A 72,089-nucleotide genomic window follows, 5' to 3' on the forward strand; every position below is an offset into this window, starting at 1 on the left:
ATGGAGTTTCTTCATGCGCTTTACACCAATATGACCTAAACGGCAGTGCCACAAATAAGTTTGCACTATCATTATTAACTTTGCATCTTTTGGTTTCAATATTATGTTTATGTGTATCACTACGATCGAGATCCAACGAACTATTTTCATTGGGTGTGTAACCATATAAGGTTTTATTCATGTAAACAGAACAACAATTTATTCTCTTACTTAAATGAATAACCGTATTACAATAAACATGATCAAATCATATTCATGCTCAACGCAAACACCAAATAACACTTATTTAGGTTCAACACTAATCCCGAAAGTATAGGGAGTGTGCAACGATGATCATATCAATTTTGGAACCACTTCCAACACACATCGTTACTTCACCCTTAACTAGTCTCTGTTTATTCTGCAACTCCCGTTTCGAGTTACTACTCTTAGCAACTGAACCAGTATCAAATACTGAGGGGTTGCTACGAACACTAGTAAAATACACATTAATAATCTGTATATCAAATATACCTTTGTTCATTTTGCCATCCTTCTTATCCGCCAAATACTTGGGGCAGTTCCGCTTCCAGTGACCAGTCCCTTTGCAGTAGAAGCACTTAGTCTCAGGCTTAGGACCAGACTTGGGCTTCTTCACTTGAGCAGCAACTTTCTTGCCGTTCTTCTTGAAGTTCCCCTTCTTCCCTTTGCCCTTTTATTGAAACTAGTGGTCTTGTCTACCATCAACACTTGATGCTCTTTCTTGATTTCTACCTTCATCGATTTCATCATCATGAAAAGCTCGGGAGTCGTTTTCGTCATCCCTTGCATACTATAGTTCATCACGAAGTTCTACTAACTTGGTGATGGTGACTAGAGAATTCTGTCAATCACTATCTTATCTGGAAGATTAACTCCCACTTGATTCAAGCGATTGTAGTACCTAGACAATCTGAGCACATGCTCACTAGTTGAGCTATTCTCCTCCATCTTTTAGCTATAGAACTTGTTGGAGACTTCATATCTCTCAACTCGGGTATTTGCTTGAAATATTAACTTCAACTGCTGGAACATCTCATATGGTCCATGACGTTCAAAACGTCTTTGAAGTCCCGATTCTAAGCCATTAAGCATGGTGCACTAAACTATCAAGTAGTCATCATATTGAGCTAGCCAAACGTTCATAACGTCTGCATCTGCTCCTGCAATAGGTCTGTCACCTAGCGGTGCATCAAGGACATATTCTTCTGTGCAGCAATGAGGATAAACCTCAGATCACGGATCCAATCCACATCATTGCTACTAACATCTTTCAACACAATTTTCTCTAGGAACATATCAAAATAAACACAGGGAAGCAACAACGCGAGCTATTGATCTACAACATAATTTGCAAAATACTACCAGGACTAAGTTCATGATAAATTTAAGTTCAATTTAATCATATTACTTAAGAACTCCCACTTAGATAGACATCCCTCTAATCCTCTAAGTGATCACGTGATCCAAATCAACTAAACCATGTCCGATCATCACGTGAGATGGAGTAGTTTCATTGGTGAACATCACTATGTTGATCATATCTACTATATGATTCACGCTCGACCTTTTGGTCTCCGTGTTCCGAGGCCATATCTGTATATGCTTGGCTCGTCAAGTATAACCTGAGTATTCCGCGTGTGCAACTGTTTTGCACCTGTTGTATTTGAATGTAGAGCCTATCACACCTGATCATCACGTGGTGTCTCAGCACGAAGAACTTTCGCAACGGTGCATGCTCAGGGAGAACACTTCTTGATAATTAGTGAGAGATCATCTTAAAATGCTACCGTCAATCAAAGCAAGATAAGATGCATAAAAGATAAACATCACATGCAATCAATATAAGTGATATGATATGGCCATCATCATCTTGTGTTTGTGATCTCCATCTTCGAAGCACTGTCGTGATCACCATAGTCACCAGCGCGACACCTTGATCACCATCGTAGCATCGTTGTCGTCTCGCCAATCTTATGCTTCCACGACTATCGCTACCGCTTAGTGATAAAGTAAAGCATGACAGCGCAATTGCATTGCGTACAATAAAGCGACAACCATATGGCTCCTGCCAGTTGCCGATAACTTGGTTACAAAACATGATCATCTCATACAATAAAATCTAGCATCATGTCTTGACCATATCACATCACAACATGCCCTGCAAAAACAAGTTAGACGTCCTCTACTTTGTTGTTGCAAGTTTTACATGGCTGCTACGGGCTTAAGCAAGAACCAATCTTACTTACGCATCAAAACCACAACGATAGTTTGTCAAGTTGGTGTTGTTTTAACCTTCGCAAGGACCGGGCGTAGCCACACTCGGTTCAACTAAAGTTGGAGAAACTGTCACCCGCTAGCCACCTTTGTGCAAAGCACGTCGGGAGAACCGGTCTCACATAAGCGTACGCGTAATGTCGGTCCGGGCCGCTTCGTCCAACAATACCGCCGAACCAAAGTATGACATGCTGGTAAGCAGTATGACTTATATCGCCCACAACTCACTTGTGTTCTACTCGTGCATATAACATCAGCACATAAAACCTAGGCTCGGATGCCACTGTTGGGGAACGTAGTAATTTCAAAAAAATTCCTACGCACACGTAAGATCATGGTGATGCATAGCAACGAGAGGGGAGAGTGTGATCTACGTACCCTTGTAGACCGACAGCGGAAGTGTTAGCACAACGCGGTTGATGTAGTCGTACGTCTTCACGGCCCGACCGATCAAGCACCGAAACTACGGCACCTCCGAGTTCTAGCACACGTTCAGCTCGATGACGATCCCCGGACTCCGATCCAGCAAAGTGTCGGGGTAGAGTTCCGTCAGCACGACGGCGTGGTGACGATCTTGATATACTACCGTCGCAGGGCTTCGCCTAAGCACCGCTACAATATTATCGAGGATTATGGTGGAAGGGGGCACCGCACACGGCTAAGAATATGATCACGTGGATCAACTTGTGTCTATGGGGTGCCCCCTGCCCCCGTATATAAAGGAGCAAGGGGGAGGCCGGCCGGCCCTTGTGGGCGCGCCAAGGAGGAGTAGGATTCCTACTCCTAGTTGGAGTAGGTTTCCACCTTTCCTAGTCCAACTAGGAGAAGGGGGAAAGGGGGGAAGAGGGGAAAGAAGGGAGAGAGGGGCCGCGCCCCAAACCCCTTGTCCAATTCGGACTGGGCTTGGGAGGGGCGCGCGCCACCTCCTGGTCCTTTCCACTAAGGCCCATGGCCCATTGCTTCTTCCTCGTATTCCCGTAACTCCCCAGTACCTCAGAAAATACCCGAATCACTCGGAACCTTTCCGATGTCCGAATATAGTCGTCCAATATATCGATCTTTACATCTCGACCATTTCGAGACTCCTCGTCATGTCCCCGATCTCATCCGGGACTCCAAACTCCTTCGGTACATCAAAACTCATAAACTCATAATATAACTATCATCGAAACCTTAAGCGTGCGGACCCTACGGGTTCGAGAACAATGTAGACATGACCGAGACACGTCTCCGGTCAATAACCAATAGCGGAACCTGGATGCTCATATTGGCTCCCACATATTCTACGAAGATCTTTATCGGTCAGACCGCATAACAACATACTTTGTTCCCTTTGTCATCGGTATGTTACTTGCCCGAGATTCGATCGTCGGTATCTCAATACCTAGTTCAATCTCGTTACCGGCAAGTCTCTTTACTCGTTCCGTAATACATCATCTCGCAACTAACTCATTAGTTGCAATGCTTGCAAGGCTTATGTGATGTGCATTACCGAGAGGGCCCAGAGATACCTCTCCGACAATCGGAGTGACAAATCCTAATCTCGAAATACGCCAACCCAACATGTACCTTTGGAGACACCTGTAGAGCTCCTTTATAATCACCCAGTTACGTTGTGACGTTTGGTAGCACACAAAGTGTTCCTCCGGCAAACGGGAGTTGCATAATCTCATAGTCATAGGAACATGTATAAGTCATGAAGAAAGCAATAGCAACATACTAAACGATCGGGTGCTAAGCTAATGGAATGGGTCATGTCAATCACATCATTCTCCTAATGATGTGATCCCGTTAATCAAATAACAACTCTTTGTCCATGGTTAGGAAACATAACCATCTTTGATTAACGAGCTAGTCTAGTAGAGGCATACTAGTGACACTCTGTTTGTCTATGTATTCACACATGTATTATGTTTCCGGTTAATACAATTCTAGCATGAATAATAAACATTTATCATGAAATAAGGAAATAAATAATAACTTTATTATTGCCTCTAGGGCATATTTCCTTCAGTCTCCCACTTGCACTAGAGTCAATAATCTAGTTCACGTCGCCATGTGATTCAACACTAATAGTCACATCACCATGTGATTAACACCCATAGTTCACATTGTCATGTGACCTATACCCAAAGGGTTTACTAGAGTCAGTAATCTAGTTCACATCGTTTATGTGATTAACACCCAAAGAGTACTAAGGTGTGATCATGTTTTGCTTGTGAGATAATTTTAGTCAATGGATCTGTCACATACAGATCCGTAAGTATTTTGCGAATTCTATGTCTACAATGCTCTGCACGGAGCTACTCTAGCTAATTGCTCCCACTTTCAATATGTATCTAGATCGATACTTAGAGTCATCCAGATCTGTGTCAAAACTTGCATCGACGTAACTTTTTACGACGAACCTTTTTGTCACCTCCATAATTGAGAAATATTCCACTAAGGATATTTTTGACCGTTGTCCAGTGATCTACTCTTAGATCACTATTGTACTCCCTTGCTTAACACAGTGTAGGGTATACAATAGATCTGGTACACAGCATGGCATACTTTATAGAACCTATGGCTGAGGCATAGGGAATGACTTTCATTCTCATTCTATTTTCTGCCGTGGTCGCGCTTTGAGTCTTACTCAATTTCACACCTTGTAACACAGGCAAGAATTCTTTCTTTGACTGTTCCATTTTGAACTACTTCAAAATCTTGTCAAGGTATGTACTCATTGAAAAAAAACTTATCAAGCGTCTTGATCTATCTCTATAGATCTTGATGCTCAATATGTAAGCAGCTTCACCGAGGTTTTCTTTGAAAAAATCCTTTCAAACACTCCTTTATGCTTTGCAGAATAATTCTACATTATTTCCGATCAACAATATGTCATACACATATTCTTATCAGAAATGTTGTAGTGCTCCCACTCACTTTCTTGTAAATACAGGCTTCACCGCAAGTCTGTATAAAACTATATGCTTTGATCAACTTATCAAAGCGTATATTCCAACTCCGAGATGCTTGCACCAGTCCATAGATGGATCGCTGGAGCTTGCATATTTTGTTAACACCTTTAGGATTGACAAGACCTTCTAGTTGCATCATATACAACTCTTCTTTAAATCCATTAAGGAATGTAGTTTTGTTTATCCATTTTCCAGATTTCATAAAAATGCGGCAATTGCTAACATGATTTGGACAGACTTAAGCATCGCTACGAGTGAGAAAATTTCATCATAGTCAACACCTTGAACTTTGTCAAAAACCTTTTTCGACAAGTCTAGCTTTGTAGATAGTAACACTACTATCAGCGTCCGTCTTCCTCTTGAAGATCCATTTATTTTCTATGGCTTGCCGATCATCGGGCAAATCCATCAAAGTCCATACTTTGTTCTCATACATGGATCATATCTCAGATTTCATGGCCTCAAACCATTTCGCGGAATCTGGGCTCATCATCGCTTCCTCATAGTTCGCAAGTTCGTCATGGTCTAGTAACATGACTTCCAGAACAGGATTACCGTACCACTCTGGTGCGGATCTCACTCTGGTTTACCTACGAGATTCTAACTTGATCTGAAGTTACATGATCATCATCATTAGCTTCCTCACTAATTGGTGTAGTATTCACAAGAACAGATTTCTATGATGAACTACTTTCCAATAAGGGAGAAGGTACAATTACCTTATCAAGTTTTCTACTTTCCTCCTACTCACTTCTTTCGAGAGAAACTCCTTCTCTAGAAAGTTTTCGAATTTAGCAACAAAAGTCTTGCCTTCGGATCTGTGATAGAAGGTGTATCCAATAGTTTCCTTTGGATATCCTATGAAGACGCACTTCTCCGATTTAGGTTTGAGCTTATCAAGTTGAAACTTTTTCACATAAGCATTGCAACCTCAAACTTTAAGAAACGACAGCTTAGGTTTCTTGCTAAACCATAGTTCATATGGTGTCATCTCAAACGGATTTAGATGGTGCCCTATTTAACGTGAATGTAGTTGTCTCTAATGCATAACCCCAAAACAATAGCGGCAAATCTGTAAGAGACATCATAGATCGCACCATATCAAATAAAGTACGATTACGACGTTCGAACACACCATTACACTGTGGTGTTCCAGGTGGCGTGAGTAGTGAAACTATTTCACATTGTTTTAACTGAAGACCAAACTCGTAATTCAAATACTCTTCTCCATGATCAGATCGTAGAAACTTTATTTTCTTGTTACGATGATTTTCCACTTCACTCTGAAATTCTTTGAACTTTTCAAATGTTTCAGACTTATGTTTCATCAAGTAGATATACTCACATCTGCTCAAATTATCTGTGAAGAACAGAAAATAATGATACCTGTCGCGAGCCTCAATATTCATCGGACCTCATACATCAGTATGTATGATTTCCAACAAATCTGTTGCTCGCTCCATTGTTCCGAAGAACGGAGTCTTAGTCATCTTGCCCATGAGGCATGGTTCACAAGCATCAACTGATTCATAATCAAGTGATTCCAAAAGCCCATCAGCATGGAGTTTCTTCATGCGCTTTACACCAATATGACCTAAACGGCAGTGCCACAAATAAGTTTGCACTATCATTATTAACTTTGCATCTTTTGGTTTCAATATTATGTTTATGTGTATCACTACGATCGAGATCCAACGAACTATTTTCATTGGGTGTGTAACCATATAAGGTTTTATTCATGTAAACAGAACAACAATTTATTCTCTTACTTAAATGAATAACCGTATTACAATAAACATGATCAAATCATATTCATGCTCAACGCAAACACCAAATAACACTTATTTAGGTTCAACACTAATCCCGAAAGTATAGGGAGTGTGCAACGATGATCATATCAATTTTGGAACCACTTCCAACACACATCGTTACTTCACCCTTAACTAGTCTCTGTTTATTCTGCAACTCCCGTTTCGAGTTACTACTCTTAGCAACTGAACCAGTATCAAATACTGAGGGGTTGCTACGAACACTAGTAAAATACACATTAATAATCTGTATATCAAATATACCTTTGTTCATTTTGCCATCCTTCTTATCCGCCAAATACTTGGGGCAGTTCCGCTTCCAGTGACCAGTCCCTTTGCAGTAGAAGCACTTAGTCTCAGGCTTAGGACCAGACTTGGGCTTCTTCACTTGAGCAGCAACTTTCTTGCCGTTCTTCTTGAAGTTCCCCTTCTTCCCTTTGCCCTTTTATTGAAACTAGTGGTCTTGTCTACCATCAACACTTGATGCTCTTTCTTGATTTCTACCTTCATCGATTTCATCATCATGAAAAGCTCGGGAGTCGTTTTCGTCATCCCTTGCATACTATAGTTCATCACGAAGTTCTACTAACTTGGTGATGGTGACTAGAGAATTCTGTCAATCACTATCTTATCTGGAAGATTAACTCCCACTTGATTCAAGCGATTGTAGTACCTAGACAATCTGAGCACATGCTCACTAGTTGAGCTATTCTCCTCCATCTTTTAGCTATAGAACTTGTTGGAGACTTCATATCTCTCAACTCGGGTATTTGCTTGAAATATTAACTTCAACTGCTGGAACATCTCATATGGTCCATGACGTTCAAAACGTCTTTGAAGTCCCGATTCTAAGCCATTAAGCATGGTGCACTAAACTATCAAGTAGTCATCATATTGAGCTAGCCAAACGTTCATAACGTCTGCATCTGCTCCTGCAATAGGTCTGTCACCTAGCGGTGCATCAAGGACATATTCTTCTGTGCAGCAATGAGGATAAACCTCAGATCACGGATCCAATCCACATCATTGCTACTAACATCTTTCAACACAATTTTCTCTAGGAACATATCAAAATAAACACAGGGAAGCAACAACGCGAGCTATTGATCTACAACATAATTTGCAAAATACTACCAGGACTAAGTTCATGATAAATTTAAGTTCAATTTAATCATATTACTTAAGAACTCCCACTTAGATAGACATCCCTCTAATCCTCTAAGTGATCACGTGATCCAAATCAACTAAACCATGTCCGATCATCACGTGAGATGGAGTAGTTTCATTGGTGAACATCACTATGTTGATCATATCTACTATATGATTCACGCTCGACCTTTTGGTCTCCGTGTTCCGAGGCCATATCTGTATATGCTTGGCTCGTCAAGTATAACCTGAGTATTCCGCGTGTGCAACTGTTTTGCACCTGTTGTATTTGAATGTAGAGCCTATCACACCTGATCATCACGTGGTGTCTCAGCACGAAGAACTTTCGCAACGGTGCATGCTCAGGGAGAACACTTCTTGATAATTAGTGAGAGATCATCTTAAAATGCTACCGTCAATCAAAGCAAGATAAGATGCATAAAAGATAAACATCACATGCAATCAATATAAGTGATATGATATGGCCATCATCATCTTGTGTTTGTGATCTCCATCTTCGAAGCACTGTCGTGATCACCATAGTCACCAGCGCGACACCTTGATCACCATCGTAGCATCGTTGTCGTCTCGCCAATCTTATGCTTCCACGACTATCGCTACCGCTTAGTGATAAAGTAAAGCATGACAGCGCAATTGCATTGCGTACAATAAAGCGACAACCATATGGCTCCTGCCAGTTGCCGATAACTTGGTTACAAAACATGATCATCTCATACAATAAAATCTAGCATCATGTCTTGACCATATCACATCACAACATGCCCTGCAAAAACAAGTTAGACGTCCTCTACTTTGTTGTTGCAAGTTTTACATGGCTGCTACGGGCTTAAGCAAGAACCAATCTTACTTACGCATCAAAACCACAACGATAGTTTGTCAAGTTGGTGTTGTTTTAACCTTCGCAAGGACCGGGCGTAGCCACACTCGGTTCAACTAAAGTTGGAGAAACTGTCACCCGCTAGCCACCTTTGTGCAAAGCACGTCGGGAGAACCGGTCTCACATAAGCGTACGCGTAATGTCGGTCCGGGCCGCTTCGTCCAACAATACCGCCGAACCAAAGTATGACATGCTGGTAAGCAGTATGACTTATATCGCCCACAACTCACTTGTGTTCTACTCGTGCATATAACATCAGCACATAAAACCTAGGCTCGGATGCCACTGTTGGGGAACGTAGTAATTTCAAAAAAATTCCTACGCACACGTAAGATCATGGTGATGCATAGCAACGAGAGGGGAGAGTGTGATCTACGTACCCTTGTAGACCGACAGCGGAAGTGTTAGCACAACGCGGTTGATGTAGTCGTACGTCTTCACGGCCCGACCGATCAAGCACCGAAACTACGGCACCTCCGAGTTCTAGCACACGTTCAGCTCGATGACGATCCCCGGACTCCGATCCAGCAAAGTGTCGGGGTAGAGTTCCGTCAGCACGACGGCGTGGTGACGATCTTGATATACTACCGTCGCAGGGCTTCGCCTAAGCACCGCTACAATATTATCGAGGATTATGGTGGAAGGGGGCACCGCACACGGCTAAGAATATGATCACGTGGATCAACTTGTGTCTATGGGGTGCCCCCTGCCCCCGTATATAAAGGAGCAAGGGGGAGGCCGGCCGGCCCTTGTGGGCGCGCCAAGGAGGAGTAGGATTCCTACTCCTAGTTGGAGTAGGTTTCCACCTTTCCTAGTCCAACTAGGAGAAGGGGGAAAGGGGGGAAGAGGGGAAAGAAGGGAGAGAGGGGCCGCGCCCCAAACCCCTTGTCCAATTCGGACTGGGCTTGGGAGGGGCGCGCGCCACCTCCTGGTCCTTTCCACTAAGGCCCATGGCCCATTGCTTCTTCCTCGTATTCCCGTAACTCCCCAGTACCTCAGAAAATACCCGAATCACTCGGAACCTTTCCGATGTCCGAATATAGTCGTCCAATATATCGATCTTTACATCTCGACCATTTCGAGACTCCTCGTCATGTCCCCGATCTCATCCGGGACTCCAAACTCCTTCGGTACATCAAAACTCATAAACTCATAATATAACTATCATCGAAACCTTAAGCGTGCGGACCCTACGGGTTCGAGAACAATGTAGACATGACCGAGACACGTCTCCGGTCAATAACCAATAGCGGAACCTGGATGCTCATATTGGCTCCCACATATTCTACGAAGATCTTTATCGGTCAGACCGCATAACAACATACTTTGTTCCCTTTGTCATCGGTATGTTACTTGCCCGAGATTCGATCGTCGGTATCTCAATACCTAGTTCAATCTCGTTACCGGCAAGTCTCTTTACTCGTTCCGTAATACATCATCTCGCAACTAACTCATTAGTTGCAATGCTTGCAAGGCTTATGTGATGTGTATTACCGAGAGGGCCGAGAGATACCTCTCCGACAATCGGAGTGACAAATCCTAATCTCGAAATACGCCAACCCAACATGTACCTTTGGAGACACCTGTAGAGCTCCTTTATAATCACCCAGTTACGTTGTGACGTTTGGTAGCACACAAAGTGTTCCTCCGGCAAACGGGAGTTGCATAATCTCATAGTCATAGGAACATGTATAAGTCATGAAGAAAGCAATAGCAACATACTAAACGATCGGGTGCTAAGCTAATGGAATGGGTCATGTCAATCACATCATTCTCCTAATGATGTGATCCCGTTAATCAAATAACAACTCTTTGTCCATGGTTAGGAAACATAACCATCTTTGATTAACGAGCTAGTCTAGTAGAGGCATACTAGTGACACTCTGTTTGTCTATGTATTCACACATGTATTATGTTTCCGGTTAATACAATTCTAGCATGAATAATAAATATTTATCATGAAATAAGGAAATAAATAATAACTTTATTATTGCCTCTAGGGCATATTTCCTTCAATCTGACCTAGGAATAGGATGATGATAACGAATATTAATATTATTAATGCCTCTACAATCAACACACATACGCGACGTACCATCCTTTTTTGGCACTAGTATAATAGGAACAACACAAGGACTAAGAGATTCGCGTATATAACCTTTGTCGAGCAGCTCCTGTACTTGACGCATAATCTCCTTCGTCTCCTCTAGATTGGTACGGTATGGCGCACGGTTAGGCAGCGAAGCATTGGGAATTAAGTCAATCTGATGCTCAATCCCTCGAATAGGTGGTAATATCGGTGGCACATCTTGTGGAAAGACGTCAGTGAACTCCTGCAAAATTAGTGACAGTAGGAGGCAAAGAGGAAGGTACATCCTCGAAAGAAAATAATGCCTGTTTGCACATAAAAGCATGGTAAACAGATTTGTGAAATCTAGATCATCAATATCAGATTTGGTGGCAAGTAAACATGCACTTTTCAATTTAATTTCAGAAGCAACACTAGATGGTTTATTATTAGGCTTCATTTGTTGCTCAAATTCTTTTGCCACAATCTGATTTTCACTCTTATTTTTCTCTTGTTTCATTTATTAGCTCTATTAATATCATCTTCCAAAATGGAATCAGGAGTCATAGGAAGCAAAGTAATATTTTTGTCCTTATGAACAAGAGTATACTGATTGTTTCTATCATGGTGTACAGAATTTTTATCAAATTGCCATGGTCTACCAAGTAATAAGGAACATGCTTGCATAGGTACCACATCACAATCAACATAATCAGCATATGTAGAGATACTAAAAAGCACATGAACAGTACGTGTTACCTTACCTTGCCGTTGTTGTTGAACCATTAGATGTAGTAAGGATGTGGATGTGGTCTTGTGGTGAGAGATAGCTTCTCCACCATCTCCATGCTAGCCAAGTTGTTGCAGCTCCCTACATCTATGATGACGCGAATAGAACGTTCCTTCACAACTCCCTTTGTATGGAACAAATTATGCCTCTGATTTTGCTCTGCTTGTGTAACTTGCACGCTCAAAACACGTTGAGCAACTAAACATTCATACATGTCAGCATCTTCAGGAGCCATGTATTGCGTCTCATGATCAGAATCGTCTCCACCGTGTTCTTCACGTGTAATAAGAGCCAAAGTCTCCTCATCATAGTCACTAGCGGACTCATACCCACCATCCTCAGTAACAATCATCACACGCTTAGATGGGCATTGTCTCGCATAATGACCTCCACCCTTGCAACGACGACAAATAATATCATGTGTTTGTCCTGTTGATGCCATGGATGAAGAAGAGCTCTGTGCAGGCCCAGAAGGTGTGCACTTGGCAGATAGTGGTGGTTCGTAACACCTACAATGCGGCTATATCTCCCACGTGTAGGAGCACGACTTAGAGGCATAACTACATAGTAGGCATGTCGCAAGAGGGGTAATCTTTACACATCCTGTACTGAATAAGAAAGGGATAAAGAGTTGGCTTACAATCGCCACTTCACACAATACATAAATATAGCATTACATCATCCAGAATACAATCAAGGTCCGACTACGGAACCAAAATAAAGACAACCCCAAATGCATAGATCCCCGATCGCCCCAACTGGGCTCCACTACTGATCATCCGGAAAGGAAACATAGTAACATCCTGAATCCTCGTCGAACTCCCACTTGGGTTCGGTAGCATCCCTTGCACTGGCATCATCGGCACCTGTATCTGGTTTTGGAAGTAATCTGTGAGTCACGGGGACTCAGCAATCTCACACCCTCGCGATCAAGAGTATATAAGCTTATGGGTCGGAAAAGGTAGTGAGGTGGAGCTGCAGCAAGCACTAGCATATATGGTGGCTAACTTACGCAAATGAGAGCGAGAAGAGAAGCAAAGCACGGTCGAGAAGCTATAAAGATCAAGAAGTGATCCTGAAACTACTTACGTTCAAGCATAACACGAGACCGTGTTCTCTTCCCGAACTCCGCCAAAAAGAGACCATCACGGCTACACACGCGGTTGATTCATTTTAATTAAGTTAAGTTTCAAGTTCTCTACAACCTGACATTAACAAATTCCCATCTGCACATAACCGCGGGCACGGCTTTCGAAAGTTCAAAACCCTGCAGGGGTGTCCCAACTTAGCCCATCACAAGCTCTCACCGTCAACGAAGGATATTCCTTCTCCCAGGACGACCCGATCAGACTCGGAATCCCGATTACAAGACATTTCGACAATGGTAAAACAAGACCAGCAAGACCACCCACTGTGCCGACAAATCCCAATAGGAGCTGCACATATCTCATTCTCAGGGCACATCGGATAAGCTAAGCGTACAGGAGCCAACGTAACCCAAGTTTCCAAGGGACGACCCTGCACGGTGCTCTAGTTTGGACCAACACTCAGAGGAGCACTGACCCGGGGGGGGGGTTTAAAATAAAGATGACCCTTGAGTCCGCGAAACCCAAGGGAAAAAGGCTTAGGTGGCAAATGGTAAAACCAAGGACAGGCCTTGCTGGAGAGTTTTATTCAAGGCCGAACTGGTCAAGGGGTTCCCATATAACCCAACCGCGCAAGGAACACATAATCAAGGAACATAACACTGGTATGACGGAAACTAGGGCGACAAGAGTGGAACAAAACACCAGGGCATAAGGCCGAGCCTTCCACCCTTTACCAAGTATATAGGTGCATTAAATTAAACAAGATATAATAATGATATCCCAACAATAATCATGTTCCAACAAGGAACAAACTCCATCTTCACCTGCAACTAGCAACGTGTAGCGACCTGACCCGAATGGATCACGTCTACTGTGCTACGGTGTCATCCCTGGATCAGTAATGCTGACACCACACAGTACATCGAGGTTTTATAGCAGAGTTGCAATCACACACTTATTACATCGATGGCTGAAAAAGAACTTATTACAATAAATATGACTTAAGGCCATATTTTAAAGATAACAGCGGAAGACTTGGAAGATAAATGGGTCCATCAACTCCAGCGGCATCACTGAGTATAGAACCACGACCTAAACGCACCTCAATCGTCGTCTGAAAAGTCTGCAACATTAACGTTGCAGCCCGAAAACAGGTCAGCACATGGAATATGCTGGCAAAGTAACACATAGAGAGTAATGGGATGAAACAGCTATACTATATGCATATATGGCTGGTGGAAAGCTCTATGGTTACAGTTTTTGCGTAAAGCCAATTTTTCCCTACTACAAAGGAATAAATTTTATTTACTATCATGGTGGTTGTGAAACATTGAGAATGGTTGACAGCATTCTCAATCCCAATTAAAAGTAATTAAAACCCAACAACATTAATTAGAAGTAACGTGATGAGATTCACAATGATATTCAAGTACTAGATACTCAAGTTGTCCATAACCGGGGACACGGCTAATCATGATTAGTTTGTTACTCTGCAGAGGTTTGCGCACTTTTCCCCACATGACTCGATCGCCTCCGTTTGGTTTCTCGCACTACATGGTGTTTGAGAAGACGGATGACCGAGACATAGTCTTTCAGAAGCACTAGCACCTTACATGTGGGGTAGACCGGTACACCTACATCCCCTACATCTGCTAGTCCACCCCGTAAGAGTTCGCACAACTTAGTCAACTATGCCAGAGCCCATAGTGGCATGTGGCTGCACACGGAAGTTTCTAGCATGAAAGATCTTATGATCCCTTTGAGCCTGGGTGGCGGTCCAAAAAAAACAGGCAAATCCTGATAGACATCAGGTGCCTCAATCCACCCAGATGTGTGTTTAAGTTGGCACCTTAGATAAACCATTAAAATTATCAATCTCACATCTGTCATGGATATCACTCACCCAATCCACGTCTACTAGCATAGCATGGCATAATAAGCAAACGTAGAAGTAACTCCCAAAGGTTTCATAATAATACAGGTAATAGGTACTACCTCATCTACTTCCCATCCCACAATTTAATTAGATCCTAATCATGCAATGTGAGAGGATTGATCTAATGCAATAAAACATGGGTTGTAGAAAAGGTATGATCAAAGTGTTACTTGCCTTGCTGATGATCCGCGAGTCCTAGGGTTTCGAAGTAACAAGCGGCGCAATCCGGGTAATCTATCGCAGACAAACAACAAGCATACAATAAGTACTCATCTAATGCACAGGTAAAACTCGAACAAGAGAGGAACCAGGTAGTTCAACTTAAGAACTCCGGTTGCAAAGAAAGAACGAAAAACAAACGGCGGAAGAAAACAACTCGGTTCTAGCAAGTTGAAACTAGGTCAAAATTTTACTGTAACAAAAGCTTGTTCAAGTTGAATTAGACGGAACGGCGGTTTCGAGACGAAACTCCAGGCGCTTGAATCACCTGATTCCGATAAACGAGCGAAAAGAAAGACTAGAAAGAAGATCGGATCTGAGATCGCGATCGCGGAATAAATCCGACGAAAAGAAAAAGAAGAACGGTTAAACGAATGGACGTTCGTTAACCTAGAAGAATCCGGTGATCACGTTCGTTAGGACGAACGGTCCGGCGAACGGTCCAAAGCAACTAAATCGGAGAAGAAAACGAATCCGATTTAGGGTTTCGGAGAAGAAAAAAACCGAACGAAAAACCGATCTAGAAAACCGGAACGGTTTAGAGAAGAAAAGAATCGGAACGATTAGAAGAAAACGATCCGAGAAAAAGAATAGATGTAGCGCGGGGCTACCTTGGCGAGGTCTCCGGTGAACGGGGCTCCGGCGGCGTCGGCGTAGGGCGGCGGCATGGGCAAGGTGCGGCGGCGGCGCGGGTGTGGGGTGGCGGCGCGGCGGCGGTAAGGTGCGGGGGCGGCGCGGGGTGTGGGGTGGCGGCGCAGGTGAGGCGGCGCGGCGGCGGTGACGCAGGGCGCGGTGTGATGCGGCGCGGCGGCGGTGCAAGGCGCGGTGTGGAGGGGAGCTTTGATTTGATGTGTTTAGAGGGGGGGTGTTTGGGTATTTATATTGGGGAGGGGAGGGGTTTACTTGAGGTAGAGGACAAGGAATTAGAATAGGAGTAGGAAAGATCTAGAAAATAAACGGAGTAGGACTAAAGAAAACGAAATAAGGAAAAGGGAACAAGGGGCGCCCTAGAATCCTAAAAGGATTCGGTCCTAGCAAGAGGCGGCGGCGGCCGACCGGCTCGTGGCTCGGCGCCTGGCGCCTGGGAGCGCGGCGGTAGGTGGCTTGGCTTGGGCCTTTGGCCCAAGGCGCTGCTCATTTTTTTTTAAATAGTTTCCTCGCGCAGAAAAAAAAACAAAAAAGGATCTAAACGAACTCCGAAAAATTTAAAGTAAATTTTCCCCGACTCCTAAAAATGAGCCGAACAAAATGAACTTTTCTCCGGACCTAAAATGCAATTTTTGAAAACGCGCATTTTTCCCTATCCAAATAAAATGCAAATAAAACTCCGGCAAACAACAATTGATCTATTTATTATATCTTCATTTTTCCTAAATTTGGGAAAGTCATATTATTCCCTCTCTCATATATTTTCTGACACCGGAAATATTATTGAAGACAAAATAAATAAATCAAATGATCCTATTTTCAAAATTCGAGAGAACTCTCAAATATGAAAATAACGAAATCTCCAACTCTCTCTGAGGGTCCTTGAGTTGCGTGAAATTTCTAGGATCAACCAAAATGCAAGAAAATATGATATGCATATGATCTAGTGTATAACATTCCAAATTGAAAATTTGGGATGTTACACAACGCTATAAGAGGGGCTGAGCAAAGCGGTAACATAGCCATATAACGGTTTGCTACGACAAGGTGGGTTAGAGTTTTGACATGGCAATATGGGAGGCATGATATAGCAAGTGATAGGTATCGCGACATAGCAAAAGAGCGAGCAACTAGCAAGCAAAGAAAGAAGTGATTTCGAGGGTATGGTCATCTTGCCTGCAAAGTTCTCTGAGTTGAGGTAAGCTTGATCCTTGTAAGCGTACTCAATGGGTTCCTCGATCACGTACTCGTCTCCCAGCTCTACCCAAGGCAAGAACACAAGCAAAGGAAACCACAATCAACCATGGTACAATGCGCAAGCAACATGATGCAAAACATGGCATGATATGCAGGATGTGATATGCAATGCATATGCGTGCTCCGGAAAGAAAAGATTGAACCATGCCTCAACTTGGCAAAGCAAGTGTGCCGCTGGAAAGATGAGTTGATTTCGGTCGAAATCGATATAAAGATCACCAGAATCGGATGCACGGTTTGCAAATGGCAAGCAAAACAAGAATGTCACAATTATGCGACTAACAGCACGATGCCACCTAAAATGCAACAAGAAACTAAGCTACTGCACTCTAACATAGCAACAAAGCACATGGCAGTGATCTACTCAAGATGCTTGACAAAAGATGAACACTCAGCTACTGCTAAATCACACAATAGCAGGTTCAAACAAGCATGGCAAAAGTGCAAAAGATAACAGCATCACAGACTGTGAAAATAACAACATGCCAGGAATTAACATCAGGAAGCAATGTTTAGAGCAAGATAACAACATGCTACAGGAACATATCATGGCAAACAAGGCATGGCATGAATCTACTCAAAGCATAGGACAAAAGTCCCTTACTGACCATAAGCCAAAAAGGATCAGAAGATATGATGGCACCTATGTAAACATAGCAAGTTTCGTTAACAGATTCAGTCTTAGCAGAAAACTGGACATGACAAAAACAGAATTATGAAGGCATGTTTGCGAGCTTGATTCACTCAACACAAGGCATTGCATGGCAAGATAAGCATAGCAATAGTAATAAGACATGTTTAAGAAGCTAAACATGGCAAGAACAATCTCATAACATGCATGGATCAACTACAACAACCTTGGCAAAATTAATTAACACGTAAACAGTGTGTCAGGAACATTTTATAGCAAAAGTAGAGCAAGATTGAGTCATGCTAGACCACTCCATAAATGCAAACAGAGGCATGGATGGATAGAGCACAACCATATGTCCAAATCATCCTTACTGAACATATTCAAAAGAAGCATGGATCTCTCTGTAGCAACATGAATACATGGCATAAACATAACATCAGGAAAATGACTTGGTGAAATTCTAAGTCCCTGAAATCAGCAATATCACGAGAGCTACTTTGCATGCATGTGCTAGTCACCACAAAGATCACAAAAATACATGGCATACACCCCTGTAAAGATGGCATGACATAGCCCAAAACACATGTAGAACTCATGCTCATATGCAGCACACAATAAACATGGCAAAAATGACAAATGCTCAAGATCTGCTAAGAAAAAGGAACTAACATTTTATAGCACTCTTGCATCAACAATTTGGGCATCAAGATGGACTCAAACAAGCATGGCACAATGTAACAAAATGAAGAGCACATTCAGATGAACAATTTGATACGCCCAAAATGGAGCTACGGGCACAGAGTTATGGCATGATGAAGGGAGCATAAAATTAACCAAAAAAGGGACTTAGTGGAAAAGTGGACCTCGGGATCTAGGGTTTCCGGCTCGCGAACCGAGGTGGCCGGAGTAGCTCGCCGGAGTTGGAGGTCACGGTGGCGGCGGGACTTGCCGGATCCGAGGCCGGTGTGGATCGCCGGAGTGGGGCCGGCTGGATCCGGGCTGCGGGATCATCCGAGCAGCGCCGCCGGGGCCGCGATGAAGGAGGAGTCGTCGTCCTCGACGATAGCGACGACGACGACGCGCCACCGCCACCCGTCCGTCATGGCGACGCCGGGCAGGGGTCCAGCAGGGACGGCCGCGTCAAGGAGGAGAAGGCCAACGATGATAACGGCGGCGAGGATGACAACGACCACGACGACTACTCGACGTTCAACGATTTCTTTTTTTAGTTTATATTTGCTATGTACCGCGTCGCGAACATGTCTAATATATGTCAAAGTTTGCCGAAATTTAGCCGTGTTTAACCGAACTTCGTTCAACGTTTTTTTTTTGAAAAAATTAGACGCGTCTGGTGGCGGCCCTCGGGCCGGCGACTGGGGACCAACTCGCCCCCAGGCCCTTTTTTTACGCCGGCTAGCCTCCGGGTGGCGATTTTAGGCGCCTCTGGGGGGCCAACGGCCGGAGATGCTCTAAGCTAGCTAGGGTAGTAGTAGGTGATGAATTTTGTAAGGTTTGGTCCCTCATTTCGTTCTTTCTGTTTTGTCGGATGAGATTCCGAACTTCGTAAGTTAAATAAAGCGCAACTTTGATTAAGAAAAATTGCTCAAACACACACATAAAAAAACACAGCTCAAAACACAAAATATACTCATAAAACCAGGAGAGCAGAAGAGAATGATAAAAATAAGTAAAATTCCTCTTCCCCTCGCCGCTGCCTGCCGCCGCCGTTGTTGAAGCTAAAGGGAAGAGGAGGGGGAGGACGACCACCGGGCGCCCTGCTGCCTCCGGCACTAGCTGCGGCCTGCTGCCGCTACACAGCCTCGTGCGCTGTGCGCTAATCGCCGCCCCGGAGGCGGCGGCGGCCCTGCGGTTGGCTGGTTGCGGGAGACCGATGGCGCCGGCGAGGAGGAAGCGCGGCGCATCTGCGGCTGCTGCAGCGGCGGCGGCCGCGGCGCAGTGGAAGGTCGGCGACCTGGTGCTCGCCAAGATGAAGGGCTTCCCCGCGTGGCCAGCCATGGTGAGTTCGGGCTTCTTTCTCATCTGTAGCCTCGTACGCAGTTGTCCGGGTAGCCTGTGGCTTGGGAACTCGGGTTAGCTTGCTTAGGGTTTCGTTCCAGGGTGGAAGGCGGGCCTTGTGGGGCCTGCCATGCTGCCATTTTGGCCAAATCTTAGGTTCTTCGATGGCCTCTTGCCCCGATTTGATTGTTTTAGCTGTTAACCTGTTCTAGTTTTTGTGCTTTTCTTGCCGCTTACCAGTGAGATTTGGTATGCACACGGTTTAGGATACGGAAAAATGGATCTTTGAGTCAGAGAAGCTGTTTCTTGTTTCATTTTCCCGAGCTTTTGAAATTAGGTGATATTCCTATGTTTTATCGCAGCTTAACTAGTTTCATTTCTTGTTTTCCTTCTTCTTTCTTCTAGCTGCTGGTTTTTTTATTGATAATATTTGGCGTTGCTGGTAATTTAGAGTTTAAAGGAACTGGGAATCATGTAGGATTTGAGTGATATGTCTTAACTCTGTTTGGACTTTGGATATATATACATCCCTGCGCCTGCTGTTCGAAGTTTGTTAGTTACATAATGTGCTCTTTATTCATTGTGATTTGTTCAAGTTTATTAGATGCATAGGTTCCAATTTGTGTTTTGCTCTTAGGACCCATTAGTACCTGTTTACACTGGTGCAAGGTTCTTTGTGACTTGTGAACAAATTGTGATTTCACTTTGGCATGTTAAATGCGAACTTTTGATTGCTTGCTTGGCATTAATGGATCTTCAAGATAGGGATAAATAACTAAACTATGACCCGACCTTATGTTGGCCCTTGGACCACCTTGTTTACACTGGTGCAAGGTTCTCTGTGATTTCTGAACAACTTATGGTTTCACTTTGGCATGTTAAATGCAATCTTTTAATTGCTTGATTAGCATTAATGGATCTCCAGAGACAGGGATAATAAGTACCTAAGCTATGACCCGTCCTTGTGTTGGCCCTTGAACTTTTTTGCTCATTGGATTAATCCCTATTTATTTACTTTTGTCCAGGAATATCGGTTATCTTCAATATTTTCTTCTTTGGGACATAACCTTGTCCAAAGTTCTTGTTCAGTTAATGAATTCATTGAGCTGTAATAAGTGCGTGATGCATATGTTATTTTTGTTATAAGTGGTTTGGCTTAGAGCTAAAAAAATCAAACTGTATATTGGTGTTTCATGGTTGGCAGTTTACTTCATAAACCTTCTGCATTTGATTCTCATCATTGGCTAATGTTTGCATGACTCAACAAATTTCCTTCTCAACGTTGTTTTCAATAGTTACACTCGCTGCACAAGTATTCTCGAAAGTGAAAACTTCTAATGTTAGTATCACACTCGCTGCATGCTGCATACTTGGTTAAGCTATTCGTTTGCTGAGATGCTTAGAGCATCTACAACCACGATTGCCAAATTTGGCACCCTATATGTCCGCGGACGCGCCCGAGTGTGTCTGTGGACAGTGGCCGGTCACCCCCCATATCTCCACATCCGTAGCCGTCCTCCTCAAATGTCCGTCCGCCCCCAAAGCCATACAACCCATGCAACGTGTTCCGCATTTACATAGATGCAATTTGAACATAGCAATAGCAAACATATATTGGGGGATAGCAAGTTTCATCATCACATAGATACAACCAGACAGAGTGTTCATCACCTAGTTACGATAAAAGATAGATAGATACTTGTGGAGGAAGAGGCCGCGAGACTTCACCACTTCCTTGCCGGCCGCTTCCTCTTGGGGTCTTCGGAGTGATGGGTAGTCCTCGGTGTAGGCGCCGGCGGCTGAAGGGGCGGTATCGTCGTTGGTAGTTCTGTTGTCGGAGGAGGATGAGCGGATCCCAGCCAGACGCCGGGCGGCGCGGGCGTGCCCTCGCGAGACGGGCGGCTTTCTTCACGGCAGCCGCCTTTTGCCTTGCGAGGTGCTTGGACTCCTTGATTATGATGCGGAGTGCCGTCGCATTTTTTGCGGCGGCAGCGACGGGCGTCCGTCTCCGCTGAGGTGAAAGGACCGGAGGATGACGTCGATGGATGATCTCGTCATCGTTGGTGGCGGGCAAAAGCGGCTCTGGCGCGGAATTGTAAGATCCGCAGCTGGACCGGCTGGAGGCGGTCTGCGCCGCCCTCTGCCTTGGATGGCGATAGGCCCACGCCTTTGACTCGGGCAGCCGCGACCATTGGTTCGGCGATGCTGGGGACAAGCACTCAGCGCCGCCCGAGAGTAGTGGCTGGAGGTGCTGGGTGCCATCGGTTGCCAGCTGCCTGGCGAAAACTGCAACATGCGGTCGCAGGCTGACGCGGAGCCGCAGCTGCCCCTCCGGGCCATCGAGGAGGCTGTGGAGCTTGAGCTCCTGCTCCTATCCATCAGTGACCGGCGGAGGGCAATGCGGAATGCGAGCTCCTCGTCGTCTGGAGAGGACGAGCTGGAATCCTTCTTGACGAGTGCCGCACAATTGATTGTCTCGGATTCGCTGCCGGATCTGCTGCCATGGTGAAGGAGAGAGTACGAGGAGGGGAGGAGACGGGGCAGTGTAGACGGAGCAGTCAAGAAGAGTGAGGACTTTGACTAGAGTTTGGTCCGGGTGGGGTATTGGTGGGGGCGGGGTGGGCTATCGTAGGCCGGATCGACGTGGCGGACGCGTCCAGTACGCCCCAGATACGGGCTATGTTTGGGGAGTGCCGGTAAGCCCACACGTTTGGGCTGACTATGCGAGGTCCAGTTGGGTGGCAATTTGCTCTCTGGGCAGTGATCGGGCAGGTTGCCCGGATGCCCGGATGTTTGGGGACGATATGAGGGCTCTGGCTGTAGATGCTCTTAGTAACTATTCTATATGTTCAGTTGAACTCGAAACTGTCATAGACATCCTGCATAAATGATAAAGAAAGCTCTAGGCGCTAATTGTGTGTCTTCCCACTGCATAGTGCTTATCTCGCCTAAGCGAACGCCTAGCACGATTAAGCGCTAGGCATTTTGTTGTCCCCTCGCGCCTTTTTTCACTGTCCTGCATACTTCCTTAATCGCTGTGTGGCTGTATTTACCAAGGAGTTATTAAGTTAACTGCAGAATGTGCTAATTTGTTCCTTTGCTGATGTTAGACTATTTCTGTGAGGGAGAAAGTTTGACATAAATTATTTTCCTTGTGTTTCAGTTTATTTTATTTGAATTTGCTATTTGCATGCTTTGCAGATAAGTGAACCAGAGCAATGGGGTCTACCTTCTGTTAAAAATAAGCGTCTGGTCTACTTCTATGGAACTAAACAGATGTAAGTTCTGTTTTGAATGAAACCTTTCATTTTTGTATGGAGTTCAGAAGCTGCTTGTATCTACCTCCATCTGTTTAGTGTGCGTTGAAGTTTTTCTATGGCTCATCTGCTTTGTCTTTATAATTGGACAATTGGTTATATATGGAGTACTTGTTATGGTAAAAAAGAATGTTGCATATCTTTGTAAGTATGTTTTCTTGGGTTATTATGTCAGTGCCTACTTACTATTTGCGCACCACTTTACTTTCCTGAGTAAATAATGTTGTTTATCCAGCTATAAGTTGCAGATTAGATAGATACTTTAGCATGGATTAACATCTGGTTGTCAAAACCTGTTATTTTATTTCTTTCTGTAATTTGCACGTGCCTATTTCTTAGTTCAACAAATATATATAGGATAAACTTAAGGTTGTTAACTCTGGACAATCCACTTAACTGGAAAAATTACATGCCATGGGTAAGAGAAATCAAACTACACATTTAGGGCGTGTTCGGAATCTATCTAGCTTCTTAAAACTTCACAAATCCAGCTTCTAGAGCTAGCTTCTCACTTCACCTGGCAATTCCGACGCGTTCTGCACGCTTGACAGCTTCTCCCAGCACTTGTACAATACCATCACCAGCCATAGGGAAGATGCAAAGGCGAGCTCACCTTGGGTTGGGGCGAGGGGGCGAGGGCGAGGAGGCTGGCTCAAAGGAAGACATGGTGAGCACCGGCATCAATGGCGTCAAGGTGGGCGTCTCCTGCCGGTGGGGTTGCTGCTCCTGGCTGGCGGCGCTGGAAAGTGCTCATTCGGGACGGGATCCGGCGGGAACGGGGCTGGAATGGTCGGATCTACTGGCGGAGAGGCTCGCCGGCCGACGAAGGGGTGGAATCGGGCGTGGCGGCGGCGACCGGCGGCGCTGGGTAGGTCACGAGCAGAAGAGATGTCGAGGGAGAGAGGGGAACAGGCGTCGGGGCTGAGCCGTGCGAATCGTTTTTTCGACTTGGCGGTGGCATCCCCTTGTAATTATGCCGAACTCCTCACTTCTCGTTTTCCTGGTCTATCCTGGAGCTGTGATTTTGGTGCTTTTTGTTTTTACATTGGACTCCGGCTGTGCTTCTCGAAGCTAGCTTCTTCGAGATTTTTCGTTCGGCTCAGCTCCGCTCCAGCTTTTTGTGAAGCGTGGGGCAGGAGGACATCCGAACACACCCTTAGGCCAATCTCTTGAAAAAATTGGAGTTATACTGAGCATTGAGAAAAGCACAATTAGTTTCCGGCACAGTCCTCTCTTTGTTCTAGTGTCTGAGAAAGTCACACTATCAACATGTTCAGTTCAAGTTATCATATGGAGTTTTTGACAACCAATAATACAATGGTGTACAAGCCAGGGGAAGAACCTGCTCCTCGACCTTTAGGAGTAGAATAATTCCTTATTTCTCCCTTTCTTAAAATGTGCTTCTCTGTTGGCCTAAAAAATATATTTCTTCCCTATTTGGCACCATGGAAAAATTATATGCCATGGGTAAGAGAAATCAAACTACACATTTAGGCCAATCTCTTGAAAATATTGGAGTTATATTGAGCATTGAGAAAAGTACAATTAGTTTCTGGCACTACTCTCTCTGTCGCTCGCACTACCAACATGTTCAATTTGTTTCGAGAAAACGCAAAAGAATTTGTGTTTCATTATATTGAACCGGAAGATATCGGGGGTACAACCTCCAGAAAGGAGGGACACGCGCGCACTCACACACCGGACCGTCCTCGCCAAGCGACTACAACTAGGTAAGGAGGTGCCCTCAACTACAGACACGCAGCAACATTAGGCCTCGCCCAGCCTTGCCTCCAGCCAAAAATGGTGAGGCGCCGAGACTCGGAGCAACGGGGCAGCATCACCGCTCCAGGGATGATTGCAGCTCCAGGACTGCCTAGCAAGGTTTTTGAGTCGCCGACTAATCGCAGACTAATCGCCGACTAATCGCCAAGTCGTTGGAGCGAGGTTGGCTTGCGCAGGCGACTTGGCTTGAGGAGCGAGTCGCGCGACTGGTAGGCTAGTCGACGATTAGTCGACGACTAGTCGGGTGACTAGGACCTCAGAGCAGGGCGGCTTGCTTCAGCAAGGCCAAGGGAGGGAAGACTGGGAAGGTGAGGAGGCCAGAGTTCGAGGGAGGGGAGGAGGAGACGAAGCTGGAGAGTGCGCCGCATGTACGAGGAGAAGCACGGAAGAGACGAAGGAGAAAGGCACATGGGAGCAGATGCACGGTTCAGATTAGAGCATATGGACGGTTGGGATTTTTATCTGGAAGCTAGGGTTGTTAGAGTTATAATATAAGTCATGTACTCCTTTGTATTTATCCCGTTGTATAAGGGGTTTCCTGCATATGTTCCACACTGTACATGTATATATATATCGGCCTATGGCCTCATGGGAATACAAGTTGCATATTCCTAACATGGTATTAGAGCTAGGTCAATTTTTTTGCACGCTGCAACTCGTGCGTTTGATCCGTCTATTCGATCGAAGCAATCGATCTCTACCCTCGCTCGATCTCCTCTCCGTCTGCTCGATCGAAGCAGGGGGCTCGTCCCGCAGGCGCCTCCGATCTCCTCTCCAGCTGGCCGCTCGCAGGGCTCCCGCTGCCGGCCCGTCTTGCTCAGAGTCGCCCAGCCACCCGTCAGATCGTCCCAGGGGGCTCGTCCAGTAGGTGCCCCCGATCTCCAGCCGGCATCCCCTGCTACAGGTCGGCCGCTCGGTCCCGATCCGGATCGCAGCGCCTCCGATTGCCAGCGCCTGATCCCGATCCGATTAATCCCGATCGCCAGCGCCTGATCCCGATCGCCAGCCTGATCCCGCTTCGATCTCCTGCTGCCCGGCCCGTCCCTATCTTCCGCTCGATCCGTCCCCAGCCAGCGCCTGATCCCGATCTGGTCCGCTTCTCGTCCGGATCTAAAAAAAATGTCTGCTGCATCGGGCTATGTTGCTGTCCTCGCTGTCCGGTGATCTTTGATGTACTAACTACACCGAGTTCACTGGCTTCATGCGCATTCACATGCGTGGCATCCGTCTTTGGGGTGTTCTTTCTGGCGAGGTCTGCTGTCCGCCACGTCCAGGTTCCTCCGGTGGCCCCTACTCCGCCAACTCCATCGGTTCTTCCTACGGATGCTAATCAGGCCGCCAAGGATGCGGCTAAGGTTGCTGATGAGGCTGCTGATCGTGCTTATGATGAGAGGGTTTTGGCTTATGAGGAGGCTCTTCAGACGTATCATGTGCTCTGTCTGTTTACACCCAGTGGCTTGATGATGATGCTCGTGCTGCAGCTGTTCTCACTGCTAGTGTTCTGCCTCAGTTTGCTTCTGAATTTCTGGGTCTTTCTACTGTCTTTGAGATGTGGACCCGTCTTCGTGAGCGCTATCAGCCCTCTGGTGATGCCTTATACCTCTCTGTGATCCGTCAGGAGCATGCTCTTCAGCAGGGTGACTCTACTGTTGATGACTTCTATGCACAGAGTTCTGCTATCTGGCGCCAGCTTGATTCTCTCCTAGTGCTGGGTGTCGTACCTGCCCCTGTTGCCAGGCTGTCCAGGCCAATTTGGAGTTTCATCGCGTCTATGAGTTCCTGTCTCGGCTCCGTAAGGAGTTTGAGCCCCGGCGTGCTCAGTTGTTTGCTCGTGGCCGTATTTCTCTCATGGAGGCGCTTTCTGAGATTCGTGCTGAGGAGACTCGCTTACGTGGTGCTGGTTTGCTGGAGGTTCCCTCTGTGCTCGCTACTCGTGCTCCTACGCCACCTGCTGCACCGACCCCTTCTCGCTCGAGTGCTCCGCCGCTCTTGCCCACTCCTTCTGGAGGCTCAGGTCGCCCCCGTCCACATTGCGCCTATTGCAACAATGATGGTCATCTTGAGTCTCAGTGCTACACGAAGAAGAAACACCTGCGCAAGGCTCGATCATCATCTTCAGGGACTTCGTCATCTACCTCGACAGCTTCAGCCATTGCTTTGACTGAGCAGGATATTCTGAGACTTAAGCGTCTGCTCGCGGCTTCAGGTTCTTCCTCGACGGGTACTGCCTGGTTCTGTGACTGATGCTTCCCGCACTGAGCAATCACCCTCTACACAGTCAGGTACATCCCCATGGGTTCTGGACTCTGGAGCTTCTTTTCATATGTCTTCTCATTCTTCCACTTTGTCCTCTCTTCGATCACTGGATTCTCCTGTTCATGTCTTCACTGCTGATGGTACTCCACTTTCTGTTGCTAGTAGAGGCAATCTTACTACTCCTTCTTATTCTGTTCCTGATGTTGCTCATGTTCCTCGACTTACCATGAATTGTTTTCTGCTGGTCAACTTACGGATTCTGGTTGTCGCGTCATCCTTGACGTTGACTCTTGTTCTGTCCAGGACCGTCACACGCACACTCTGGTTGGGGCTGGCCCTCGCCGCCGTGATTCTCAGGGTCTTTGGGAGTTGGACTGGCTTCATGTTCCTTCTGCTGCCACCACCATCGCCAGTTCTTCCGCTTCTGTCGCCTCCGTCACTGGTTCCTTCCAGCAGTGGCATCATCGACTTGGTCATCTGTGTGGTTCTCGGTTGTCTTCTTTAGTTCGTCGAGGCCTTCTGGGGTCTGTCTCAGGAGATGTCTCTTTAGAGTGTCAGGGTTGTCGTCTTGGCAAGCAGATTCAGTTACCATATTCACATAGTGAGTCAGTGTCTAAGCGTCCTTTCGATTTAGTCCATTCTGATGTATGGGGTCCGGCCCCTTTCGCTTCGAAAGGTGGTCATAAATACTATATTATTTTCATAGATGATTTCTCTCGTTACACATGGCTTTATTTCATGACTTCTCGTTCTGAGGTGTTGTCTATTTATAAGCGTTTTGCTGCCATGGTTCATACTCAGTTCTCTTCACCCATTCGTGTTTTTCGTGCTGACTCCGCTGGCGAGTATATCTCTAAGATGTTGCGTGGTGTTCTTGCTGAGCACGGGACTCTCTCTCAATTCTCTTGTCCTGGTGCTCATGCTCAGAATGGTGTGGCTGAGCGAAAGCATCGACATCTTCTTGAGACGGCTCGTGCATTGATGATTGCTGCCTCTCTCCCGCCTCATTTTTGGGCTGAGGCCGTCTCCACATCCACCTATCTTATCAATATACAGCCTTCCGCTGCTCTACAGGGTGGTGTTCCTTTCGAGCGACTTTTTGATCGTTCTCCCGATTATTCGATGCTTCGCTTGTTTGGTTGTGTTTGCTATGTTCTTCTTGCCCCTCGCGAACGCACCAAACTGACCGCTCAGTCTGTTGAGTGTGTCTTCTTAGGCTACAGTGATGAGCATAAGGGCTATCGTTGTTGGGATCCTATTGGTCGGATGCGTATCTCTCGAGATGTGACTTTTGAAGAGTCTCGTCCCTTCTACCCACGCCCATCTTCCTCGACTTTTTCAGTGCAGGATATCTCTTTCCTCACTTTTCCTGACTCACCTATCACCCCGCCGAGACTGTACCTCTCCGTTCCACTTCCTCTCCTTCTCCACATCTAGTTGATTTGCAGCCACCATCCTCCCCGGTCTCCTCGCCTAGCATGTCACCGGGTTCTCCACCTTCATCTCCGGTGACTTCCTCCCCGGTCTCCTCTCCCAGCCTGTCACCGGATTCTACACCTTCATCTCCGGTGACTTCTTCGTCGCCACCCCCTGATTCTACCTTGCCGATTCCTCCTTCTATTATTCCATCTTTTCCTCAGCATTACACTCGTCGTCCACGACCAGTCGATGCCTCTGTGGATGGGTCGTCATCTTCCTCTCAGCCTACTTATGGCTTGCGTTCTCGTCCTCGTCCGCCTGTTGATCGCTTTGGATTTCCCACCGCTGGTGCTGCTGTTCTTGAGCCGACTTCTTACCGTCAGGCTGTTGTTCATCCTGAATGGCAGTTTGCGATGGCAGAGGAGATTGCTGCTCTTGAACGCACTGGTACCTGGGATCTTGTTTCTCTTCCTCCCGGAGTCCGTCCGATCACTTGTAAGTGGGTCTACAAGGTTAAGACTCGCTCCGATGGTTCTCTTGAGCGTCACAAAGCTCGTCTTGTGGCTCGTGGTTTTCAGCAGGAGCATGGTCGTGATTATGACGAGACTTTTGCTCCTGTGGCTCATATGACCACTGTTCGTACACTTCTTGCCGTTGCCTCTGCACGCCACTGGTCTATATCTCAGCTTGATGTTAAGAATGCCTTTCTTAATGGTGAGCTGCGTGAGGAGGTGTACATGCAGCCACCACCTGGGTATTCTGTTCCTGATGGCATGGTATGTCGTCTTCGTCGCTCTCTCTATGGCCTTAAGCAAGCCCCCCGCGCCTGGTTTGAGCGCTTTGCCTCTGTGATCACTGCTGCTGGTTTTTTAGCAAGTGCTCATGATCCAGCATTGTTTATTCACCTTTCTCCTCGTGGTCGGACTCTTCTTCTCTTATGTTGATGACATGATCATCACGGGGGATGACCCCGAGTATATTGCCTTTGTAAAGGCCCGTCTTAGTGAGCAGTTTCTTATGTCTGATCTTGGACCTCTTCGCTACTTTCTTGGGATTGAAGTCTCTTCTACCTCTGATGGCTTTTTTATATCCCAGGAAAAGTATATCCAGGATCTTCTTGCTCGTGCTGCTCTTACTGACGAGCGCTTGTTGAGACTCCTATGGAGCTCAATGTTCACCTCCGTGCTACTGATGGTGATCCTCTCCCTGACCCGACGCGTTATCGTCATCTTGTTGGCAGTCTTGTCTATCTAGCTGTCACTCGTCCGGACATCTCTTATCCGGTTCATATTCTGAGTCAGTTTGTCTCTGCTCCCACCTCGGTTCACTATAGTCATCTCCTTCGTGTTCTTCGATATCTTCGAGGCACGATCTCTCACCGTCTATTCTTTCCTCGCTCCAGTTCTTTACAGCTCCAGGCCTATTCGGATGCTACGTGGGCTAGTGATCCTTCCGATCGCCGTTCACTTTCTGCTTACTGTGTTTTTCTTGGTGGTTCTCTCATTGCCTGGAAGACGAAGAAACAGCTTGCAGTTTCCCGTTCGAGTGCCGAGGCTGAGTTGCGAGCAATGGCTCTTTTGACGGCAGAGGTGACTTGGTTACGGTGGTTACTTCAGGATTTTGGTGTTTCTGTCACTACACCGACTCTGCTTTTATCTGACAGTACAGGTGCTATCAGCATTGCACGCGATCCTGTGAAGCATGAGCTCACCAAGCATATTGGTGTTGATGCTTTCTATGTGCGCGCTGGTGTGCAGGATCAGGTTATTGCTCTTCAGTATGTGCCTTCCGAGTTACAGTTGGCGGATTTCCTGACGAAGGCTCAGACTAGAGCACAACATGGCTTTTATCTCTCCAAACTCAGTGTTGTTCATCCACCATGAGTTTGAGGGGGGGTGTTAGAGTTATAATATAAGTCATGTACCCCTTTGTATTTATCCCGTTGTATAAGGGGTTTCCTGCATATGTTCCACACCTGTACATGTATATATATCGGCCTATGGCCTCATGGGAATACAAGTTGCATATTCCTAACAAGGGTTACATAATGGGCCTATTGGGCCAGCTCTCTAGCACGAAACAGAGGAGCAAGACGCGTGCTCCCATTCCACATCAGAATCGCCGCCTCCATTGCTCCTACGAGCTGCTGCTGCCTTCTCCAAGCTGAATTATACTCCAAGCAGCTGCCTTCCCCCTCCTCCGCCTGCAACAACACCTCTTCCCCCCTCCTCCTCCTCTTCCCCCCTCCTCCTCCTCCTCTTAACACCTGGGGCGAACTTGGGGCGATTAATCACGACGAGTCGCAGACTAATCGCAGCGAGCCACTAGTCGGAGGCATGGCGACTCGACTTGGCTAGGCGACTCAGAAACCTTGCTGCCTAGGCCAACGTTCCTCGCACCCATGTGCCTAGAGTTGGCGGGTGAAAGGCAGTGCCCGAAAGGGACTGGTGTAGCATTCGTTGGGGGAGTGCTGACAGTAGCATACGTTGCGACCTGCTCCCTTTGTAGCAGTCTACGCCAGAGCGATGCATCATCAGCCACCATGTGACGTCCCAAGACCGACGCTCCAGATGCCTTCCTTTATTTTAGTTGTTGTTGTGTGTTTATTTTGTTTGTTGCATTATCATAATTATTTTGCATATTTTATTCCTCTATGTTGATACCATGATCATGTTGAGTGCTTTGTCATATCTTTGCTTCTTGCACCATGCTTATCTCATTTGGTTATATTGCGTTGCCATGCCATGTTAAAATGTTTTATTTCATAACTAAATAATCGTAGCTCCAAAACTTAATAATCTTTATATGTAAATGGGGTAGAAAAATGTCTAGTTTAACATGGTGCACTCTTCTTGCATGTTTAACAACTCTAAAATTGTGTATAGGGCAGAACAGTACCAACCTTAAAATATGCATATGGGGATTCTCCGGACTTGTTGTTTGTTGTTCCGGCCTCATTTAAACTTACCTAGATAGGTAGTTTTCATATGCTTCACCTCTTGTCATGTTTAATAACATTTAATATTGTTGGGTACATAAACGAGAGTGAACTAAATGATTGAATGTGGTGTTTCGTCAATATGCAACTCGTTGCATATTGAGCTCCACTTAATTTGTAGTATTGTTTGTGCACTTTGCCATGCCTTGCATTTTAAACCGGACATGCATCATACTTGGTTGTGCATCATGCCATGTTTATGTGTTGGTTGTTTACTATGTTGCTTGCTTCTTTCCGGGTTGCTTCTCTTGTTAGTTTCGGTTTCGTTCCGGAGTTTCTTGGACTCGTTCTTCTTTCTTGCGGGATCTCAGGCAAGATGACCATACCCTCGATATCTGTAACATCCCGATTCTTGAAATGTTTAAGAAAAAGTTTTCCAAAAATCAGGGCGAGAAAATTTTCGTTTGGTATCGAAGCTTAAATTGGACTTTTATAATTTGGAGGATTTAATTTGAACTAATACCAACTTAAATTAAATTTGAGTTTTGTTGTTTCTTTTAGTTGGGTTTTATTTTGGTCTTAAGCATATTTAAATATGCAAGTCTGTGTTTTCTTTGATTTCTAAGTTCGTGATATTTTGTTTGAGCTTCTTTTTCATTACTAGATTTTCCTCTTAGGAAAATCAATTTGTTTCCCTCTCTCAAACTTTATACCAAATTCCTGTGGACAGTATGTCTTTCCTCTCTCTTCCCTGTGTCAAGCCCACCTATATTTTTCTCACACCTGAATGGGCCAACGGCCAACTTTTCCTTTCTTCTTTCTCTCCCACTTGGACCAAAGCCAAACTGAGCCAATACCCAGCCAAGCGAGCGCCTCCTCTTCTCTCCCTCTGTACGTTTCAATCTACAGAAGAGCAATAGTGAAGCTGAAACGTACATGCACTAGCACTCCTGATTCTCAAGCGTTCTTAAATCCGTGAGTATATATATGTGTGCCCCTTGCTCCTCTTGCTGACCCATATCAACTCCTCCCTTCTCCCTTCCTCAATCTCTCCAAAACTCTCTCCGAACTGCTGCTGCTCCATGGATGCCGGCGCTCGTTCCCGGTGGCGTAGACCATCTCCATCAGCACCCTTGCGCCCCAAGGTTCCTCTCCACACCACGAATCCATTCAGAGAAGAAAGAACGCGTTCCGTCGACCAGACGCGAACAATTTTGCATGTCCACCAACACTGTTCGTCGAGTTCTTCGCGTCGTTCTGTCAAACTCGGTGAGCAACTATCCAATTCCTTTTGTGCGACTTCAAAACATCATTCAATTTATCTCCTAGACATCATAGTTCCTCCTATTTTTATCGTTGGGTGCGTTGATGCTATCTGTCGCATAAACCGTAGGTCATGGTCACATTTTCATCGTTTTTGTTCATCGTTTGATCTCCCCAGTAGAAGAAACGTTTTATATGGCTGTAGCAATCCCGTAGTGGAGTTAGGTTACTTTGGTTAATCAAGTTTTATTATGGATTTTGGTTGTTTATCGGACTATTTATTAATATATTGTTTTCTTGTGTTCTTGATACGTGTAGGAGTGTGTGTGCTAGCTATCTCATAATTTGTGTGTCTCGTATATATATGATTGCTTGATTTATTTATTTTACCGATTATAGTTATGTGATATTTCTTTCGTGGGGTATGTAGTCGTATGATATTACTATGTACAAGTTTCGGCAAATTATTATTATGTGTGGTAGTTGATCAGTGAACTTTTGTGTTGGTTTGATATTTTTTTATATGTTCATGACATGCCTAGGAGTCGCTCATAATTATTTCATAATTTTAGATGTTAGATGTGACTGACTAGATTTATTGTAAGGATCTCTTTTACTTGTTATATATTTCTAAATTGTCTCATGTGATATTGTTGCATAGCATGTAGCGCTATCTTATGCATGTGTACAATTTTTGTTGAATGTTCGCCATGCTTAAATTCTATAGGATTATTCTAGGCTTTGCTTTGTTCATTGAATCATTAATTACTTCATGTCTTGATTAATTTTAATTGTTGCTTAGCATTGATATATCTTAGATATGGTTCACATGTTCATTTCTATTCATGTCACACGTTGTTTTATTGGTTTGAAATCATGACATGCCTATGATAGTTGTTTAGGTATTTGTCATGTGTGTTCTTGCATAGTTTTCTTTATGCTAGGTTATAGATGTTAAATAAAGTGCTATGTTACTTTAGAACAATTCCATTATAGTTTTCTGTGGCATAACACATTTTGTGTAGTTGTTCCTCTATTTTCGTACATGTCGCCATCCTAGATTACATGGTTGGTTCCTTTATGTCATGATTTAGGTCTTAGTGCTACATAGCATTTGTGCTCGTGGCATAGAACTTAGTTTGTTACTTCTTAGTAATTATCCATGTACTTAACTAGGCAGTAGTTATGCATGATGAATTGCTTGACATATTTTTTAGCACTTTCTCAAGGTCGTGTGTGTTCCATTGGATGCTTTACATGTGTTATATGAGTGTTAGTTTGTACTTTATGATCACACATATGGTTAGCCTTTGCCTGTTAGAGATACATGTTTCCAGTGTATGATCTCATATGACTTAAGTTTGATGCTTCATCAATACCCCGCATGATGATGTGACTGCATAACTAGATTGTATAGCATGTATGTAGCAGTTCATGTATTAGATCATGCCTAGTGGAGTATCTATGTCTTTACAACTATAGATTGTAATAAATAGAAGTGCATGTCATTTTCACTCATTCTAGTATAGTACATTGCTTGATGTCATGATCTGGTTGTCTAACTTGCCTAAATGCTTAGTATGACATGTCCATGTCCTTATAGGACATAACTATGTCCATGTGCTTATATGAGATAACTAGTATGTAAGGTTGTGTGCTCTTGCCATTCTTGATGTTCATGTTAGTTGATATCAACTAAGTTATCTCATTGTTGCGAGTTGTATTATATTAGTATCATAATTTGGCATCTTGTGTGATGATCATTCTTACATAGCGTTATACATTTGTACCTAGTTATAACATTGTTGTATATCTAGATGTCGTTTATGCAAGTGATCTTTCATGTCTTATGGTGTTCCATGTGTTATCATTGTACTTGTGTTGCTCTTATATGATTGACTTGTCTCACGTTACTATTATGAGTTTTGTATATGTCTTGCAATAGTCCATCACATGCTTAGACTAGTTTACCTTTCATGTTAGTTGAGTTGTGTTGTGGTGATATTATTACCGTTAGTGGTTATTGGTATTAGTCGTTCTTTAGTAATAAGACCATGTCCTACTTTAGTATCTTATCATGATCACTCGTTTGTTGATGCATGTGTTATTCGTTGAGACCTCTAGTGATTCTATACTCACATGCCTTGTGTGAAGATGTGTCTTGATTTAGTTGTTTATTTAGTTTTGACCATAGTATTGGATTGGCTCTTGTTATAGCAATGCTCACTATAGTAATTGCGTTTGATGTTTATACTTTGGTTGTTGTTAACCATTATGAATATTTGTATTCATCCTAGTATTTATTTGTGGTTGATAATTACTCTTAACCATATCATGTCTAAGATAGTTGTTCATCCATTTGTTCAATGTGTTGTGTAGTTGTTGTTAATTGTTTGACAAATGAATTAGTTTGATATAATGCAGTTGATTCTATTTCCTTTTAATAATATTTTAGGACTAGACTAAGATCATTTCATTTCATATTGTTGTATGATGTTTCGTTGCTTGACTAGAATGGTTTGTAATGTTGGTTTAGTTGTCTTATAGAATACTTGCTTTTGTTTGATTATATAGTTGTTGTATATGTTTGGTGATGTCGACCTAGTCGCGTGGCCTTAGTTAGAAATGGAAAGCCTTAGAAATTATTTTCTTAAGAAAATTATATTTCAGAAGGAATATTCTCGTACTCTTCTTCTTCACTATTGCTCTTTTTGCCTTGTTACATTCAAATAAAGTTTAAAGTCTATTTCTATCTTTGCTTGCTAGTTGTTCGCTCTACCGCTATGTCGTGCTACCTATCACTTGTTTTTCCAGCCTCTCAAATTGCATGATAGCCTCTAACCTTTTTCAACCATTCTAGCAAACCGTTGTTTGGCTATGTTACCGCTTTTGCTTGGCCCCTCTTATAGCGTTGCTAGTTGCAGGTAAAGTTGAAGTTTGTTTCATGTTGGAACATGGATATGTTGGGATATCACAATATCTCTTATTTTAATTAATGCATCTATATACTTGGTAAAGGGTGGAAGGCTTGGCCTTATGCCTGGTGTTTTGTTCCACTTTTGCCGCTCTAGTTTCCGTCATACCGGTGTTATGTTCCTTAATTTTGCGTTCCTTGCGCGCTTGGGTGTTATGGGAACCCTTGACAGTTTGCTTTGAATAAAACTCCTCCAGCAAGGCCCAACCTTGGTTTTACATTTGCCTAACAACCTAAGCCTTTTTCCCTTGGGTTTCCGGAGCCCGAGGGTCATTTTTATTTTAACCCCCCGGGCCAGTGCTTCTCTAAGTGTTGGTCCGAACTGGGCAACCTGCGAGGCCATCTCGGGGCAACTTGAGGGCTGGTTTTACTCGTAGCTTGACCTATCCGGTGTGCTCTGAGAACGAGATATGTGCAGCTCCTATCGGGATTTGTCGGCACATCGGGCGGCTTTGCTGGTCTTGTTTTATCATTGTTGAAAAGTCTTGTAACCGGGATTCCGAGCCTGATCGGGTCTTCCCGGGAGAAGGAATATCCTTCGTTGACCGGAAGAGCTTGTGATGAGCTAAGTTGGGACACCCCTGCAGGGTTTAAACTTTCAAAAGCCGTGCTTGCGGTTATGTGACAGATGAGAATTTGTTAATGTTCAGTTGTAGAGAACTTGACACTTAACTTAATTAAAATGCATCAATTGTGTGTGTAACCGTGATGGTCTCTTTTTGATGAAGTCCGGGAAGTGAACACGGTTCTTGTGTTTTGGTTGTGCGTAAGTAGTTTCAGGATCACTTCTTGATCACTTTTAGCTTCACGACCGTTGCGTTGCTTCTCTTCTCGCTCTTATTTGCGTATGTTAGCCACCATATTTGCTTAGTGCTTGCTGCAGCTCCACCTCATTACCTTATGCTACCCATAAGCTTAAATAGTCTTGATCTCGCGGGTGTGAGATTGCTGAGTCCTCGTGACTCACGGATACTTCCAAACAGTTGCAGGTGCCGATGATACCAGTGCAGGTGACACCACCGAGCTCAGGTGGGAGCTCGATGAAGATCTTGTTTATTGTTTTGTGTCTTTTCCGGTTGATCAGTAGTGGAGCCCAGTTGGGACGATCGGGGATCTAGCATTTGGGGTTGTCTTTTTTTATTTTGGTTTCGTAGTCGGACCTTGATTGTATTCTGGATGATGTATGTTTAACTTGTTATTTGTGTCAAGTGGCGATTGTAAGCCAACTCTTTATCCCTTTCTTATTCAGCACATGGGATTGTGTGAAGATTACCCAACTTGCGACTAAACCATCATACAGTTATGCCTCTAAGTCGTGTCTCGACACGTGGGAGATATAGCCGCATTGTGGGTGTTACACACCATCTGCCGCATCAAGTACTCCACCTGCAGCCAAAGTAGAGCCTTCAAGAGGGGAACGACGTTGAGACGCTGGTATTTCTTCCGGTGCTCAAGGAGGTCCGGTTAGGATCATGCCAACGCCTCAAAGGAGGTGATGGCACCCTCGGTCGTCGCCGCCACGCGGGGATTTCGCCTTGACTCGTGAGCAAAGACCTCAGATGCAGTGGCAGACCGGACATGGGGAAGAGCATTGGAAAAGACTGACACACATGTAGGGGGGAAGCCTAGGAATGTTGATGTCGCAGGAGTGGGCACCTGCCAGCGTAGCGCCAGCAGGCCGGCCACCGCCGGGAGTGCGTCTAGCTGGCGACAATAGTAACCTGCAACGCGCTGCCGCCGCGCTCGGCCCGCAGCCTTTGTCGCCAGGATCTGTCAGGGCACAACATAGCAGCAACCGTCAGGGTTGCTGCGCGCGCGCTCACCAGCTCAGCGACATCCATCGACGGCGGGTGGGAGGAGGGAGAAGGGTGGGTGGGGGCAGAGTCGTTGTCACGGACCAGGGCGATCCCGCGGCCACAACTCTGCCGCTCATTGCAGTCACCAGCCGCTGCCATAGCACCGCCACCGCGAGGGGAGGGAGGGGAAGGAAGGGGGCTTGCTGGTGGCTAGGGTTTCGCCATTGGGAGCGACACGGGGGCTCCAAGGGTGTAATAGTCTCTTTCTACGCAACTACCAACATGTTCAGTTGAAATTGTCATATGGAGTTCTACAACCAATAATACATTGGTGTACAAGCCAAGGGAATAACCCGCTCCTTGACCTTTAGGAGTAGAATAATTCCTTAATTGTCCCTTTCTTAAAATGTGCTCTCCCTGTTTGGCCTAAATTTTTTATTTCTTCCCTATTTTATACAAAATGTAACTTCTGTTCATTATGGACGCTTCTGTCCATTTTTGCCTCTAACGGTGTTAAGTGCAATGTGAAAAGACTATTTTACCCCTGGTGTAGCACACCATTTTAAAAAAACAAATCCATCTCGATCGCGTCCTACTGTTCGCCCACTCCTACCGCTGCCACAAGGCCGAGTGGGTTGCCGCTGTGTTCTGCCCAACGAGTTCGGCGTGTCCTATGCCAACTGCTTCTGGGAGATGGGGCAGCCCTGCTGTCTCCCTGTCTACCGCAGCTGCCCTGAGGCCGCGGCTGTTCCCACTCCTCATGGAGCTCTCTTCCAAGCCCACCGTCCCTGCCAGCCTTCTCCCTCCTGACATCAACGATGACGACGCAAACAACGAAACCGCAGACCGATCCTTCGTGCTGGACACTCGGTGGTTGGATGTGCAACCGTAAAAGTTGGTGATCTAGATGGTACTCACGAGCGAGGCACCGATGAAGGAGGATGCGGAGCGGCGAGGTGGCCCTGGCGTCGGTATCAGCGGCACCTCCGAAGCCGGACACAAGAGGATGCAGGGCAGCAGTTCCAGGGCGGTGACTGCTACTTGCTTTCAGAAGGCAGCAGTTCCAGGGCCCATTTGGCAATTCGTCCGGCCGCATCCTTGATATTACTGATGATTTTGGACATGGGTACTTGGCTTACCATCGTAATGGGGCAAGTCTGAAAATAATGCTGCAGTTTCCGGGATGCCATGAACACGGCGAAAGTAATCTTCTGATAATGTGGGTATCGGATTTTGCATGGAGAAAGCACCTTGGAAACGTAGTAAACTGGCCGCTGGACTTTATAAGCATGACCATCCTCCTTGCATTCAACCACCATGAATGCACTTACTGCAATCACCACCTGGTTGGTGGCTTATATGTACAACAACATCTGCTCACCGTCCCGGGGTGCTGCGAGGGTTGGGTTGGTCACTGGCAATTGCTTGATCTCTTCCAGGGGCTGCTTTTGCCTCATCGGTCTAGACGAACACCTTTGTTTTCTTCAGGAGCCGGTACAGAGGGAGCGCCTTCTCTCTGATCCGGAATATAAATCGGCTCAGAGAGGCGACACAGCCGGCCAGCTTTTGAACGTCCTTAGCTCGGTCGGCGTGCTCAACTTGGAGAGCGCCGTGATCTTCTCTGACAGAATGGAGTCTGACATGTGTTGGTTTGTCACATGTGGGAGTAGAGGGCCCAATTGCACATAATAGATTTCTTTGAAGTTAATTTCAATCTCTCAGTATTTTGAAACAAACGAGTTGTGCGTAACATATGACTTCTAAATGTGATGATAGATGTTGTGTACCAGTAACTACAAAATAGGTGCCATATTAGAATATGCACAGTCAAAACTTTGAACATATCGTTTAGACGCTAATATGTAATACTTAGACTGACGCATAGAAATAATATTACAGATTTGTCATCAAAAGTAACAATATTACATCAAAAAATTAAAACAAAATATCTAGTGCAAAGGATGTTGATAGAATATTACTATAATAAAATAGTGATAAACATAGAGCAAGGTTTAGATAATACCTTTATACCGAAGGCACCTTTTGTGTGTTGGAATATACTCTTGGTAAGTGTCACTAGATGAAGTGAGATGCGAAGCAGGTAGCTTTCATACAATTAACCCAGTATGCTGGAGAACTAGTGGTTGGGGCGCACCATTGCGCTCCTCCTGAGATGAAGCTGTGCGCTCGTTTCCGCTCCCCACGTGGGTCTTCACCTCCATCTAACAAAAAGCGCTCATGTCCATAAAAAAAAACCTTCCCTCACCTCCATCTAAAAAAATCATTATAAAAAAAACCCTCTTCTCCATCCTAATTTTTTTCCTCACCTCAGCCAACCAGCGAGTGCCACATGGCATAACCCACTGCCTGCCCAGTTTTTCCCCCTTAATGGGTTTAATTGCAGCATAATTACAAAAATGGGAAATGCAGTACTGAAGGCAGCTTCAGTAACATACCAAGTCTTTTACTTAAAGCTTACTATATAGGACAATACTGTTTGTCACATGTAACAGTTATGAGGGGGTCCTTTTGCATTGAGTTTTGACCCAGCAGGGCAAGGTGTGCAGAGAACATGTGTTAGGGAACTGAATTACCATAACTAAGACATGACACCTGTTTTCTCTTTTCATGTCTGACCGCTCGTTCTTTCTACTGTAGTGCTTTCTGCAACTATGCAGAACTGGAGGCGTTCACTGAGGAGAAAAGGAGGTCTTTACTTGCTAAGCGACATGGCAAAGGGGCTGATTTTGTAAGAGCAGTTGGTGAGATAATTGATGTTTACGATTCTTTGAAGAAAGATAATAACAAGCTTGATCTTACTGCCGATGAAGTGAAACCAGGTGAAGAAAATCTTGGTGATAGTAATAGCAGATTGGATACGAAAGATCTAGCTAAGAGCTCTAACATGTGTAGTGATAAAAAATTAGAAGACCATTCAGTCACTGCAAGAGATCGCGGCTTGGTCACTGCTGATGCGCCTTCTGTCACTTTAGTCGGGAGTGAGCGATGCGTTGTAAATTCTGCTCCTGACGGGCCCACAGAAAACATATCCATGCTTGACGAGATGAGGAATATCCCTTTGTCTGCTAGTTCATTTTCGAAAAAAAAGCTAAGGGATGCATACTCTCAGAACTGCTACACACGGAGTAGGGCTCTAGCTTTGCGGATGTCGAGAAGTTCATCGAGTGTTGTAAACAGAAAAGTTCAGGGTTCTTGTAAGCTTTTGGGTGAAACCAGTTTGGCTTCTGTTGATTTGGTTTCTGATGACAATAAGGAAGATTTGACTGTTCTTAAATACCCAGAGCATGACAAAGCGAACTCAGGCACCCTTTCTATGCTGGATGAGGTTTGTGTGCATTCAAGTGTAGGCACCTTCAATCAACCTGGAACTCCTGGGGCTAGTGACTGCAATAAAAATTTGTCTTCTACTGCTAAGGTAGATAATACCTGTGACAGTGAAGCATCTCAAAATGGAGCTTCAGCGATAGAATTAAAATCAAATGGTGCGTCAAGTTTTCCCATGAAGTCAACAGTAATTTTCAAGAGAAAAAGGAAGCCAAATAGAAACTGGGTTCCTCATGCTACAGATTGTATGACAACCAATAAGGACGAGGAATTCGAGGTTGAGTTGAGTGGAAGACTCACAGATTCTCCAAATTCAAAGAATGAATTTAATAAGTCAGACGGAGATGAACACTTGCCGTTGGTCAAAAGAGCAAGGGTTCGAATGGGAAGGCCTCAGTCAGTGGCTTCACCAAAGACAGTTGGCCAGATTGATGTCCCTAATAATAGATCAGGGCTTGCTGCACCTGCTGACCACTCTGTTATGCATATTAGCAATGCTTCTTCAGCTGACCAGTCATCCATATTAAACATACCTGTCCTGCTAGGGGATGGTCACTCTGTCTGGAAGAATAAAGAATACCAACCAAGGGGTTTAACATTGGATGTGGAAGCTGCTTTGCCACCATCAAAACGCCTCCATCGTGCTTTAGAAGCTATGTCTGCTAATGTTGCGGAAACTATTAGTAGTCTTCCTGAAGAGAGAGGATCAAAGCAGTTGATTCTAAATGGTTGTGTGTCTGCAGAAAACAGCCATTCTAGTAAATCGGCAGACACAGTAGTCACAAGCCCTAGCAGATCTGGAATAATTGAAAGCCTTGGATCATCAGGCATGCAATTAATGCATAGCTCAACAGGCCAAACACACACCTCAGGATCAATTTTACAGAATAAAAATGTAGTTGTTTCCATGAAACTGAATGAGCCTGCCCTTGATGTGACACAGACCATAGCTGTACATGATCGGTTATCATCTTCTCGGAAACCTAGCTATAATGATGTCTCCAAGCTAATCAGCTACAGTAGTGATACAAAACCAATCGGCTGCCCTGCTTTTGATGTTAACAGGAGTGATGACAGATGCGGTGAGCCAGTTGACGGGCCAAAGTTTCTTCTCTCTGATAATAATGTGAACAGTGATTCAGTATCACGTGGTGATACTGTTTTAGCATCAGCAATCAATATTTGTGATACCACAAGCTCCTCTTCATTGGCTACCAAGTCTTCTAGTATACAGTCTGATGCAGATACCCGAACATCTGAAGTGTAAGCTCTATCTTTCATGTCAAAGTAAATCTTTGCTTTTGTATGCACAATTATTTGTGTACACTGATATGTTCCATATCTTCATGACTTCATGTCGGCCATCTTTCTCCAACAATTTTACAGCACCTGCAATTTCTTTTATGGTCATGTTTTGGTGGATTTTGTGTTACAATTGTTTTTTACTTGTGTAGAATGATGTTACCATGTAATGCATAGTTGTTTCATCTGAAATATACTATTGAAGCTGTATGTTTGGATAGACATTGATTACATGACCTATTTAAAAGAAGGGTGGTATGGCTTGAAATATGCAATTCATCCATATTAGGCATATCTATAATAATACACAATCTGTTGGCGTCAAGGATAATATGTGCTATCCCTGGTGGGCTATCTTCATCCACCATCTGTTCAATCCTGAGATTCGGGTATGTGCTATGAGGGCAATCTCTGGTGGTTTTACAGGAAGGAATGGCAAACTACACCCTCGTGTAGTTATTGCTAACTAACTAAAGCCGTGATAGCTGACATGGTACACGGTGCATTAATTGTACAACAGACATGCTAGACATTTTTCTCATGCAATGATGGCACGGCTTCAGTTGTGGCTTTTATATATTGCTAGTACAACAGGAGTTTATGCTGGCATAATCTGAGATCTTGCCCTGCTTGAAACTTAGAAAAATTGGTGGAGATGAGCGTTAATTCTCACTTAATGTTGCCTTCCGTATTATATTCCAAATTAAATTTTCTTCCAAATTTCATTAATCCACAGTGTAATATGTTTCCATCCATGTAGATGCTCTGCCTCTGGATACTAAATTGCTTGGGTAAGTGATATGACTAGCATTTTGGTTGCACTTACCGACGATATACTTATTACTTCTGTATTTCTTATTTATATTTTTGAGCTGGATGCTCCAAATTTTCTATGCAAATTTGATGCTTTATGAGTTGGATATTCGGAATTATCTAATTATAGTTTATTTGGTCATATATGATAAATTCGTCCATGTTGCATATATGTGGATGGCTGGATGCTCTGTTGACTTTTTGAGGGATATTTCATTTATCCTGCACAATCCTTTCTTAATAATGAGAATTGTGGTACTCCCTCTGATTCAGAAATATGAGGCGTATTTTGACTGTCCAAGCTCAATATTTTGCTGTAAGTTGCCTGCATAATATTTTATGAGCAGTTGTAAAATTAGCAAACATAAGGTGCTTTTGAATATGAATCCAATGGCAACAATTGTGTGTCACATAACCCTGGTATTTTTGGCTTAATTATTGGTCAATGCTTGGAACTTGGCAGTGGGAATGCGACCTATACATCTGAATTCGAAGGTGTACTGTCTATCTAGCCCCATATGCCCCTAATGATGAATTTGTGCCCCTTCTATTCATCTACACGCCGCTCTTTGGAATAGTGAATTTTGTGTGTGTTATATTCTGCTTTCCTGATCCCCACTGAAAACTCAGTTGTCTCCTGGTGATTAGCCACTTGAATAGTGATTGAACTCTTTCACTTCAACCAAACCATGCCTCATAATCAGTATAACACTTTGTACATTCTGAGTGCAGCATCCAGTTTACCGAGTTGAATATATGTTGGATATGTCTCCCAACTTCACAGTTGCCTTTGCCCTGTCTGATATCTTTTTTATCTTACCTTCCAGTTGGTTCTTATATTAATAATGCAGCCTTATAAAGCATAATGATACTTTATCTTTAGGCACACCTTCTCAGCTTTGGCATTGAAAGAACTGAACCACAGAAACCTGAAGGATAGGTGCACGTCTCCAGATGCAATGCCTATGAAAGAACTCATTGCTGTTGCCCAAGCTAGAAGGTTCTCTCGGTCAACTTCCTTTTCAGATTACTTCTTGAACGGCAAGTATATTTCTAAACCTTTGGTCAGCACACCTCTTAAGGAAGGACAGGGACAGCTTTCACCTTCGAATCAGATAGACAGGTCCACCTCTACAAATGACAGTGTTCATTCTAGGAGTCGTTCTGATAACCCACAAGAGAATGATGTGAAAAAAGTAGCAAGGAGCAACGAGGCTAATGCAGCACGGAAGGCTTTTGGAGCTTTTCTTGGTATGCTGACAAGAACAAAAGAAAACATAGCATGTGCAACACGTCTTGCTATTGATTGCGCTAAACATGGCATTGCTTGGGAGGTTAGACCATGCATATCTGTACTTTGTTTTTACTGTTAGATCTTTGCCGTTATGCTTTTTTTAGGGTTGTCATGAGTTTCTTGTTTGTAGATTTATTCAACACGGTCAATTTTTGTACTTGTTGGTGGATTGGCAATTATTTGGGTTCTTCGTGTACTTAGCCTGGTTTGATGCCATGTTCTTCATGCCAACCACCAGTTCTTCTATATTATTTGCCGTGGGGAATCACTGGGTAGCTCAATGGTGGCATATGGTTGTGCTACCAAGGAACCCTTGTTTGATTCCACCTCCCTTTTAAGAACACGTCAGGGATGATGGTACCCCTGAGCGTCTTCGTTATATTATGTGATGTGATTGTGACCTATGCGGAACAAAATTTCGCCAGTAGAAATGGTGAAAGCGGCATATCTCTAATATATAGTTTCTTGTTTCTTTTTATGCCTTTGATATGTTATGGCAATCTATATTAGAACTTGTGGACTTGGAACTAACGAGGGATAATGCTTGCAGTCATTGCATTACTTACCACTTGCGAATTCTAAGTTAGTTGACGAAATCTTATTTTTACAGACAGCATGCTATTTTCAGCTTGCCAATACAAAGATAAACATGTCTGTCCATGCAACCAATTGCTATCAAGTTTTTCTAACACAGTTTTTCCTCCACTGTCTAGGCGATTGATATTATTGTTGAATGCATGGAAAAGGAAAATTTATATAAGAGGGTGGACCTTTTCTTTCTTATTGATTCAATAACTCAATGCTCTTGAAATCAGAAAGGTAACTTTGTCTTTGTCTTTGCCTTTGTCTTTGTCTATGCATGCGTATTAATTTTCAGCACTGTAGGAAATTCTGCAGGTGGAACTGGTGATGTTGTTGTTGTTGTGTTGTTGTTGTTGTTGTTGTTGTTGTTCGTCGTCGTTGTCGTCTTTGTCTTTGTTGTTGTCTTTGTCTTTGTCTTTGTCTATGCACGCGTATTAATTTTCAGCACTGTAGGGAATTCTGCAGGTGGAACTGGTGATGTATTCCCCTCCGTTGTTCAGGTGGTTCTGCCTCGTTTACTTTATGCCGCCGCACCTCCTGGAAATTCGGCATGGGAGAATCGAAGGCAATGTCTCAAGGCAAGTGCCTTCATAATCTGGTAGAATAGATGGCATATACAATGTTCCTTTCCCCACCCCTTACATGTTTTTATTTATTATTAGGTTCTGAAACTTTGGCTTGAGAGGAAAACACTTCCAGAATACATCATTCGTCACCATATTAGAGAACTCGAGGTTATCAATGAGGCATCTTTTGGCAGCTCTCGCCGTCCTTCAAGGACAGAGAGAGCTTTAAATGACCCATTGCGTGATAACGAAGGAATGCTTGTTGATGAGTATGGGAGGTATGCTAGCCAACTTAAACAACCGTCAATCGTGGCCCTTCTGTTCAAGCATTGAATAATGGTGTTAACTTTTAAGTGATATGTATTAGTGTGAATGCTTCTGTTTTTCTATGTGCTCACACAATTTGAGACGATGATGACTAGATGACATAGGCCATACCTAAAATTGGATCATTCTGAAAGCTCTTGGTAGGCCAGGTTAGAGTATGCTTTATGCCTATACAGCTATATCCTTATCGCCATGCATGAAGAGAGCCATTTGGTGTTTCGACACCCCATGCCTCAAACATTGGAAGCAGGCAATATTGTGGCAGGAACTCATCTGCACTTTGATGTAGAGTGGAACCCTAATCGGCCGATCTTTCACGAAAGGAGCGGATCCCGCGAAGAACACGAAGAACACGAGGGGAAACACGAGGAGAAACACGAGAGAATCACTCAAACCAACAAGAACGATCACACATGTGCTAGATCCTCGAAACACAAAGAGAGATACACGATCCAAAGTCAACAAAGGACGATACAAGAGGTAACCGGTTCTTCTCCGTGAGGAGGTCTTGAATCCACAAAGGGATCTTCCCGTGAGGGGTCTTCAATCCAAGGTGGATCTTCTCCGTAGAGGGGCCGCGGTCTCTCTCGTGGAGTAGATCCGACATGGATGAGCAATGCTCTATCTTTACATGGGGATGATCGTAGGATGCTCCGCATCACACTTCTAGAATTTTGAGTACGACTATTATGCATTGGGCCTTGGTTGATCGTTAAAGCAGCGAGCTACGATGTATTAATGACACCAGCACCCAACTGGCAAGTATTCCCTCCGTTCCAAAATAGATGACTCGACTTTGTACTAACTTTATTACAAAGTTAGTATAAAATTGGGTCATCTATTTTGAAACGGAGGGAGTATTTGATAAAACCCACCAAGATTGAAATGAACCACCTGCCCTTTTTTCTATGCTAGCACATTAGCAAGAAAATGTAAAGAATTATCACTGGATTATAGGAGAGGACTCGGTACAGTCGTTTGATACTGAACTATTTGTAACACACACTCTTTATAATATACATGAGAAAAATCTGTTGATACACAAGATGTGCCATGCACATGATTCATATGATCATGCATACTGCATGCAGTGCAGAATTGCCGCGTGGCACTGTCATCATAGTTGATTTCACGATTTGTGCCAAGAGGGCCTTTGTTTTAATCCCTCGCTACGTTAGTCTACCAAAGCACACTGACTTGTGTTGAACTATGCAGCAGCATCTTTTGTTCATGGCTCCCTCTGGTTCCCCTTGTTTACATTCTTCATTATTTTCCTCAGCAATGCTGGTTTTCACATACCAAACTTAATTTGCACGAAAGTACTTGAAGACGATGAAGGAAGCTCCTCTGAGGACATTAGTTTTGAAGCCGTCACGCCTGAACATGAGGCTCCAGGTGTTGATGAGAAGGGAGAATCTCAAATACCTGTAGAGAAGCATGGGCTCATCCTTTAAGATGTTGATGGCGAGCTTGAGATGGAGGATGTAGCTCCACCATCTGAAGCTGAAGCTAGTACCAGATCCCAACCAGAGCGAAGTGATACCTGCACACCATCTTATCACCATCCTTCAGATAACGGTCCTCCCCTCCCGAACAATTGGCCTCCATCACCCCCACCATTGCCATCATCTCCTCCACCTGTTCCCGTTGCTCAGAGAACGCAGTTGCAGGCAACTTCACAAATGGCATCTGATCCAGTTGGGCCGCATCCGGCAGTTGCTACTTATGTATGCACATTTTCTCCGCATGCAGGCATTTAGCTTTGTTGTATTGTGAAATTAATCCCTGACCCCCTTTTGCAGAATGTTCAAAGTCAGCAGCCACATTCTATCGTGGAGCACCCACACAGCATGAATCTCTCGGTAGCTCCGTTGCAGCCTCCATCATTCTGCAATTTGGGATATGGCGTGCATCGAAATCAGATTGCACCACTCAATTCAACTGGACCTCATGGCAATTTCGCTACACCACCAGCACCATACCATGGAAATAACTACCATCAACGTCCCACTGCATCAATGCCTAATGAGGGATATCATATGCAGCGACCGCCCCCTCCGCCTCCAAGTCAATTCCCTCATATGCCATCAGAACCTAATAAAAGACCACAACAATGGAGTAATAACTCCTTGTCTTATCCTGAGAGCCATCGTTATAATGGGCATGATCGATATCATCACAGACATGATAGCATGCATCACGGGAATGATAGGAGACACCACTTGAATGATATCACCATGATATCATCACATGATCGATAGCATGTATCACCATGATGAAAGAGGACATCATCACTTTGACGAGAGAGCTATTTGGGGACCGATGCTCCATGACCCTAACAGGGGAAGATTTCCTCCTTTTCCGCCAGGTACTTTTCTTATTTAGCATGGTTATATCATTTCAACATGGAGAATTCTCCTGCTGTGCAATGGTGGGGGGCGCACAAAGATGCCAACTGACCAACCCGGACTTAGTCTTCTATCTTAATTTCAGAGTGGTGGAAATGAGTCTTGAATCCCTCACTTCAATAAATAAATACGTAAACGATCAAATTGTGAGCCTTTTCTTAGTTTGCATTTTTTTAATATTTCATGCTATGCAGTTCCCTCGAGAACACTAGTTCACTGCTATTTTATCACCTAGTATAGTATCGAGCTGATTTCATCTGTTCCTGATTGTTATCCAGGACCACCTACTCCAGACCATTTTGAAGCATCTGCAGCGCCAATGCAATTTGGACGTCCATCAGATCCTCCGCCAGGTGGGTGGTCTATGGATCTTCAAGTTCCTCATGTGGCAGGAGGTATGTTACAACTCACCCTGCACTGTTCTGTTTTCTGTTGTGAGTTGCATCTATTTGCCCGATCGTCTCTACTATTACAAGTCAAGTTGTCTAGACAATCCAATTCCAGTTCCTTAGTATTCCGTGCTACTTAAAAAAAACCTACTCTGTAATTTCATAGATGGCTTTTGTGTTGTTTGAAGCTGCTATATTATTATGCTACTATAAAAGAAAAATCAATTTTTAATCTTCTAGTGAGTTATCAATAATTCCTCCTATTAATGTTTGTGTTGCACTATATAAATGATAGAGGCGAGGGTCCCGATCTTTCGATGAGATGATAGCTATCGTTTTCTGTGGGAGTCGACCTTGACGATCCGACTACGAACGTGCGAGACGTCGCGCCTTAGCAATCGCTAAACCAACTTCCGAGGGGTTATTGACCACGCCGGAGCACGATCAACCTGACCACGAGGGCCTGTTTCCTGCGAGCAAACGAAGAACAAGCAAGAAACTGAGATTGCAATCTGGATATTGCGAATATAAGATGAAAGCTTTATTGATCAAGGTGGGGTTCTGTGACGTCTTGGTCTGGTCGTTGGACACAAACGAAGTACGCGAAGTTGCAGCTATGGCGAACTTTTAATCTAAACAAAACCCAAAGTCTAAACGATGCCCTAAGGGCTGTATATATGGAGGAAGAGAGGGGAATTTCGTGGCCCTTGAGGGTGGGGTCCGAAACCAACCCTAACTCTTGTTTCCCCACACATACGGACTCTAAAAATAGCCTATACTTAAGTATTTCGAAATTACATGGGCCTGGCCCATTAATAAGGTGACGCAGCACCTAGAATAGCCTATGGACGAATATTATGAAGTGGCATCTTGTATATTTCGTCCATGGCTTCATGCACTCCTTATGGCGGCTTCAAAGTCCTGAAATCATCACTTGTAACTCCGTTCTTGATCCCCTTGCGCATGCCATCAACTTCATGCGTGTTCTTGCTCCAATGTTCATCCTTCTCCAAGCTAGGCCCTTCATTTGAAAGCAAAACAAATGTATCCAATTTAGGCAGCATCATAATCTCATGAACATTAGAATCATTACCAAGAAACGAAAGTACCTGGTAATTTAATTGGCGTGCGCGAGCTCTAGTAATTGGTCCAGTATATGTAACAGTAGGGGCTGTGGTGTAACAATGGTATTGATGTCCCCTCATCAATCCTCCCCTTCTTGAAATGAATCGTCTCGGACGGAAGTCATCTTCCCAAATAAGGCTCAATCTGCATATTAAAAAAGTGGGACTAACCCCATCTGCAAGGGCAGCTCAAGTTTATATGCATTATCATTTATTCTCTAACCTTAAAAGGACCATCAGCACGTGCATAGCTTGATTTGCGAAAATTAGGAATCTATCCTTACGCAAATGTAACCAAACAAGATTCAGGTGCAAACACAACATGTTTTCTACCCTTATCTATCTCCAGCAAGTTATATTTAGCATTCATACACTCAATGTTTTCCTTAGTTAATTCATGCATTTAAAATCATTCAGACGTGCTTTTAGCATCAAAAATTAACCTTCTTCGAAGATGGAAAGAGGCAACAAATCAATAGGTGCACGAGGTAGGAAACCATACACAATTTCAAAAGGGCACATCTTAGTAGTAGAATGCAATGAACGATTATAAGCAAATTCAATATGAGGCAAGCATTCTTCCCACATTTTCTTGTTATTCTTCAAAACAGCCCTAAGCATAGTAGACAATGTTCTATTGACTACTTCAGTTTGTCCATCAGTTTGGGGGTGACAAGTAGTACTAAAAAGCAGCTTAGTCCCCAACTTAGCCCATAAACATCTCCAAAAGTGGCTAAGAAATTTAGTATCACGATCTGAAACAATAGTATTTGGCACACCATGTAAGCGAATAATTTCACGAAAGAACAAATCAGCAACATTAACAGCATCATCGCTTTTATGACATGGTATAAAGTGTGCCATTTTCGAGAACCTATCCACGACAACAAATATGCTATCCCTCCCCTTCTTTGTTCTAGGTAAACCTAAAACAAAGTCCATAGATATATCCTCCCAAGGAACACTAGGTACAGGCAAAGGCATATATAAACCATGAGGATTGAGTCGTGACTTAGCTCTTTGACATGTAGTGCAGCGAGCAACAAAACGCTCAACATCCCGTCTCATCTTTGGCCAAAAGAAATGTGTAGCAAGTATATCCTCCGTCTTCTTGACGCCAAAGTGTCCCATTAATCCTCCTCCATGCGCCTCCTGCAACAACAAAAGACGAACGGAGCTAGCTGGAATGCATAGCTTGTTAGCACGAAACACAAATCCATCGTTAAGAACGAACTTGTTCCAAGTTCTCCCTTCCTTACAATTCTGCAATACATCTTTAAATTCAGCATCATTAACATATTGATCCTTGATGGTCTCCAAACCAAATATTTTAAAGTCAAGTTGTGAAAGCATAGTATAACGACGAGACAAGGCATCAGCAATAACATTTTCTTTACCCTTCTTGTGTTTAATCACATAAGGGAAAGTCTCAATGAATTCAACCCATTTAGCATGTCGGGTTCAGTTTTGCTTGACTTTTAATGTGTTTCAAAGATTCATGATCAGAATGTATAACAAATTCCTTGGGCCATAAATAATGTTGCCATGTTTCTAAGGTCCGAACAAGAGCATATAATTCTTTATCATAAGTAGAATAGTTCAGACTAGGCCCACTCAATTTTTCAGAAAAGTATGCAACAGGTTTTCCATCTTGTAATAACACACCTCCTAATCCAATTCCACTAGCATCACATTCAAGCTCAAAAGTCTTATTGAAATTAGGAAGTTGGAGTAAAGGAGCATGTGTCAACTTATCTTTCAATACCGTGAAGGCTTCTTCCTGTGCGGTACCCCAAACAAAAGGTACATCCTTCTTTGTAAGCTCGTTGAGAGGTGCAGCAATGGTGCTGAAATCTCTCACAAAACGCCTATAGAAACCAGCGAGGCCAAGGAAACTCCTCACTTGTGTGACCGTTTTGGGCTGCGGCCAACTCTCAATAGCTTCAATCTTGGCTTTATCAACTTCAATTCCCTGTGGAGTAACAACATAGCCAAGAAAAGATACTCGGTCGGTGCAAAAGGTGCACTTTCCAAGGTTACCAAACAAACGTGCATCACGTAGAGCAATAAAAAAGCACGTAAATGTTCCAAATGTTCCTCCAAAGATTTGCTATAAATCAATATGTCATCAAAGTAAACTACCACAAATCGTCCAATGAAAGCACGTAAAACTTCGTTCATTAACCTCATGAAAGTACTAGGTGCATTAGTTAACCCAAAAGGCATGACTAACCACTCATATAATCCAAACTTAGTTTTAAATGCTGTTTTCCATTCATCTCCCAATTTCATACGAATTTGATGGTAACCACTACGCAAATCAACTTTGGAGAATATTGTAGAGCCACTCAATTCATCAAGCATATCATCTAGCCTAGGAATAGGATGACGATAACGAATAGTAATATTATTAATGCCTCTACAATCAACGCACATACGCGACGTACCATCCTTTTTCGGCACTAAAATGATAGGAACAGCACAAGGACTAAGGGATTCGCGTATATAACCTTTGTCGAGCAGTTCTTGTACTTGACGCATAATCTCCTTCGTCTCCTCTGGATTGGTACGGTATGGTGCCCGGTTGGGTAATGATGCACCGGGAATTAAGTCAATTTGATGCTCAATCCCGCGAATAGGTGGTAATCCCGGTGGCACGTCTTGTGGAAAGACGTCGGCGAACTCCTGCAAAATGTTAGTGACAGCAGGAGGCAAAGAGGAAGGCACGTCCTCGAATGAAAATAATGCCTCTTTGCACACAAAAGCATAGCAAACAGATTTGCTAAAATCTAGATCATCAATATCAGATTTGGTGGCAAGTAAACATGCACTTTTCAATTTAATTTCAGAACAACACTAGATTGTTTATTATTATTAGGCTGCATTTGTTGCTCAAATTCTTTTGCCACAATCTGATTTTCACTCTTAGTTTTCTCCTGTTTTGCTTTATTAGCTCTATTAATATCATCTTTCAAAATGGAATCAGGAGTCATAGGAAGCAAAGTAATATTTTTATCCTTATGAACAAGAGTATACTGATTGTTTCTACCATGGTGAATAGAATTTTTATCAAATTGCCATGGTCTACCAAGTAATAAGGAACATGCTTGCATCGGTACCACATCACAATCAACATAATCAGCATATGTAGAGATACTAAAATGCACACGAACAGTACGTGTTACCTTAACCTTGCCGCTGTTGTTGAACCATTGGATGTAGTAAGGATGTGGATGTGGTCTGGTGGTGAGAGATAGCTTCTCCACCATCTCGATGCTAGCCAAGTTGTTGCAACTCCCTCCATCTATGATCACGCGAACAGAACGTTCCTTCACAACTCCCTTTGTATGGAACAAATTATGCCTCTGATTTTGCTCAGCTTGTGTAACCTGCACACTCAAAACACGTTGAGCAACTAAACATTCATACCTGTCAGCATCTTCAGGAGCATGTATTGCGTCTCATGATCAGAATCGTCTCCACCGTGTTCGTCACGTGTAATAAGAGCCAAAGTCTCCTCATCATAGTCACTAGCGGACTCATACCCACCATCCTCAGTAACAATCATCACACGCTTAGATGGGCATTCTCTCGCATAATGACCTCCACCCTTGCAACGTCGGCAAATAATATCATGTGTTTGCCCTGTTGATGCCATGGATGAAGAAGAGCTCTTTGCAGGCCCAGAAGGTGTGCTCTTGGCAGATAGTGGTGATTGTGCCTGCTTTATTGTATCACGGTTGGAGGTGGCAGCCGACGGAGGCGCCGGTGTAGCAGAACGTGTGGAAGTAGATGATGCACGTGGTGTCCATGAAGAAGGTCGACCTGCAGAAAAGTTAGTCCGCGCCAATGCCTGTCGATCCTGCACTTCTCGTTCAGCTTTACAAGCAAGATGAAATAAACGAGTGATATTAGTATACTCCTTATACTCTAGAATCGTCTGAATCTCTCTATTTAATCCACCCATAAAACGTGCAAGCATAGCTTCATTCTCCTCAACAATACCACATCTAATCATGCCAGTTTGTAATTCCTGATAATATTCTTCTACAGAATTTTTTCCCTGTCTTAAGCGCTGTAATTTTTGAAGTAATTCACGTTGATAATATGGTGGAACCCAACGAGTACGCATAGCAGTTTTCAAAGCAGCCCAAGTAGCAGGAATGGATATAATCTACAATGCTCAGACCACCAAACACATGCAAAACTAGTGAATGCACAAACAGCAGCAGGAACACGTCTCTCCTCGGGATATTGTAAACATGTAAATCGTTGTTCAGTTTTAACTCCCAAGTAAGATATATATCAGGAACATATCTACCCTCAAATGATGGAATATTCAATTTAGTTTAGGGAGATGGTCATGATCTCGTACCTGAGGGTGAGCCCTACCATTGCCATTATTTGCATGTGGACGACCTGATGGTTGTGCTGGTGGTGGCACGTAGTTCTGAGTTTGATCAACCTCATCCTCGTAATCGCTAGCAAAATCATCCTCCTCCGCATCAGCAGCAGGAGCCACAGAAGTAGCTCGCCAACAGTTTGGCCAGGTGCAAGAGGGAGACGGCTCGCTCGGCGGAGGGCTGTTTCACGATGTGTAGGTAGTCGTCGTTGTTGTTGGTGTAGAGGTGCGTTAGGTGCAGCCGGTGGTGGTGGTGGAAGACGCGCGAGCAATTCATTAAACCTGTTATCGAGCTTTGTTTCGAACGTCTTCTCCATGCCATCTATCTTCTCCATGGCCTCTTCAAATCTGTTTAGCACATCCTGCACCTGTCCATTCATCATTTGCTGAAATTTATCATGCAACTCCTGATTCGTCATGTTCTCCCAGTCAGTCTCGTCGACTTGTGATCCTGCCATGGTTAGCAACAATAGAAAACACACAAGAATATGATCCTACAGAATACTAACAAGAGGTGGTGGTGGCGGGTGTCACAAATTCGTCAAGCAAATCTTAAATTCTTACCAGTTCTTACCCAGCAGCAGGCGGTGATCGGCAACCGTTGTAGTCAAAACTCTCAAAAGCTTGGATAGAGCGATTGCCAGGGAGAGTCAAACGCACGACGTAGAGGTATGTGGAGCTGGGAAGGCTTATAGTATGGTAGCAAAAAGGGTCAGCAATAATCAATTCAGAGATGCAAAGTTGAATAAACGCTCAACGACGGTACTGTGCTGGTCCTAGGCTAGACCGTGCTAGAGACGCGAGCCTAGAACACTAACAAAATCACGGCGCTGCACGTAAATAAGGGAAAAGCACACTCTGGAACTTTTTTTCGCTTTTTTTTTGCGCTCCTCTTTTTTTTTTACGCTCCTCTTTTTTTTTGCGAAAATTTACTATAATGGCGAGTGTCTCAAAACTCTTCCCTCGTCAAACTGATAGGATGGGCATGAATTTTTTTTTCATTTTTTTTTTCGGAAATCAGGGCAGCGACGACGAAAAAGTGCGACAAAAAATCACTATGATGGCACGTGGCTCAAAAGACTCAGAAAAGCCTAAAAATAGGATAGGGAAAAAATATTTTTGCCCGTGAAAATTTTGGCCTAAAAACTGCCCGGGGGTCTCCAGACTTTTTTTTTTGAGACTACGCAAGCAGAAACACGAATCGGAATTAGAATTGCTTAAAACAAACCTAATATGAGAAGAACTCGGATTGGTGGTGGATATATGGTGGTGGTATAGTAGCCGGTGGTGGTATATGGATAGAGATTGATGGTGGTATGGATACGGATTGGTGGTATATGACGGATTCAGAGCGTGGCGGATAAGCAATGGTGGTAGATGGCAAGGCGATGATGATGGTGCGGCGGCGGCGTGACAACTTGTGACCAGAACTCGAAACTCTAAAAGACTAGACTCTAAGACCAGCAACTTGACACGACGATGCAACCGCAAATTCAACAAAGCAAAAACCCTAAAAAGATTATGCAAAGGCTCAGATTGGTTCGGATATGATGAACTAACCCTTAATTTTTTTTGTGGCTTTTTCGTGGACTGTAGGTATGAAGAACAAACTCGATCTAATCTACGAAAAACTGTAAAATCTCACCGAGCAACCTGGAAATCTGATACCACTTGATAGAGGCGAGGGTCCCGATCTTTCGATGAGATGATAGCTATCGTTTTCTGTGGGAGTCGACCTTGACGATCCGACTACGAACGTGCGAGACGTCGCGCCTTAGCAATCGCTAAACCAACTTCCGAGGGGTTATTGACCACGCCGGAGCACGATCAACCTGACCACGAGGGCCTGTTTCCTGCGAGCAAACGAAGAACAAGCAAGAAATTGAGATTGCAATCTGGATATTGCGAATATAAGATGAAAGCTTTATTGATCAAGGTGGGGTTCTGTGACGTCTTGGTCTGGTCGTGGACACAAACGAAGTACGCGAAGTTGCAGCTATGGCGAACTTTTAATCTAAACAAAACCCAAAGTCTAAACGACGCCCTAAGGGCTGTATATATGGAGGAAGAGGGGGGAATTTCATGGCCCTTAAGGATGGAGTCCGAAACCAACCCTAACTCTTGTTTCCCCACACATACAGAATAGCCTATGGACGAATATTATGAAGTGGCATCTTGTATATTTCGTCCATGGCTTCATGCACTCCTTATGGCGGCTTCAAAGTCCTGAAATCATCACTTGTAACTCCGTTCTTGATCCCCTTGCGCATGCCATCAACTTCATGCGTGTTCTTGCTCCAATGTTCATCCTTCTCCAAGCTAGGCCCTTCATTTGAAAGCAAAACAAATGTATCCAATTTAGGCAGCATCATAATCTCATGAACATTAGAATCATTACCAAGAAACGAAAGTACCTGGTAATTTAATTGGCGTGCGCGAGCTCTAGTAATTGGTCCAGTATATGTAACAGTAGGGGCTGTGGGTGTAACATGGTATTGATGTCCTCATCAATCCTCCCCTTCTTGAAATGAAGTCGTCCTCGACGAAGCTCATCTTCCTCACCCAAATAAGGCTTCAAATCTGCAATGTTAAAATGGGACTAACCCCAAAATCTGCAGGCAGCTCAAGTTTATATGCATTATCATTTATTTTCTCTAACACCTTAAAAGGACCATCAGCACGTGGCGATTAGCTTTGATTTGCGCAATTAGGAAATCTATCTTTACGCAAATGTAACCAAACAAGATCTCCAGGTGCAAACACAACATGTTTTCTACCCTTATCTCCAGCAAGTTTATATTAGCATTCATACGCTCAATGTTTTCCTTAGTTAACTCATGCATTTTTAAAATCAATTCAGAACGTTCTTTAGCATCAAAATTAACCTTCTCCGAAGATGGAAGAGGCAACAAATCAATAGGTGCACGAGGTAGGAAACCATACACAATTTCAAAAGGGCACATCTTAGTAGTAGAATGCAATGAACGATTATAAGCAAATTCAATATGAGGCAAGCATTCTTCCCACATTTTCTTATTATTCTTCAAAACAGCCCTAAGCAGAGTAGACAATGTTCTATTGACTACTTCAGTTTGTCCATCAGTTTGGGGGTGACAAGTAGTACTAAAAAGTAGTTTAGTCCCCAACTTAGCCCATAAACATCTCCAAAAGTGGCTAAGAAATTTAGTATCACGATCTGAAACAATAGTATTTGGCACACCATGCAAGCGAATAATTTCACGAAAGAACAAATCAGCAACATTAACAGCATCATCGCTTTTATGACATGGTATAAAGTGTGCCATTTTCGAGAATCTATCCACGACAACAAATATGCTATCCCTCCCCTTCTTTGTTCGAGGTAAACCTAAAACAAAATCCATAGATATATCCTCCCAAGGAACACTAGGTACAGGCAAAGGCATATATAAACCATGAGGATTGAGTCGTGACTTAGCTTTTTGACATGTAGTGCAGCGAGCAACAAAATGCTCAACATCCCGTCTCATCTTTGGCCAAAAGAAATGTGTAGCAAGTATATCCTCCGTCTTCTTCACGCCAAAGTGTCCCATTAGTCCTCCTCCATGCGCCTCCTGCAACAACAAAAGACGAACGGAGCTAGCTGGAATGCATAGCTTGTTAGAACAAAACACAAATCCATCATTAACGACGAACTTGTTCCATGTTCTACCTTCTTTACAATTCTGCAATATATCTTTAAATTCAGCATCATGCACATATTGATCTTTGATGGTCTCCAAACCAAATATTTTAAAGTCAAGTTGTGAAAGCATAGTATAACGATGAGACAATGCATCAGCAATAACATTTTCTTTACCCTTCTTGTGTTTAATGACATAAGGGAAAATCTCAATGAATTCAACCCATTTAGCATGTCTACGGTTTAGTTTTGCTTGACTTTTAATGTGTTTCAAAGATTCATGACCAGAATGTATAACAAATTCTTTGGGCCACAAATAATGTTGCCATGTTTCTAAAGTCCGAACAAGAGCATATAAATCTTTATCATAAGTAGAATAGTTCAGACTAGGCCCACTCAATTTTTTAGAAAAGTATGCAACAGGTTTGCCATCTTGTAATAACACACCTCCCAATCGAATTCCACTAGCATCTCATTCAAGCTCAAAAGTCTTATTAAAATCAGGAAGTTGGAGTAAAGGAGCATGTGTCAACTTATCTTTCAATACCGCGAAGGCGTCTTCCTGTGCGGTACCCCAAACAAAAGGCACATCCTTCTTTGTAAGCTCGTTGAGAGGTGCAGCAATGGTGCTTAAATCTCTCACAAAACGCCTATAGAAACCAGCGAGGCCAAGGAAACTACTCACTTATGTGACCGTTTTGGGCTGCGGCCAACTCTCAATAGCTTCAATCTTGGCTTTATCAACTTCAATTCCCTATGGAGTAACAACATAGCCAAGAAAAGATACTCGGTCGGTGCAAAAGGTGCACTTCCCAAGGTTACCAAACAAACGTGCATCACGTAGAGCGATAAAAACAGCACGTAAATGTTCCAAATGTGCTTCCAAAGATTTGCTATAAATCAGTATATCATCAAAATAGACAACCACAAATCATCCAATGAAAGCGCGTAAAACTTCGTTCATTAATCTCATAAAAGTACTAGGTGCATTAGTTAACCCAAAAGGCATGACTAACCACTCATATAAACCAAACTTAGTTTTAAATGCTGTTTTCCATTCATCTCCCAATTTCATACGAATTTGATGGTATCCACTACGCAAATCAACTTTGGAGAATATTGTAGAGCCACTCAATTCATCAAGCATATCATCAAGCCTAGGAATAGGATGACGATAACAAATAGTAATATTATTAATGCCTCTACAATCAACACACATACGCGACGTACCATCCTTTTTAGGCACTAGTATAATAGGAACAGCACAAGGACTAAGAGATTCGCGTATATAACCTTTGTCGAGCAGCTCCTGTACTTGACGCATAATCTCCTTCGTCTCCTCTGGATTGGTACGGTATGGTGCACGGTTGGGTAGCGAAGCACCGGGAATTAAGTCAATTTGATGCTCAATCCCTCGAATAGGTGGTAATCCCGGTGGCACGTCTTGTGGAAAGACGTCGGCGAACTCCTGCAAAATGTTAGTGACAGCAGGGGGCAAAGAGGAAGGCACGTCCTCGAATGAAAATAATGCCTCTTTGCACACAAAAGCATAGCAAACAGATTTGCTAAAATCTAGCTCATCAATATCAGATTTGGTGGCAAGTAAACATGCACTTTTCAATTTAATTTCAGAAACAATAGTAGATGGTTTATTATTAGGCTTCATTTGGTGCTCAAATTCTTTTGCCACAATCTGATTTTCACTCTTATGTGTCTCCTGTTTTGCTTTATTAGCTCTATTAATATCATCTTTCAAAATGGAATCAGGAGTCATAGGAAGCAAAGTAATATTTTTATCCTTATGAACAAGAGTATACTGATTGTTTCTACCATGGTGACTAGAATTTTATCAAATTGCCATGGTCTACCAAGTAATAAGGAACATGCTTGCATAGGTACCACATCACAATCAACATAATCAGCATATGTAGAGATACTAAAATGCACACGAACAGTACGTGTTACCTTAACCTTGCCGCTGTTGTTGAACCATTGGATGTAGTAAGGATGTGGATGTGGTCTTGTGGTGAGAGATAGCTTCTCCACCATCTCCATGCTAGCCAAGTTGTTGCAACTCCCTCCATCTATGATCACGCGAATGGAACGTTCCTTCACAACTCCCTTTGTATGGAACAAATTATGCCTCTGATTTTGCTCAGCTTGTGTAACCTGCACACTCAAAACACGTTGAGCAACTAAACATTCATACCTGCAGCATCTTCAGGAGCCATGTATTGCGTCTCATGATCAGAATCGTCTCCACCGTGTTAGTCACGTGTAATAAGAGCCAAAGTCTCCTCATCATAGTCACTAGCGGACTCATACCCACCATCCTCAGTAACAATCATCACACGCTTAGATGGGCATTCTCTCGCATAATGACCTCCACCCTTGCAACGTCGACAAATAATATCATGTGTTTGCCCTGTTGATGCCATGGATGAAGAAGAGCTCTTTGCAAGCCCAGAAGGTGTGCTCTTGGCAGATAGTGGTGATTGTGCCTACTTTATTGTATCACGGTTGGAGGTGGCAGCCGACGGAGGCGCCGGTGTAGCAGAACGTGTGGAAGTAGATGATGCACGTGGTATCCATGATGAAGGTCGACCTGCAGAAAAGTTAGTCCGTGCCAATGCCTGTCGATCCTACACTTCACGTTCAGCTTTACAAGCAAGATGGAATAAACGAGTGATATTAGTATACTCCTTATACTCTAGAATCGTCTGAATCTCTCTATTTAATCCACCCATAAACGTGCAAGCATAGCTTCATTCTCCTCAATAATACCATATCTAATCATGCCAGTTTGTAATTCCTGATAATATTCTTCTACAGAATTTTTTCCTTGTCTTAAATGCTGCAATTTTTGAAGTAATTCACGTTGATAATATGGTGGAACCCAACGAGTACCCATAGCAGTTTACAAAGCACACAGAGCAAGTATGCATAGAAGTTTTCAAAGCAGCCCAAGTAGCCGGAATAGGATATAATCTACAATGCTCAGACCACCAAACACATGCAAAACTAGTGAATGCACAAACAGCAGCAGGAACACGTCTCTCCTCGGGATATTGTAAACATGTAAATCGTTGTTCAGTTTCTAACTCCCAAGTAAGATATATATCAGGAACATATCTACCCTCAAATGGTGGAATATTCAATTTTAGTTTAGGGAGATGGTCATGATCTCGTACCTGAGGGTGAGCCCTACCATTGCCATTATTTGCATGTGGACGACCTGATGGTTGCGGTGCTGGTGGTGGCACGTAGTTCTGAGTTTGATCAACCTCATCCTCGTAATCGCTAGCAAAATCATCCTCCTCCGCATCAGCAGCAGGAGCCACAGAAGTAGCAATAGCAGCACCAACAGTTTGGCCAGGTGCAAGAGGGAGACGGCTCGCTCGGCGGAGGGCTGTTTCACGATGTGTAGGTAGTCGTCGTTGTTGTTGTTGTAGAGGTGCGTTAGGTGCAGCCGGTGGTGGTGGTGGAAGACGCGCGAGCAATTCATTAAACCTGTTATCGAGCTTTGTTTCGAACGTCTTCTCCATGCCATCTATCTTCTCCATGGCCTCTTCAAATCTGTTTAGCACATCCTGCACCTGTCCATTCATCATTTGCTGAAATTTATCATGCAACTCCTGATTCGTCATGTTCTCCCAGTCAGTCTCGTCGACTTGTGATCCTGCCATGGTTAGCAACAATAGAAAACACACAAGAATATGATCCTACAGAATACTAACAAGAGGTGGTGGTGGCGGGTGTCACAAATTCGTCAAGCAAATCTTAAATTCTTACCAGTTCTTACCCAGCAGCAGGCGGTGATCGGCAACCGTTGTAGTCAAAACTCTCAAAAGCTTGGATAGAGCGATTGCCAGGGAGAGTCAAACGCACGACGTAGAGGTATGTGGAGCTGGGAAGGCTTATAGTATGGTAGCAAAAAGGGTCAGCAATAATCAATTCAGAGATGCAAAGTTGAATAAACGCTCAACGACGGTACTGTGCTGGTCCTAGGCTAGACCGTGCTAGAGACGCGAGCCTAGAACACTAACAAAATCACGGCGCTGCACGTAAATAAGGGAAAAGCACACTCTGGAACTTTTTTTCGCTTTTTTTTTGCGCTCCTCTTTTTTTTTTACGCTCCTCTTTTTTTTTGCGAAAATTTACTATAATGGCGAGTGTCTCAAAACTCTTCCCTCGTCAAACTGATAGGATGGGCATGAATTTTTTTTTCATTTTTTTTTTCGGAAATCAGGGCAGCGACGACGAAAAAGTGCGACAAAAAATCACTATGATGGCACGTGGCTCAAAAGACTCAGAAAAGCCTAAAAATAGGATAGGGAAAAAATATTTTTGCCCGTGAAAATTTTGGCCTAAAAACTGCCCGGGGGTCTCCAGACTTTTTTTTTTGAGACCTACGCAGGCAAGGAAACACGAATCGGAATTGAGATTGATCTTAAGAACAAACCTAATATGAGAAGAACTCGGATTGGTGGTGGATATATGGTGGTGGTATATGGCAGCGGTGGTGGTATATGGATAGAGATTGATGGTGGTATATGGATACGGATTGGTGGTGGTATATGAATATGGATTCAGAGCGGTGGCGGATAAGCAAAAGTGGTAGATGGGCGATGATGATGGTGCGGCGGCGGCGTGACAACTTGTGACCAGAACTCGAAACTCTAAAAGACTAGACTCTAAGACCAGCAACTTGACACGATGATGCAACCGCAAATTCAACAAAGCAAAAACCCTAAAAAGATTATGCAAAGGCTCAGATTGGTTCGGATATGATGAACTAACCCTAATTTTTTTGTGTGTGGCTTTTTCGTGGACTGTAGGTATGAAGAACAGACTCGATCTAATCTACGAAAAACTGTAAAATCTCACCGAGCAACCTGGAAATCTGATACCACTTGATAGAGGCGAGGGTCCCGATCTTTCGATGAGATGATAGCTATCGTTTTCTGTGGGAGTCGACCTTGACGATCCGACTACGAACGTGCGAGACGTCGCGCCTTAGCAATCGCTAGACCAACTTCCGAGGGGTTATTGACCACGCCGGAGCACGATCAACCTGACCACGAGGGCCTGTTTCCTGCGAGCAAACGAAGAACAAGCAAGAAACTGAGATTGCAATCTGGATATTGCGAATATAAGATGAAAGCTTTATTGATCAAGGTGGGGTTCTGTGACGTCTTGGTCTGGTCGTTGGACACAAACGAAGTACGCGAAGTTGCAGCTATGGCGAACTTTTAATCTAAACAAAACCCAAAGTCTAAACGACGCCCTAAGGGCTGTATATATGGAGGAAGAGAGGGGAATTTCGTGTCCCTTAAGGGTGGGGTCCGAAACCAACCCTAACTCTTGTTTCCCCACACATACGGACTCTAAAAATAGCCTATACTTAAGTATTTCGAAATTACATGGGTCTGGCCCATTAATAAGGTGACGCAGCACCTAGAATAGCCTATGGACGAATATTATGAAGTGGCATCTTGTATATTTCGTCCATGGCTTCATGCACTCCTTATGGCGGCTTCAAAGTCCTGAAATCATCACTTGTAACTCCGTTCTTGATCCCCTTGCGCATGCCATCAACTTCATGCGTGTTCTTGCTCCAATGTTCATCCTTCTCCAAGCTAGGCCCTTCATTTGAAAGCAAAACAAATGTATCCAATTTAGGCAGCATCATAATCTCATGAACATTAGAATCATTACCAAGAAACGAAAGTACCTGGTAATTTAATTGGCGTGCGCGAGCTCTAGTAATTGGTCCAGTATATGTAACAGTAGGGGCTGTGGGTGTAACAATGGTATTGATGTCCTCATCAATACTCTCCCATCATAGACATCTCAAACTTCTCGGTGATTAGTGCGCCAAACTCATCATTGAAAGATTTGTTAGGAGAACCAAAAACAGTATCATCAACATATAGTTGGCATATGAACAAATCCCCTTTGACCAATTTCAAACCCACGATCTTGCAACACCTCGGTAAGGTGTTCATATCATGCACGTGGGGCTTGCTTAAGTCCTTAGAGTGCCTTTTTGAGTTTGTATACATGAGTGGGGAGCTTGGGATCCTCGAATCCCAGAGGTTGTTTGACATACAACAACTCATTCAAAGGACCATTATGACATGCAGTTTTCACATCCATTTGTTGCAATTTAAAGTCATGATGAGATGCATATGCAAGCAACATGTGAATAGATTCAAGACGAGCAACGGGGCACCGTAGTCGATACCCTCGACTTGGGAGTAGCCTTGTGCCACCAATCTGCCCTTATTTCGAACTACCACACCATTTGCATCTTGCTTGTTCTTGAAGATCCATTTGGTCCCAATGACATTATGTTCCTCCGTTGGCCTTGGCACTGATTCCCAAACTTGATTGCGCTCTAAGTTGTTGAGTTCATCAAGCATGGCTTCAGGCCAATCATCATCGTCGAGCGCCTCATGTACCTTTTGGGGTTCAACACACGAAATAGACACGTGATGCTCACAAAAATTTGACAATTGTTTACGAGTAGTTACCCCTTTTCTCAAGCTCCCAAGCATATTCTCCATGACATATTGTTGACGCTCGAGCTTGGAAGCTACCTTGGCGGCACGGCGCTCCAAAAGTTCCTCGATGGGCATTTGAGGATCATCTTGATTATCTTGAGAATCGTCTTGAGTTTGCTCTTCATCTTGAGCATGCTCTTGATCTTGAGCACCGTATTGAGCTTGCTCTTGATCTTAAGCGAGCTCGGAGTCATGGACTTAATCTTGGGCATGTTTTGGTGCATCACCATCTCCATGGGATCGATCTTGCTCTTGATCTTGTTCATTGAGTTGAGCGCCTTTACTTTGTTCTTCGGAAGCGTGTGGCTCTAGTGTTGGTGATAGCTCCTTCTCCTTCAGCCACAAGGGGTTCCTCAATGGGGACTATTTGACCAATCCTCTTTCTTCTTATGGACAGGGGGGATTTCATCACCTACATTAGAAATACCACTTTGCTCCACTTGGGAGCCATTATTTTCATCAAACTCTATGTTACATGTCTCCTCAATGAGTCCGGTGGACTTGTTGAGGACACGGTAAGCATGAGAGTTTGTAGCATAACCAACAAGTATGCCCTCTTGAGATTTAGGTTCAAATTTAGACAAACGAACACCTTTCTTGAGAATGAAACACTTACAACCGAACACCTAGAAGTACTTGATGTTGTGCTTGTTGCTTGTAAGTATCTCATATGGAGTCTTATTCAAGCCTTTGTGAAGGTAGAACCTATTGGATGCATGACATGCAGTGTTGATGGCTTCGGCCCAAAAGTTGTATAGAGATTTGAATTCTGCCATCATGGTCCTTGCCGTGCCCATCAACGTCTGGTTCTTCCTCTCCGCCACACCATCTTGTTGAGGGGTATAGGGTGCAGCATATTGGTGCTTGATCCCTTCGTCACTAAGAAACTCATCCAAGGTGTAGTTCTTGAACTCGGTGTCGTTCTCACTTCTAATCATCAAGATCTTTGCTTCATGTTGACGTTGAGCTTCATTTGCAAAGTTGATGACGGTTTGTTGAGTCTCACTCTTCTTCTTGAAGAAATATACCCATGTATATTTTGAGTAATCATCCACAATCACCAAGCAACACTTTCTTCCACCAAGACAATCAAAGGATGGAGGTCCAAAGAGATCCATGTGAAGGGGCTCCAAGGGCCTCTTCGAGTAGATGATAGTCGAGGGTCAGTGAGCCATTTCATGAAGCTTTCCTTCGATACAAGCACTGCAAGCATTGTCTTTGGCAAAACTCACATTTGTTAGTCCACGGACATGGTCCCCTTTGAGGAGACTTTGCAAAGATCTCATATTAATATGGGCTAGTTGGTGATGCCAAAGCCAATCCACGTCAACTTTAGCCATTAGGCAAGTTGCGTTCTTAGTGGGTTGCTTGGAAAAGTTCACCACATAGAGACCATTCTCAACATGCCCAACAAAGTCTACTTTAAGAGTCTTGCTCCACAAAAGGTCCATGGTATCTGGATCAAAGAATGTTGCAAATCCCATAAGTGCAAGTTGATGAACGGAAAGTAAATTGTATGCAAGGGACTCAACAAGCATGACCTTCTCAATATATAAATCATCAGAGATGACCACCTTGCCAAGTCCCAATACCTTAGAAGTTAAGGCATCACCAAATTGGAAATGGGTGGGCATAAATGTAATTGGATGCACATCCACCACCAAGTCCTTGCTCCCGATCATATGATTTGTTGCTCCACTATCAAGCAACCATGACACCCCACCGGAAGCAAACTCCTACGAGAGATCAATGCTTGGATTTAGGCACCCATTTTTGAATGGGTCTTTTGATGTTAGCAACAAGGGTCTTAGGAAACCAAATAGACCATTAAATGTACTCATAAGAAGAACCAACAAATTTGGCATAAACATACCCATCACTAGCACGACACAAAACATAATAGGGGTTAAAGTCGCCGGTTTTGTTGCTAGGGGCGGTTTTGCCCTTCTTGGCATTACCACCCGCTTCCTTGGTCTTCTTCTTCTCATGAGCACCCTCACTCGCCTTGACAAAAGTGTCCTTGAGCAGGAGAGGTTGCTTGGTCTTGTTCTTCCTTTTTTTCTTTGACTTGGGTACAAACCCAACTCCTTCCTTTCCTACAACTTCCTTTTGATTGCTCAAAAGGTCATTGAGGTTCTTCTCGCCTTTTATGCAAGTGACAAGGCCCTTCTTAAGTTGCTCTTTCAACTTAACATTTTCCTCCACAGGATACACGTGCTCGCAACAATGGTTAGTAGCATGTGCATTATCAATTAGAACGAAAGCAGGGAAAGTGGAAATTTCCTTGGTTAGTTTCACTTGGAGTTGATCATGAGACTCTTTGAGAGAAGCATGAGCACCTTCAAGACCTTGTGAGCCTTGTCAAGTGTATCAAATTCTTCCTTGTGTCGTGGGAAACCATGGCCACCTATGGGGCCATGAGCCCCTTTTGGTTCTACGGGGGGATGGGCACATTGAACAAAGGGTGGAGAAGCGTAACATAGCACGACAAATATCACATGGGCAGTTTTATGAAGGTTCGTGCCGCCGCGAGGTGTATAACCCTACTCCTGTTTGGATGGATTGATGGTGGAAAATGTTGGAGAAATGCAGCGCTCTTGCCCGACAGGGTTGCCTCGGGGCAAGAGTGGCTACACATGTATGCATGTGTGGGGGTCCGAATCCTTTCTACGGTTACCATGGGCCTCCTTTTATAGATCAAGGGGTCAACTAGAAAATCGGTCTTTACATACCGATTAGATAGCAAACAATGCTATCATACCTAACTCTGTAGGCTGACAGAGTGCATTAAATGCGCCGCTCAATGTCACATCACTGCTCGCCCAGCAGACCCTACCGGAATGTTTTGCCAGCTTCAAGCCTGCTTGCTTGACACGTCTCAGGACGGGTGTCACTTAGAGGTATTTTCTGTAGGAAGTGGCTGCCATGTGCCAGGGAGCAGCCACTTAGTCACTTAGGAGCTTGACACCACACTGATCGACGACATGCGTCGCTGTGAGGTGTTGTGGTGGAGTGGTTTACCTCTGTGAGCCCCGGCAGGCCCGCCGGGGCAATCTGGGAGGCTCACTTCCGAGGTAAACCCAACCTCGCCAGGCTTGCCTACCCGGCAAGGGAGGTTCTTCTCGTAGTGATATCTTGTCTCTCGGGCTAGTATTGGTCCTCTTGGTTTGCACTTTGATCCTTTGAAGAACTGATCCCTCGTGCTTTGATCTGATATTGGTGCTGTAATCTTGTTCTTGGGCCTGTGCACAGTATGGGCAATGGACCCAGGGTCTGTTGCACCGACAGGAGCCCCCGGGCCTGCACCGAATGCGCTGACAGGCATCGACGGGGTAGGCCATAACCAGTGCACATGCAGGGGCGTAGAAGTGGTTGGCCTTTGGAGAACTTCTTTACTTTTTCATTAACTTGAGCCCGGGCCAGTTTCCATTTCTTCCGCGCGTCTCGTAACGGCAATCGTGGTGGGGCCACTCTTGTAATGGCCCATGAATGACTTTAACGCAAGGGCGAGTAACTGCCAATTCACTCTTCCCACCACGCCCTTATCCTTAGCCATGTATACTGCATGCACCAAGTGGGGTAGGTAACAGAGGCGCATGGTGCGGGAGAGCATCAAGGCAGGGGCTCGGTCTTCTTGAATTGGTGGAGGAGGGCGACGGTTACCTATCGTGGGATCACCTCTCTTCCCCGACCCACCTATAAAAGGAGGGGCGAGGGAGGAGCGGAGGCGTTCATCCTCACATCCCTTCTCCTCCATCCTTTGCTTTCTGCTAGTCATGATGAAGGGGAGAGACCGGTGCCAAGCCCCAGGCTGTAGCTTGGGGTTGGCGATGTCGAATGCTAGTGCTGACGCTTGGTGAGTGAGTCTGGTCCAAGTCCGGAGGAGGCGTGGTTATGCCTTCGCTGGGGCGAGATTCCTTCCTCATCTACCCGCAAGCCTTAGGAGGTTGCGCGGCCGGCGCGGCGGTAGCACCAGAGGTGGCGACTCCGGTGTGCTCGTCGCCAGGCCATCCGTTGCTTCAATTTCAGTGAGGGGAAGTGCGCGCCACCACGCCGAAGCCCGTAACGGGCGCAAGGCATGGTAGCCGTTCGTGGCCTATCCTCCTCCTCTTTGATAGAGGCGAGGGTCCTGATCTTTCGATGAGATGATAACTATCAATTTGGTGGAGACGACTTTGACGATCCGACTACAAACATGCACGACTTTGCGCCTTAGCAATCGCTAAACCAATCTCTTGAGGTTACTGACGATGCCGGAAGCACGGTCAACCTGACCACGAAGGTCTATTCCTGTAAGCAATCGAAGAACGAGCAAGAATATGGTAAAGCAATCTGAATATTGCGAATATATATAAAGTATTGATAATGGTGGGGAACCGTAAGCGGTCTTGGTCTGATCGTTGGACACAAACGAAGTACACGAAGTTGCAATGGCTAACTTTTAACTAAACAAATCCCAAGAAAAAAGCTACTAGATGGATCTACTTATATAGGAACAAGGGGTGGCGGCTAAGGAGGTGGAAGGACGTCCAAAGGCAGCCTAAAACTAACCCTAGGTCGTACAAGGCTCATGGGCCCAAGTGGAGGTGGTGCAACACCTTTAGACTTGTTGTTTGACTCGGATTCTACTGCAGCGTCAGATTGTTTCGCCGATATCTCAATACTCCGGATGAATTTGAAGGTGATTCCAAATGGGTTGGAAAGAGCACGCAATCTACTTTCCAACAAAAAAAGAATCACCCAATTCAGAGTCTGTATGAAAAGGTTGTTGACGTTTTGAGTCAGGTATGTCTGTGCAGTCCGAATCTGAATCCAGAACGTGAGAGACTTGGACTCTATCTTCTCTTGGCCCAAAAGTGACGTGAGAGGACTTTTTGAACAGAACCTAAACTTCTCCTTTTCCCTTATCTTCATATGTGGATTGTACAAATGTCCCATACACCTGCAATTAGACAAAACACAAAAGTGTGTGAAGTATTTTTGTTCTGGATAACATAAATAGATTATTGAATAGTTTGCACTAGAAATCACCTGACAAATATGCATGTATGCAATATTTTTGGTCGTATCCAAGGTAGTCATGTCCTCATCATCCTCCCCTTCTTGAAAACAAAGCCGTCCTCGGCGTTGCTTAATCTGAAATGTGGCTAACAAAAGAGACAAGGTGTACATGTTGTATATGTATGTCATCCATTTTTACTTCTCTTGATTTTTGCACATATGAGACATGTATACATGAGTAACTTTCATAGTTCATAAAGTCTAAAGCCAAAAAATTATCACAAGAAGTAGAAGGCATGAAAATATTGCAACTTAGTTTGCACCTATAAGTGAAGCTCTTATTCATTTCAAAAGATTGAAAATGTTCATCATTAAACCATCCCAACATTGGTGAATAAACCTTACTTGCATCAAATTTACATGCTACAACATGCTTAAATAAGCAAACATGCAATAAGTCATTGGACATAGAATCATCACCAAGATTAGAGGTCATATCAAAATGATTAAACATTGGTTCTTTTGCATCAATAGTTAATTTAATGGGTGCACTCAAAATTATTAGTATTTCAGTTATTTGATCACATGACGGATTCATGACAGTAACAAGATTCTCTAAAATAGGTGGTGTGCTCAAATCAACAGGTAACTCAACACATGATGCATTCAAGTTAACTAGGCATGCATCATTCTCATGTGAAGTTATATCATCAATACCTTTATTGTTACCTTGTCGCAAAGACGTAGCTAATGTAGGTACGGACGTTGACAATGTACCATACTCTTGAGATGATCTCGCGCTCACAATCCGAGGTGGGGCTGCTCTAGTAGGTGCAACGGTGGAGGAACCAACCGGCGGTGGTGAGCATGAACTAGAATAGTAGTTGTTGTTGTCACCCAATGCATCCTCATGTATCTGTCTCTCAAAGGTACAAGCACGAACATACATGCCAGTAATGCAACGAGGAATATACTGAAATCTTGCACGGATATCATGGTTCAAACCACCAAAAAATCTATTCATTGTATCATCCTCAGATTCTTCCATGTCACAATGATGCATATAAGATTTGAACTCTTGGTAGTAAGCATGAACAGTGTTTCTGCCTTGTTTAAATTGTTCAAATTTGCGAAGCAATTCACGACGATAATAAGGAGGGAAAAATTGTTGTCTCATTACAGCTTTCAAAACTTTCCAAGTTGTGGGTTGGTTATCAATGTTTTTCTTACAATGTACACTCCACCAAACAGAAGCAAAACCAGTAAATGCTCTAGTGGTAGCTCGTACTCTCTCAAGTTCAGAAAAATCATGGTGAGTAAAAACTTGTTCTACTTCAAGCTCCCAAGCTAGATAAATAGCAGGATTAAATCTACCCTCAAATGACGGTAAAGAGATAACCTGACCATGTGCATGTGTGTGTTGTCCCAACTCTCGTGATGGTGAAGATGTGTCCGTCGTCCAAGAACTTCTATCTCCAGAACCTGTCATGATTAATAGAAACAAGAAACAAAATTCGAGAATAATGTTCCTATGAACTACTAGGATGTGGTTGTAAAGTGCTTACAGTAAAGCAAATATCAATATCTTACAAGTTCTTACCATGCGGCAGGTGGTGACAGGCAACCAGCGGTGTCAAATAACTCCAAAGATTGTGTAAAGCGATTGCCAGGGGAACATACGTATACACGGTGTAGAAATATGTGGAGCTGGGTTGGCTATATTTGGTAGCAAAATATTAGCAACAATCAATTCAGAGATGCAATGTTGAGTAAACGCACAACGATGGTACTGTGCTGGTCCTAGACTAGACCGGACTAGAGACGCGAGCCTAGAACACTAATGAGGTCACGCCGTAGCACAACTATCTTCAATAAAGGATATGAAGTAGCTCTGGACAGCAAAATATAAGTAAAGATCACAATAGCCGTAAAGATAATAATGTGAAACAACAGCCAAGCAGGATATATCAACAACTTTCTCTCCAACTTTCCTCTGGAAAAGTTTGTGCCAATTTTTTGATAATTTTTTTCAAGAATGGTATTTACTCAAGCTTTCAAACGCAAAAGGAATCACTCAATTCCGATTTGATATGAGGAGTCAAAAAATTCTAAAACTGGCCTGAAAAACTGGAACAAGCTATGTTCGTGAACTTCGGAGGGCAAAAAGACCTATTTAGAAGCCGATTTTGAGGTGCAAAATATTTAACTAGCTTCTACAACTATTTAGGCTGTGTTTGATAGCAAATGGTGAAATAAACTGAAGTATCCAAAACTAAAGTAATTTTGCCAGTAGGTATGAGATACCATGGTTTCATCAAAACACAATATTTTGAAGTATTCACAATACATAGAACCTGTTTGGTTGTTGTCGCACACCACTGTGAATTTTGTTGTCTAGACATTGTGTTAGCAGTGCAAACAAGCGCAGCTAGTTGGCCGTTCGAATATTTTTTCTGTTGCATTCAACTTATCTGCCATGCACATGCAGCTAGCTAGCATATAGCTTACCGTTAGCAGGGTAAACACGCCAAGCTGGCTTCTTTACAATTTCTGGTGCGTTATTCCCGACAGCTAGCTAGGTGGCCCTTACCTTACCATACGCGTGCATAAGAACAGGAGAATGCAAAAACTGAACAGGCAAGGTACGTACCAACCATCCACCACAAGGTACGTATGTACCCATCCTAGCTAGCTCGTTTCTTTCCCTTGCTCTGTTTTAAAAAAAGAGGTCCAGGGTTCTTTTTTTATGCAGAGAAATTACTACAGTTTCGAGAATACTCTAGTTTTAATAACACAATATT

The 72,089-nt window shown here is 43.9% G+C and overlaps 1 protein-coding gene across 1 annotated transcript; it reads left to right on the plus strand.

Moving 5' to 3' along the window:
• Window positions 1-19,378: 19,378 nt before the first annotated feature.
• Window positions 19,379-48,769, plus strand: LOC125527960 (protein HUA2-LIKE 2-like). Its single transcript, XM_048692474.1, is given in 11 exon segments — window positions 19,379-19,764; window positions 22,965-23,041; window positions 40,167-42,116; window positions 43,852-44,302; window positions 44,976-45,081; window positions 45,310-45,422; window positions 45,507-45,688; window positions 47,017-47,464; window positions 47,540-48,105; window positions 48,231-48,291; window positions 48,424-48,769. Coding segments are annotated over 9 exon segments (3,912 nt in total). The 5' UTR covers window positions 19,379-19,638; the 3' UTR covers window positions 47,999-48,105; window positions 48,231-48,291; window positions 48,424-48,769.
• Window positions 48,770-72,089: the final 23,320 nt, after the last annotated feature.

This window comes from Triticum urartu, unplaced genomic scaffold (genome assembly GCF_003073215.2).
Source record: "Triticum urartu cultivar G1812 unplaced genomic scaffold, Tu2.1 TuUngrouped_contig_453, whole genome shotgun sequence".
NCBI lineage: Eukaryota > Viridiplantae > Streptophyta > Magnoliopsida > Poales > Poaceae > Triticum > Triticum urartu.